General features: G+C 33.7%; 3 protein-coding genes across 3 annotated transcripts in view; 1 reads left to right on the top strand and 2 right to left on the bottom strand.

Moving 5' to 3' along the window:
* Positions 1-2192: 2192 nt before the first annotated feature.
* LOC148599140 (nephrocystin-3-like) lies at positions 2193-30136 on the bottom strand. Its single transcript, XM_088557667.1, has 29 exons — positions 29992-30136; positions 28111-28391; positions 27270-27483; positions 26793-26934; positions 26034-26183; positions 25420-25553; positions 24924-25022; positions 23597-23682; positions 22196-22279; positions 21474-21615; positions 20906-21070; positions 19270-19373; positions 18526-18640; positions 17758-17901; positions 16276-16373; positions 15842-16027; positions 14568-14709; positions 13031-13195; positions 12493-12593; positions 11342-11464; positions 10551-10651; positions 10086-10183; positions 8319-8560; positions 7154-7229; positions 6436-6569; positions 5770-5941; positions 4101-4295; positions 3354-3479; positions 2193-2712 (listed from the first exon to the last, which is right to left on the bottom strand). Exons 2-29 carry the CDS (start codon positions 28353-28355, stop codon positions 2575-2577), a joined length of 3921 nt encoding a protein of 1306 aa, XP_088413793.1. The 5' UTR covers positions 28356-28391; positions 29992-30136; the 3' UTR covers positions 2193-2574.
* Positions 30137-45778: 15642 nt separating this feature from the next.
* On the bottom strand, positions 45779-46937 carry LOC148599139 (uncharacterized). Its single transcript, XM_088557157.1, has one exon. It carries the CDS (start codon positions 46892-46894, stop codon positions 45779-45781), a length of 1116 nt encoding a protein of 371 aa, XP_088413283.1. The 5' UTR covers positions 46895-46937.
* A 13585-nt stretch (positions 46938-60522) lies between these two features.
* Positions 60523-60948, top strand: part of LOC148599138 (guanylate kinase-like) — a 17546-nt gene continuing 17120 nt past the window's right edge. Inside the window, exon 1 of the mRNA XM_088557768.1 lies at positions 60523-60612. Coding sequence (XP_088413894.1) covers positions 60558-60612 — 55 coding nt within the window. The 5' untranslated portion in view covers positions 60523-60557. The remainder of the gene's footprint in view (positions 60613-60948) is intronic.

Genomic DNA, 60948 nt, shown 5'->3' with positions numbered 1-60948 from the left:
GAGGGCATGAGAACAAAGATATACACTTTGTGAGGTCATAACCTCCATGAACATAAAAATGGTTTCAAGTTAAACAAAATATCCCACTTTCAAATCATAAAGATGTTTTTTTAGAAAAAGTTCTAGAATATTTATCAAAAGGATCTTGTGAGATTTTAAATGATGGAGTAACCTTGCAGATCAGGTTATAATCATTATAGAGACACAACCTTGCAGTGAAAGATCCTCAATTCTGAAAAAGAGGTGGGTGGGGAGGGGAGCCAACAGGTGTAAGGGAGATGATGGGGGATGTCAAATTTTTTTCATAGAAGTATTTTATTTATATCTTTAAATGTCAAAATAATATTGAATAATTTCATAATTATGTGTGGTTATTTTAAGATATTTTGCTTGACTGGGTATGTAAAGTTAATTAATCCAGCTACTCAGCGGATGTTTCTAGAAAAGCAGAGGACACTTACCGGTGCACCTGGTTCATGCTCCCAGTTTTTAGTGGAGTTCGAGCTGCTCATTTGCTTTTGTTACTTTGTATGTATGATTTTAGTTACTTAATGCTCTTTGTTGTGTATGTCTGTTTTCCTTGTCTGGTCTTTGTTCCTGGATTACATTCTTTTGATTACCGCTATAACCTTGGTTCCCTTGATTATTCTTTCCAACCTGGCTTGATAATAAATTAGTTGGTACCTTAGACATCAACACAAAATACTGCAGTAAATAAGCAAAATAAAAACAAACAAAAACAAAAACAAATGATCATGGTACAAATAAAAGAAGATCAGCATTAATTACATAAAAACCATTAAAACTATTATCCTTTAATTTATGCATAAATTTTCCTATTAATTACCAGTCTGAGGAGTCATAAAAATAAGCTGAATATAGATACATGTACTTATCTGTAGAATGTACAGTGTTAACTATATGTAATTTGGCACAAACTTGGACGGACAGACAGACATAGGGGCATAGCAAGAACTAATCATTAAATTTACATATAATTCAGTAACATTCAATTAAACAAGTATATAACTACAAAAGCTAAAATGTAAAACAGATCTAAAATAGGTTACTATTCAGCCACAGTCAACATAATATTTAAATTTCACCAATCAGAATCCATTTCATTGAACAGAGCCAAAACATGTCAGTGTATTTGGATAGTACATAGATTTTATAGTGTAAAAATGTGAATACAACTGTAAAAGAAGAATTGCATAGAAAAAGTTGTTATACAATATCACCTTGAATTTACAATAAAATGAAAAAAAAACAAGGTTTCTTACACAGCATTCCTTTCACAAGAACTCTCATCCATCCATACCATAACAATTTTGTTTCACAAAATCTTGCACACAACAACTGATAAGGCAGGTACCCACTAAAATAGACTTTACCCCTTACAAGCAATCTAACTCACCCCAATAATACAAATCTAAAGGGTATATCCCTGCTAATGTATTAAACTCATGCAGTAATTGTTCACATTGTAAACAGCAATATAACACATTAATTTGTAAAAATTCATGGTAAAATTTACCATAAGGACGGATATGTTTAGAATACTTCAGCAAACATGGTTAAAAATAGTAACAAATCAACAGAACAGCATGATTAACAAAGAGAATTAAAACAAAACAAAGTTGTATATAAAACATTTCTCAACCAAAAAAATAAATTCATTAAGGATTTCGTTAATGCATTCAAGTTAAATTATATAGCAATAAATATAGAACTTGGGAGTCAAGCAGGATATGATCACCTGGTTTTATGTTGGGGTTTGTGCTGCATACATCTCTTTTTAACAAATTTCTTGAGTGATTGTCCTTGACAGTGTATATTAAATACAAAAACAATACAATCATATAAATTTCAATATGCAGTGTTTCAAGGAATAACCTCTCATCAGCAGTATTAGAATCAAATATGTAGGAAGATCTAAAACTTAGTTACAAGAAATATTAAAAACCTATCGAAATAGGAAGCCAAATACATCATCAAGAAGTTTTACCATGTGCAATACAAGGAATGAAGCCTCAATGTTTTGGGTATTTTGAAATTTGTAGTACTGCTATTTTTGATAAATATGATAAATAAAATGTGATATATATTTCAGGCTCAGACAAGTCTGATTACTGGGTTGTATATGGTTCTCAAACATATTTCTGTACATGGATTTCCCCTTTTTAATATTCTTTCTTTTTCATTGGCACTGTGGCATTTTCAAAATGCCTTTTGTTCTTCAATTGATAGGTAAGACTACAATAAAGAATTGTTATATGTCCAACCATTTCTACAAAGTTCAAAATTCCATTGAGTCACTAGAGTTAATGACAGACAGACTGACAGAGAAACATACAATGATTCTGAAACCCCCATCCATGACTGAGAGGGGATTAATGTTGTCATGAATGGCAAATTATCAATTATAAAAGATATTTCAAATCAAAGACATTAGAAGCTGTTAATGATAAAGAAGTCACAGTCACAATGTAAATGATAGTCAATCATAGTATTGTTGATAGATAATTTCAATAATGGGTGCACAACTTAATATCTAAATATGTTTTACAAACATCAAGAGTGCATCATATTTTTTAGTGTAGAGTTTTCACTAGAGCTCTGTATAGATAAAGCCTTCCCTCCGTATGTCGTCTCATTTTCTTTGATTTCTGTAGCCTTCTTGTAAAGCTTGGCTGCTGCCTCAAAATCCTTCTGTAAAATGAAATATAAAAGACTGTCAATAGTGTAAAAAGGCCAAATAATTATGTTTTATACAATGTGGTAGATAATGTCAATAAAGCCCCCCCCCCACATTGACAGGCTTGTTGACACCTTAGAAGAACCAGTCTTTGTAAGAGTGAGGCAATGGGTGAAACATGGTCAAAAGACCAGTTTGACAGTGTAATTGTACAATCATAAGAATCAACAAATTAAGACCATGTTTTCATGTTTTCCACATTTTTTTAACAGATTACACGAAGCAACCTAGTTTGTGGCAGACCAATCAACATTAATGATGGCATAGTAATTAATCGGGTTATACAAAATAATCTGGTTTACTCAAAGAGAACCAACCAATCAGAAAGCTTCTTACAAATCAAAATTAAATTATCAAAACATAAAAAGACTTTTTCATGCAATTTATTTTCAGGATTTTCTCTTGCTTGCTAAATTAGCGACAAATAAATTGTTCATTGAGTTGGTTTACAGTGTATGTTTAAGAATGATGGTCTCCACTATCACAGTTTAGCCTGTTATCATAGCGATGTAGATTCTTTACCCTAAAAATTTTTGTGACAGCTATGTAAAATAATAAAAAAGTAATAAAAAGATTTTTCTTCCAAAATACTTACCAGTTCATACTTCATGACAGCTAAATTACGCAGAGTTTCTGCCACCCGTGGATGCTGAGCTCCAAGACTCTCCTCGTAGATCTTTAATGCCCTCTCATACAAAGGCTCAGCTTCAGAGTATTTATTCTAAAAAAAAAAGGCTTTAACCAGTGAGTATCATTTTTTACAAATGGATGAAAAATTTTATCTACTGTAAAAGTACTAATGTTCATGGGGTACCAATTTTAGTGGTTTTGCATGGGTGAGCCAGACCAGGAAATTTGGTACCCAAGAAAAGGAGATTCCCATTATCATGGATACTGAAAACCTCAAAACCACTAATTCAAGAATCCACAAACTTGTGTATCTTTCCTAATCAATGAAAATTGGAATCCATGTATGAAAGTACTTTCACAGTATTTCGTGAGTTGAGCACAAGTATGAGTAAATAAATGAGTAGTTGAATTCAAGATCTAAAATAACTAAATATCAGTTTAATTTTCAATATGTCTTCCTTTTGCTTTTTTTTCTATCATTAAATACATTGAAATAGCTGTTGTCTTTGACTTTCAGTATGTCCATGTACACAGCCAAGGGGTGACTTAGTTTTATGCCATGTTAGATTAACTTAAACTATGCCTGTTGTTAGAAAAACAGGAGGATAGCTCAAAATACCATTTCACCTCTTGTGAATACAGATGTTTAAATAAACATCTTTTTACCTACCAGGTATTGTGAATACAGTACAGCCGATTAACATTTTTTTACCTGTTGTGAATACAGTACAGCTAAATTAACCAGAGCTGTTGCCACAGACGGGTGGTAGGAACCAAATGTCTTTTCCCTAATTTCCATAGCCTTGTTATACAGAGGTAAAGCCTGGTCAAACTTGCCCTGTCTTCGGTATAATAAAGCCAGGTGGTTGATGATGGATGCTACACTCTCATGGCTTGTACTCAAATACTACAATGATAATTTCATTAAAAGCTTGTATTAAAGTAAAGGATGGATGCTACACTTTTATGGCTTGTTCTCAAATACTAAAATGATAAATTCATTTACAGCATATATTAAAGTAGATTTTCGATGCTACAGTCTCATGGCTCGTACTCAAATACTACAATGATAAATTCATTCGCATCTGAATAATATCATAAATTATTCATCAAAATTTGCAGTATCTCAAAAATGAAAAACCCTTATACACTGAGGCTTCATTCAACACATGGTAGAACTTCTTGGTTCTAGATTTGGCTTTATTGGTTTTTGGTGCACAATTTATTTTAGATCTTCCTACGTATTTGGGAAATAACACTGCTGATGAGATGTTACTCCTTGTATATAAAGCGTATGGAAATGTGAAATATTTATATGATTGTTACTTTTTGTATAACAACAAATATTAGATAAGTTGCTGCAGAAGTACATCTAATGAGGTTTGGTTTAGTTTAATCAAATATTTATAATTCAGTGGTCAATATAAGAGAAGAGAAAAAAAGCTGAGACAGGATACAATAGACAAAATAAGGGTATTTTTTTTCGCTCTGCAATTAATGACATTTTTATGCGGTTGTTTATTGGTATGGCGATGTTGTCATCCTCTTCCATGTCATCATTGTATGTAGACACTTGGTTTTCATGCAATAACTTAAGTTGTGGTACACCAATTGTTATGAAATTTTAAATAATTTTACTAACCACAAAAGGAAGGTTCCTATTTAGTTTGAAATCTGTGGCCCTAACTTTTTAGAATAAGGGGCCATAAAGAGCAAAAATAGGTGCTTTATTAAAACCCATGTAGAATGTTTTGCTTTTTTTTCTGACTTCGATAATTCCTTTTCCATTGAGTTCCTTATTTAATTCTGGTAAGCAAATGTATCAGCACATTTGATGTGTTTTGTACTGTTTTTGAGTAATAAGGAGTCAAAAGGACCCTAAAAATCAACTTTTTTATTTTTGGTCCAATTTCAAATTTTTTTTTAACTGATTCCTCTGTTTACATTTTTATCAATCAGATATTTTTACCTTAGTTTTAATTACCAAAACATGTAGAAGTTAATTGTACAGAGGTAACTCTGTACTTTCTCTTGTACTGAGGTAAAAGTATATTTTTTACTCTTTTAGTTTTGATTTCTTGAGCTCACATACAGACTTAAGAAGTCTATATTTTATCTTTGTTTAGATCTCCATGGCTCTTTCATACAGAAGTCAGAGGTATCCGAGTATGATTTAATGAGTTGTATTGTGTAGAGTAAAGTAGTCTATGATTTACCTTAGTTTTGAACTCCAGAGCTCTCTCATATAGAGGTAAGAAGTCTATATTTTACCTTAGTTTTGAACTCCAGAGCTCTCTCTTACAGAGGTAAGAAGTCTGTATTTTACCTTAGTTTTGAACTCCAGAGCTCTCTCATACAGAGGTAAGAAGTCTGTATTTTACCTTAGTTTTGATCTCCAGAGCTCTCTCATACAGAGGTTCAGCTTTATTATACTGTTTCCTGTCATTGTACAGGGCAGCGAGGTTGTTCAGTGACTGAGCCAGATCTAAATGGTCTGGTCCTAATATTGATTCTCTCATCTCTAATGCTCTTTTAAAGAAGGATTCAGCAGTTCTGAAAAATACTCTAAATTTATTGTGAGACAGGTACTACCTGAAATGCCCTCAAAGAAAAAAAATTTCAGCATTAGTAGATGCTCATGGTATGATATGTAGGTGGGCATGTCACCCCACTCAAACAGATTATTCTGACTAAAGCAAAACTGTCATCAATTTATACCTGCCGCTGCCGTGACTACAATTTTAAAATTTGGTATGACTCAACTTGGGATTGAACCCATAACCATCCAAACTCAAGGGGAGCAGGCTATATGCCACAAGACCAATGAGGGAGGACACAGGACCTAATTATGACACCAATAACAGGAAGAAATTTTAGTAAATTCTGTTTAAAAAATAGCAATATTGACATTTTTTGTCTATGTAATCTAATACAAAAACTGCTCCTTGTCAAAGACAAATAGGAGAAATGTGCACTAATAAGGAGAATTTTTGTCATTTCTCCCTCTAGTTTAGGTCCTGAAGGACAGATGGAACTTTAAGACTTACTCAAAATCATTCTGTAGATAGTAGAGAACTCCAAGTTCATTGAGAATTCTGGCATTATCAGGTGAGTCAGATCCTATGGCTAACTCCTCCAGTTGTAAAGCTCTTCTTTGTACCACAGTTTTTGCTTGAGTTTGCTATGGAAAGAGAAATTAAGTAAAAGTCTTTGTAAGAATCATGCAAAATGGGAAACCCACAAAATGCAAGTCAATTAGAATGCTCAATAGAGGACAAAAGTATAACTCCCTCATGTAAACTTCCTGTCAGACTGAAATCAGGCTGTCACTGCTTCTAAGTTCAAAAGTTATATTAGTATAATTTACCAGTATGAAGTCCTCTATTTAATTTATAAGTACATGTAATAAGTCGGAAACCAGTAATGTAGAGTAAGGATCTAACTTGTTTGGTATCTTTAACCATGGATTATATTTCATCCCTGCTTCAACAAAATGTTTATAGCTGAAACGTTAATGTTTAATAAAGCTATGAAGAGAAATAAATCCTACTCAATGTAAAACTGTAAATGGCATAATTACTCTTTAAAAAGCCAGTATTCCACTTTGTCCTCTTACAGATTAAACCTGCATCATATATAATTTAATGAATTTGGGACTCATTTTGCCAACATTATATGGACAACCTGGTCTCTATTCCTCAATTCCAAGGTAACAATTGTATACATACAATCAGAGATTTATGAAGGAGACTGACCAATACATACCATTGGAGATTTAGGAGTTTTCTGTTTCTTCCTGATGTTAACTGCTCTTTTCTTTAATGGATCTGCTTGGTCATGTCTAAAAAAAAGTCTCAGTGTAAATGTGTTTCAGTTTTAAGCAAATTGCAATAAAAATGTCTCTAGCTTATTCTATGTTCTTGGATAATTACAGGTAGAAATTGGTTATAATATCATCATATAATTGTATAAGTGCACTAACCTGATGAAGTCCAGCTGTTACCCACAAATCATCCATTTTTAAGTGTAAATTTCTGCAAGAATCAGGCAAAGTGGGAAAAATCAGAATCATAAAAACCCCACCAATCTAACAATACAATTTTACTGAAGGATACTTTCTCAATTTGAAAAGAACATTATTTGAACTCTGCATCACTGGATTTGCTCAGAAATTTTTCAATAGAATAATAGAAAAATGAGGTTTTTGACAGAATTATCTGACCTTGAAATCTTATTTTTCAGTGCATTTAAATTAAAATATAACACAATTTACGAAAATGGTATGGAAGATATTGTCATTTTGATTCTGAGGGTGCAAATAGACAAATTAAACTTTCAAAATGGTGGATTTTTATACCATGTTTCACCCACTGCCAGATTCATACACAGACTGATACTTAAATGTTTGGAATAAGAAGAAACAGTGTCTAACAGTACATTAAAGTACCTGTATAACATGTGATTTAATACAGAATTTCTCCAGTTTTTTCATTTATAATTGTTTAAGGATATTTTCTATGATGTGTCAGTAAATAAATGAATAAGAACTACATGTACTTGTCTTTGTTGTCTTATTACATGTATCTCCCTATTAGATTTCAAAACAATGAACAGAGGAACTGGCTGGTAAAAAAAAATAGAAGTACTGTGAGCACGCTCACTAAAAGAATACCCCCTGCTTCAAATTGACTTAAAAGTAAAAAGTTTGTTGGACTATCTCTTCTTGAGTCCTCCAACAGAAATCATATTCCTTCATAACTCCATAATCATCAGTAGTATAATCAAATTCATCCATTGGCAGTTAGATAATAGGACAAACAATATAATTAAAATATATTACACAATCACTGAGTGGGGTTTAGAAAATTAGCATACAACCTTATTATGTAGGTTATAATTACATGTACATGTATAAAGATTCTGGTAATACCTATCCTGTCTCTGATATAACTGAGCCAGAGCCTCTAGTTCCGTGGCAACCAACGGGTGGTCCATACCATACTCATTCTCATACAGAGCCAGGGCCTGTTTATAAAAATCTTCTGCAGTAGAGAATTTGCCCCACTGGGCATACAATCCTGCCAAGATGTGATGAGTTTTGGCAACTATAGGATGATCTGGGTGAAGAGTTGTCTCCCTTATCTCTAAAGCCTTTTGTAAAGCTGATACAGCCTATAATTACATAAATATGATAACAAAACAGAAAAAAAAAACATAACAAAAACAAACTAGAAATATTGTGAATATCCCTGTTCATGGTTAAAATGGAGTTAAAAGTTGAACATAAATTGGATAATTGCCTTTTGGAGCCCTAAACCAATGTTTATCTCCATTATCTCACATCTTTATAAGATTCCAACCTTCATTTAAAATTTCATCAAAATCACTTGAGGGGTTCAGGAGGAGCTGCAGTTACAAGAAATCTGGACAAACAAATGGAGGGACAGAAAGGCTGATTCTCCCAATAAAAAAAATTGAGCAGAGTGAGGTTATAAAAACAATGTTCACTTAGATTTTTTTAGCCATTAATATATGAATTTAACCTTGATATTCATGGCCTTTCTAAATTAAAAGTTTTTTCATTCCTCTTTATTTTAACCTGGTAGATCATTGTTCTATATTTGACAAAATGTGGTGAATAAAAGCAAACATGTTGACTTCAGTGACCACCAAAAGGGAACTTTACTGCAAACATAACTTTAGATGATTTGGATGAAGAGTTGTCTTCTGAACTGGACAGAAATAGTCAAAATGTTGGGTTTTTAGCTTGTTGTTTTACAAGCTATTAGGAAATGTGACCATGAAAACTTTTTATCTAAAAATCTGTCATATACTTCTCTATCTAAAAATCTGTCATATACTTCTCTATCTCAAAATCTGTCACATACTTCTTTATCTAAAATCTGTCACATATTTCTCTATCTAAAAATCTGTTATATACTTCTCTATCTAAAAATCTGTCATATACTTCTCTATCTAAAAATCCTTCATTTACTTCTCTATCTAAAAATCTGTCATATACTTCTCTATCTGAAAATCTGTCATATACTTCTTTTTCTAAAATCTGTCACATATTTCTCTATCTAAAAATCTGTCATATAGTTCTCCATCTAAAAATCTGTCACATACTTCTCTATCTCAAAATCTGTCATATACTTCTCTATCTAAAAATCTGTCATATACTTCTCCATCTAAAAATCTGTCATAAACTTCTCTATCTAAAAATCTGTCATACTTCTCTATCTAAAAAAATCTGTCATATACTTTATCTAAAAATCTTTGATATATTTCTCTATCTAAAATCTGTCATATACTTCTCTATTTAAAAATCTGTCATATACTTCTCTATCTAAAATTATGTCACATACTTTTCTATCTAAAAATCTTTCATATATTTCTCTATCTAAAAATCTGTCATATACTTCTCTATCTAAAAATCTGTCATATACTTCTCTATCTAAAAATCTGTCACATACTTCTCTATCTAAAAATCTTTCATATATTTCTCTATCTAAAAATCTGTCATATATTTCTCTATCTACAAATCTGTCATATACTTCTGTATCTAAAAATCTGTCATATACTTCTCTATCTAAAAATCAAAATACAAAAGAAAAAACTCCAAATATTGTTCTCCCATAACTTAAGGGAAAAAATTACATCCACAATTTTTTTTTCATGAAATTTGTAATCTTACCTGATTGAGTTGACCCAGATCTTTAAGAAAATGACCGAGTGATTCATACAAATCTGCTATTCTCTCTAAAGTGATAAGGCCACCATACTGACCAACCACTGAAATAAAATTTGAAATTTTAATTGAAGAATGTCAAGGATTGAACTGATGTTATCTTGATAAACAGACCATGCATTCTGATCACTAAAAAAGACAGCTATGTTGTCATTGAAAAGTAAACTCTCAAATGCATCATTTAATTATACAATTTTTAAACTCAAAGTTAAGATATTTTATATAATGTTTTCAGCACCAAAATCTGTAGCCTCAATTTTTCGTTACATCAGCATTCAAATTTCTAATCCTTCAATAATTACAATAGATTTTCTTTTATTATTATCTCAAATAGAAAACAGCCATGTACAGAGGAGTATTTCTTCTCCATATCATCATTTTATCACAATTTTCTTTTGTAACAATACTTACATTCCTCCATTTTCCTTGTAGCATTGAAGTAGAGCTGGGCCATTGTATTTTTATCAGCACCAACAAACTGCCAGTAGGAAATTAACTCTGGACATCGTCCTCTGTAATACATGAGAATAACATACATGGATTAATCAAACATAACCTTCATACAGAATAATAGTTACTTTTTGATTTTCATACTTACAATGTCATGTGACATATCCTTACAAGACAATGTCATGTGACATATCCTTACAAGCACATAAACGTAAGTTAAGATATTCCACATGATATTGTCAGTATCAAATTGAAAGTAAATATCATTCTGTTAATCAGTAATCCAATTAGGGCCTATCGATAATAAAATGATATTTATGTACATTTAGTTTTTGGACTACTTTTGAACCACAAAGAATCTAGTATTGGGACTACACACTGTTTGTGTGTGACGTCATTTTCATTAAAAACTGTGAAGATGATCTGATGATGTCATAATAACTCTCAAGGTGATCTGATGATGTCATAATAACTCTCAAGATGTTACAAAAATCTTGTCATGTATGACAAATAGAGAAATATCTGTCATTAAATGTAATACAAAGTAGAAATTATTGATGAATTTGTCACATTTTTACACATGTTGGATATATATACTGGTAACTGGTCCATAGATAAAACATATTTATTTATACTTTACTTTTGAACTGTAAGTAAAAGTTGGACCAAGTCGTAAATCTTAATAACAATAGGTCTAATATGTATATAATACTGAACCTAAAGATAGATATTATAATCAAAGACCCCATTACCTTGAGTATAGTCTTTGGAACACACAGAGATTTAACAAACAGTGTTGCAATGATTCTTTCTCTTGTGTTTGTCTCAGTAACCATGGCAACTCATCAGATACTCGACAAGAAGTTCTACCTGGGCTGAAAAAAATGGACTATAATGAAAATGCTTTCTTACTAATTATCAAATAAGTACATGTAGTAACTAACAAAATAGTTCTACATTCATAAATACATGTAGTAATAAGTTATTTTCTCTCTTAAAAGCAATAAAGAACATACCCTATATATCTTTTTGTCTGTTACATGAAAATAAAAAAAAAAAGATACACATGGTAAGTTGTGGTTTCTCTTCTTTTAGGATACCTTCATCAAAGACTTTTAAAAATAAACCCCTTATGTAGCTATCTCAATTGAAAGATACTGATATTCACATGTAAACGAAAGAACTGTATTGCCTTTCCAACAGTGAGTTAGAGAAGAACTGTATTGCATTTCCAACAGTGAGTTAGAGAAGAACTGTATTGCCCTTACCTCAGTGAGTTAGAGAAGAACTGTATTGCCCTTACCTCAGTGAGTTAGAGAAGAACTGTATTACCCTTCCAAAAGTGAGTTTGAGAAGAACTGTATTACCCTTATCACAATGAGTAACAAAAGAATTGTATAGTCCTGAAATCAACAGGGATGATTTTATGAGGTCAAAAAACAAACTAATAATAAGCAAAATAGGAAGTAAATATACATAAAAAAAATCTTAATGGTTAAATCCTGATTTGAAATACTGGAATTCCACTAAAAAGCGGGTAAAAATAATCCATGCCTCAATGAAGTATGGAAAAAGTATGTAGTTCTTACCTTAGCGAGTTTGAGAAAAACTTACCTCATTCAATTAAGGATGACTTACATAGCCCTTTAATACCTCAGTAAGCAGATATGAACTGTATAACACTTGCCTTAGTGAGTTAGCCTTTATCTCAGTAAGGGAAGAACTGTATAGCCCTAGCCTTCTGTGAGTTAGCCCTTACCTGATTGAGTTCAAGCAGAACTGATTTGTTCTTGCCTTCATGATTTTGCCTTTAGCAGACATTCAGATGTTAGAAAAGAACTTCATAAGATTGTACTGAGGAATTAGTTTAGCCTCCTCCTTACCTCATTAAGTTAGCCCTTACCTCAGAGAGTTAGAGAAGAACTGTATGAGGTTCTGTCTGTACTGAGGAATTAGTTTAGCCTCCTCCTTACCAAAACAATACTCTAATACTGCCTTTTCTACCTGTATAGATACATGAGAAGTATATATTTAACATTTTGCTAAATAATGTAAATTTTGAATAAATATTTTATTATTCCCTTTGTGTTTTGCATTTTATTTCAGTTATATTGGACTTTCCAAATAACAAACCATAAAGTGAAAAAATAGAAAATTTAAGAAATGTAACATGTTTGGACTTCTTAAACAAATGTGAAAAAGAGAACCACAACACACAACCAAAAGTGCCACACTTGGTAATCATATGTTACTCAAAACACATATCTGTAAATCAATCATTAGAAATAATATAGTAATCATATGGTGTGGAATCCCATGTTAATCATGTGATAACCATATGTTAATCATGTGATAAATTATTTGTAAAATAAACACAAGCTAATCATATTTTAACAAAGATGTCTGAGATTGAATTGATGTTAGATTTTGACATCTTATACCTGTTGATGTGCAAACATGAGTAATCCCCCTTGGTACTTCAGGATAAGATGGTGAAACAAGATCTCAGTCAGTAAGGTCAGAAAGTGGGATGATAGATTTGGTACCAAATCTAATAACTCACTTTCCCGAAGTCCACATCTACTGATGTAAATAAACCTCAGAATCTAAAAAAAGAATTATCATCAATAAATAACAAGAGGCTCCCAGGAGCCTGAATTGTTCACCTGATTAAATTATTGCCTTTCAAGGGCAATAACTCTACCAAGGAGTTGTCAGACAATTTTGACTCCACTTGATTCATTGGAGACTTTTGTAAGCCTTATAATAAGGATCACTTCAGCAATTGAAAGCTATTGGCTAAACCTAACAGATTTGGAAATGTATGCAAAAATTTGCTGTCTGATCCCTATGTTCTATTTTTAGTAATAACAGCCATGTTTTTTTAACAGATCAAAAATCAACACGATCATTTTGTCCAGGATACTCTAAGGAACAACCATCTTAAGTTTCATCCAAATCCATTCTGCAGTTTCAGAGGAGAAGATGTTTGAAGAAATTGCTAACAAGGACGACAAGTGATGGCAATAGCTCACATGGCCTACGGCCTATGGCAAGGTGAGCTAATAATACTGGTAGACAAGAAAAACTTCCTTTCAACACATTCTTTTCTTATTATTGTTTTATAGGATTGTTAAGTAGAAGTTCAATTATCATTGGTAAATGGGGCCTGTGAGTCTTGTTCTTGGTTTACTCTTCATCTTTAATCTTTACCATTTCAGAATGATGAAAAGTTATCAGAACTGTATATTTTGAGATTTTACCAAACAGATCATGTAGTATTGTTTATTGTGTAGAAATAGTTAATAACTTTACATAAGAGGTTAAGACTAGTCTTTACTCCATAAGCAACCAGTGTTCTCCTTAAGATTTACATATAGAATCCTGGTAACCCCTGAATTTCAATATAGCATGTCGCATCTAAAAATTATAGCATCATGTTTGTATTGAACCATATAGGAAGTTCTTTTTGGATAGCATCCTGGTAAAAAATATAGCATCAGGGAAATTTGATATCATAAAGCGTGATCAATGGGATTTAGGGACCCATTTTTGTAAATTCACTGGGTCACATGACTAACAAGCTCTATATGCCTTATTTTATCATGTAGGTTCTGTTCTGTCTTACTTGATAAGGCTGATAAAAAATAACAGTATATAGTAAGTCCTCCCACGTGTACACCTGTCTTTAATCTTGGGGTATTTTGAAAGGTCCTATGTAGGCTAAACCCTTAAAATACATAATGTCAGTTACTTATTTTGGTGAATATTTACTATAAAAAAAAGAGAACAATTACAATATGTATAGTTAAACCTGTCTAAACCAAGCATCTTAAAAAATCATTTTAATGTCAGTTTTATTTTCTGTGCTTTTCAATCCTGTTTATACAAAACACGTACCTAAGGTCAAGAAACGACTTTAAGACCAAAAAGGTTTCAGTTAACATGGTTAAGACAGGGTGCTGAGTTTGTACTCACCATTTTTAACTGTCCTCTATTTTCATGTGTTTCTAGTGAGAATCTAAGAACATCTAAGACTTTACAATACAGACTAATACAATCTGTGCAGGTTAGAAGACTTTCTAGATGTTTGGCTGACTTAGAATCAAATCTTGTATACCTGCAATGATATACATATATTTAAAAAAGGTTGGGGTACATTAATGGGTGAAATTGGCCCCCCTTATATTTATGAAAAGTTTTACTAGCTGAACAAACTAGTAACACCAAGTTAAAGTTGAATTGTATTTGTCTATAAATTATCTGTTCTACACATTTGGGACATAATCCTTCGTAAAAAAAAACAGTTTTCTGAAATTTAACAAAATCAGGAAGTAAATTATCCATTTACCATGAAATAAAAGTGTTTGCACCAACTAGTCAGTAATAAAATTAGGCTTGCAAATCCAGATGGTGTTGTTGTCTACTTTATTGGTTCATTCATAAAGATTCTGTGTGACAACCATAGCATACCCTAAAGTATCCTCCCTCTAACGAATTTTAAGGAAGCAGGAGATGGTTCACTCTATCTTCTCAATGTAAACCTTAATATTATCTTGTATTTTTGTTAGTCTCATCATAATTCATGAATATTTGGTAGGTCTGCATTAGCTCAGGCATTAGAAATTTGAATAAAATATCAATTTTTTTTTATCAAAAACTAAGAACTAAGTCAAAGATTCCTATATTGTGATGTTATTACAATACATCGAGTCCTCAAATAATATGCAGAATCACACCAGTAGGGGCCTAAAACATCCCTAATTTTTATGAAGTTCTCAGCATTTTATTTGAAAGCCACAAACAACTACTATAAAATAATAAAACATTTTCATAAATAAAACATACAGAGGACAGCAGGTACAGGCAGTCCTGTATGAATAAATACTAAAGTCATCAACCTACAGTGTGATGTGTTTAGAACATGTCATGTTCGAGCACTAGTACATATAGAGGTCAGTAGGTAGCCATGGCAATGGGGTCCTGAAGTAATACTGAGGGTGTCAGTCTGTGGTTTGTATTAACCTACACTGAGATGTGTTTACAACATGTCCTGTAAAGAACACTTGTACATATTAAGGGCAGCAGGAAGAGAGTTTAGAGATAGTACTGAAGGCATCAGTCCGAGGTTTGTATTAACCTACCCTGAGATGTGTTTGGAGAGTAACATTATATATTTAGGACAGGAGGCCGAGGGAGTCATACACTGAAATAGTGCTGAGGTAATCAGTATGAGCTTTAGACTAACATACCCTGAGATGTGTCTAGAAAGCACCATTACATAAAGAGGGCAGCAGGTAGAAGGAGTTCTACACTGTGTGAGTATTGAGGTTTCTTCCTCGGAACTAATAGAAGCATCCAGAGTAGCCAGCTCAGCATGGAGGAGTTCCTTGACATTTTTATTGCTCAGTGGTTCTACTCGTACTGTTGGCCAAGATCTAAAAAATTAAAAGTACAACAGTTGCAGTATCTTTTATTCACATTTTGAATAAAATCTGTTTTCTTTTTCCCTATAAAGAACATGACATAATTATATATTGTCTCAGGAAAAGCTTACTTTCTTGGTTTTATGTATCTATTACAGCACATCATCCACCTTCAAAATAAATAATTCCCTTCAAATAAACATATCCCATCCTTTTACATGTATATATGCAGCAAAAATCCCAATATAAGACATACATACCTCCAGGACTGGGGACATGTATCCTCACAGGCAGAGACAATAATCCTGGTATCAACAGGGAGTGGGTCCTTTAACCACTTAAGATGGACCTCAGCTTGCTGAAATAATAACCAGTGTATTTTAAAAGTAATTATAAAAATAGAATACTGTTTATAGAGATGTTTAACTATGAGAAGACTTTTCTTTACTATGACTTAATTAATACATGTAGATCTACTTTCACATCAACAGTAAAAGCTGAAAATCTAAACGAAATAAAATAAGCTTGTATCAACATTGCAAGACCTGATTTAAAAAAAATATCTTAATGGTCAAATTAGGATTTGAAAAGGTTGAAGAATACAAACAGTCGAACCTCGATGTGTCAAACTCAGATTAGTCGAAATCTCGGAGAACTCCAATTAATTACAAAGTCCCAGCAAATCTCCCCTTACTCAATAAAATTTTACCTCGGATGACTCGAACTAGGATGAAAAAAAAACCTCAGATAACTCGAGGTACTCAATCAGACCCCTAAATAGGACTTCAAGGTTAATTAACTCTGATGTCTTGAAATCTACTAATTAGTCAGAAAACTGATTGCTTTATTGCAAACCATGATTGAAGTGTGTTTAAATAACGATTAGCGTGGCTTTTAAAATTGCTTTGTTGACACTCTTTATGGCTTGATTTGTGTATTTAAATAATTCTAAATTGTGCATGTAGTGAAAAGAATTGCATTTTATTAATTACACATTGTTATTCACATTAACAGTGTAATCAGGTATTTAGATATTTTGATAATTAAAAAAAAAATACAGATGAATTGTAATGGTATCTGACTATTAACACAGTTGATAGTAAGTGTATTGCAACGACTACATTCATTTCACTAATGAATTTGAAATTTTATCGTAATAATGTTGAGCATGTGGATTGATGATACTCCTGATTGTGAGTCAAACAAAGCAACATGTTTTGAACTATGAAGCTTTTGATGTAGAAAAACAAGAAAGAATTTTCACTAAAACACTCAGTATTTCAAACATGATATACAACATACAAAAAATATCTTCCGATATGAAACACAAGACATTACGAAGTATCGTGTAAAGTGAAGTACAAGCACACATGTACAAGCATAACAAATGATGTAAATGTAGAAACAATCATAGAACAAACTACTTGTATTTCCGGTTTATCCTCGACTTCGGATTACTTGAACCTCAGATAACTCGAACATTTTTGCATGGTCCCTTCGACTTCGACTTAACGAGGTTCGACTGTAATTACTCCAGGTATGACGTTAAAGTTTGTCCAAACTTTTTTTGGACAAGTAAAAGTTGAAGTATACTTTCCCTGGAGGACAACCAAATCTTTTTCAGATTTTTAACATACATTTGCTAAATGAAAACCTAGATTTCAATTTGGGCAAGAAAAATTGTCATTAACTTGCCCAATAGGGCAAAATTAATAAAAGTTATTGTCATACTGTTACTATACCTGGAATCTGTCAATGGAGTCTAAAACTACTATAGCTCCACCTGGTGTCCGTGATGAGATTCTCTCTAGCCATCTAGGGAATTCTTCTACAATACGAACAGGGTCAGAGGTCAAGGGAGGTGGTGAATTTAACTGCTGCATCAGCTGAAAAAAGGTTATAGAAGAAACTAAATTGAATTTGAAATCCAAATGTTTTCTACCGCTGACATAAACAGAAATGCTAAATTCAGTTACATGTCAATAGCAATAATCTTTAAGGGTCTTTTATTAATCTATACTTGAATGGTGCAGACTTAATGTGATGCTAAGTATAATATGTTCAAGATCTGTGCAGTGAGTCTCATAAATGGCAGAACTGACCTGTGCAGTGAGTTTCAAGAATTACAGAACTGACCTTTGTAGTTAGTCTCAAGAATTACAGAACTGACCTGTGCAGTGATTTTCAAGAATTACAGAACTGACCTGTGTAGTGAGTCTCAAGAATTACAGAACTGGCCTGTGCAGTGATTTTCAAGAATTACAAAACTGACCTGTGTAGTTCGTTTCAAGAATTACAGAACTGACCTGTGTAATGAGTCTCAAGAATTACAGATCTGGCCTGTGCAGTGAGTTTCAAGAATTACAGAACTAGCCTGTGCAGTGATTTTCAAGAATTACAGAACTGACCTGTGTAGTGCGTCTCAAGAATTACAGAACTGACCTGTGTAGCGAGTCTCAAGAATGGCAGAACTGACCTGTGCATTAAGTCTCAAGAACGGCAGAACTGACCTGTGCAGTAAGTCTCCTCATCATCATGATGGGATCAGCACTAACTGTAGACTCTCTACCAACAAAGTGATACAATAACAAACTACTAGGGATCTTCTCTTGTTGAAGTTGAATCCTGAAAACGAAGTATGATTATCAGAATCACTTGTTTTCTCTTTTTCCTAAGACAATTTTGAATGGAATCTTCTAAACATGATTTCATTCATTTTAGATAAATTAATTGGAACCATGTGTATGTGACAGATATTAAAACAGCAAAAAAAAATGCATGTAATCTATTGTAATCTGTAGAACAGGGAAATATATATCTCTAACACCAATTAGGCAAGAGATCTTTAATCACTGGTTCAGCTAAAGCCTCCATAGTAATAAACAAATTTTAAAAAGAATTGCAAACAGAAATTAGAAAAAGATAAGCAAGTATGTAATTTCTTCAAAAGTGGTACATGTATATTACCACAAGATACTTCCTTTGAGGGTGATATACTAGATTACCACATGAAGGAAGTATTGCCTGATACAAAGTCGTGGGTGATAGTCTCTCCTGAGTGTGGTGATCTAGTATACAATGCTTACCTGCAGACAGTATGTGACTGAATTCAGTCAGTTTATAATAGGATAACTTCTCCAAACAATCTGATGCATATCACTCTTTTTTGCGCAACTGTTATGTTTTCTTTGTGTCCTTACATACCAAAATTACTGATATATTTCTTCATTTACATTTCCAAATTAAAAACTAACCATTTAGCCAGAAGTAAAGATCTTCCACAGCCAGAGGGTCCTAGAATTAACAATGGAGGTAATGGACCGGCAGACATAACATGGGCATTCAAACGTTCGTAGTGCTGAAAAAAAAAAAAAAACAAAAACACATGAAATTAAAAAACATGAAATTGCTATACCCTCATTCATATCCAACTCATATCCTACTCATATCCTACACCAACCAAAATCACTTACAACATACGCCCCATCAATTCTAAACAATCCATTTAAATGTGATGAAATGTGGATGGAAGCATGGAATGACTGACAGATAAGCTGATTCCAAAATACCACCCATGAATTGGGGGTATAAATGTACATGTATATTTATGGTCGAATCAAAAACTATTGCAAAATATTTTCTGTGTGTTTTATAGGAAATGCTGTTAAAGTACATTATCATACTAGTAAATTTCTAGGATTTTTATTGGCTAGGAGTGTGTCATTACAAATCCTATTTACCCCGGTGTAACTCACAAATTTCCTCGACAAGAACATCACATATCATTAAGCCCTAACACGATATTCATTTCAAATATAAAAAATATTTATATCTCTTGTTGACTTTTGGATATTAGAAAAACAGTTGAAATTTTTTTTTAGAAATATGAGAAACTTATTTTCCAATGACCTTTACTGAATCTACTATTACAGTAGAATAGAGTGTTTTGTCCAGGAACTGTACACAAATTCATCCCCAGTGTATGTAAATTGACATTATTAATGCATGCAGTCTAACCGCAACTGCAATATATGGTACCAAAATCAAAATTGTAAAATTCTAAAGAAACCACTTTTGACACACAGAATTTTTAGTGTCTGTTTGGTACTACCTAAGGTAGATCCCTATACTTTTGACACACAGTACTTTCAGTACCTGTTAGGTACTACATAAGGTAGATCCCTATACTTTTGACACACAGTATTTTCAGTACCTGTTTGGTTCTACATAATGTAGATCCCTATACTTAAATAAAAACAACTTGATATTCTCAAATTTGTAACAATTTCAAAATAATGACAAAAAAAAAGGTTACTTTTACTTGGTCACATTTTGTCACTCCTAACGTAAAAAGGACAAAATTGGCTTGATACATACCGGTATGTTCATATCCATAAATTAGAACTTCAGAAACATCTAATGAACTTTTTATATTCATGAATTCCAATTTTTGTGGTTTTGGACAAAAGCTCAAATCATATATTCTTGAATTTGTTGGGTTGGTAAGCTACTCCTCAATAAATAGGACATTTCCTATACATTGGGAACCAGAATTCATGGTTTGCATAACCCATGAAAACCAGAAAAATTGGAATCCTATGAACAATAATATTTTTACAGTATTTATCGTAATATTTCACTCTCTATTTCGTTCAGAATTTTGATGATTTGTCAAGTATTTGTTACGTAACAGGACTACAATTTTAAATGATAATTTTAGATAATGTTGGTAATATTCATTGTGAGAATGAACCATGAAAACCACAAGGCATAATACTTTTTTCATAGCATTCCTAAAAAACATCTTTTTTAATTTTCAAAACTTCCTACATACAAAAATAAAGGATACAATACTTCAAAATTACAAATTCAATGTATATCAGATCTTACCCTCTCAAACCCTAATTCACAACTAGAACTTTTAGCAAAGTTAATGGCCTCAAGTTGTTCATTGTCAGTATGGAGATCCCAAACATGGCCGCCACAGATCTGATTGGAGCCATCCTCCATATTCTCCTCGTCCTCCCCTTCTACTTTACTATCCAGGCCTAGCTCCTACAGCAAAAAGGAAACAGTAAAATCACTACACACACAAGTCATTTTATACGTTTACAAAATTACACATGACTTCATTCTTTTCAATTGTATATATCCATCAGTTCATGGGAAAGTAAATTTTCATTTCTTATTTTTGTTATTTTAGATCATTAAATACTTTTCGTTAATACCCATTTTAAAGTAAAATCTTACATGGGAGAGAACTCCATCAACTCACACCTGTTCCACTCTGTGACAGAGGCTGGAATAACCATCAGTAATTGTACATCATACTTACATGGGAGAGAACTCTCTGTCACTACGGCTGGAATAGCAATCAGTAATTTTACATCATACTTAAATGGGAGAGAACTCTCCATGACTAGGGCTAGAATATCCATCAATTTTACAGCATACTTACAAGCGAGAGAACTCTCTCTATCTCAACACTGACTTGTTCCACTCCACGACTAGGGCTAGAATATCCATCAATGATTTTAGCAGTTTTCTTTTCTCTAATCTTTGTTTTCAGGTCTCTAGCTTCATTATGACCAGACCTTGAACTGCAAAGATTTGACATGGCAATGTTTCAAACCATACAGTTTTAAGAAAAATGAAAGCCTCTTGGGAATTATACATTGAGTATTTTATTTACTTCACATATGTCCTACTCTGATTTATGATTTTAATAAGATATGTAAGGCATCCTGCATGATTTTTAAACTGAATGGTTGATTGATTGTTTGATTGTTGTTTTACGTGCTATGGCAGATATATATTTCAGGACGAGAATGTTAAATTAATCAATCCGGTTTTGTACAAGCCTGACACAATGAACTGGACTTTTATTGTGCTAGCTCACACATCCCACAGGTATGTCAGTCCCTCCATTTGAGTACATTATTCTGACTAAAGACAACCAGCTGTCATTCTATCTTCTGTACGAAACCTGCTTATCAAAGAAGCTGGGACTACCAATTTTAAACTTTTTGGTGAGACTCATCCTAGAAATGAACCCATGAACTTTTGCATTCATGTTTAACATGCTATCAGAAGACCATCAATACAGTCTAATTGAATGAGATACATCGATTCTCAACAATGTACGACAGTAACTATAGACAGAAAATGAATTAAGCCTACCCCTTCACATCTCTAAAACAAAAGATGGCTGACTTAGCAACAGGATTATCCAAATAACCACTTTTATATTCTAAACTGGTGAATCTGAAATAAACAAAGTATTCATTAAAAGTTTTACTAGAAATTAATTCACTTTTATCTGACCTTGGCATGTGGTAGGTGGCTAAAGGCAACATTGTTATACAATATAGACACTGATATACATGTACAGTTCAATTTCATAAAAAAATCTGAACTGAAATTTTCCTAAAATCTGTCTTAAACATAAATTTCACAAATTAGATCAGTTGAAATTGAAAGTTTAAAAAAAAGACTTTAAGTTTTAAGGAAGTTCTTAATAAGCTAATACAGACCATAGCAGATGTTTTAAGTAGACCATAGCAGATGTTTTAAGTACATTTTATTTCCAACTAGAGGAAGAAGATCAATAAATCAAGGATATCTCCACACTCTTCCAAAAATCAATACAGATGAAACACACATGGCACCAGTCATAATAGGGTATGTAAGTCTTGTCATGTGAATTTGGGTTCCACGAGAATGGGTCCTAGTTTACCATTCAAATGCAAGGAGATTTATTATTTACAGATTGAGGAGTTCAGTATTAAAAGCAAAACACCTTTTTGTGTAAAAATGCAGATAAAAGATGACACATTTCTTTTTTTTTCATGAAAAAAGAGTTAAGAAAAAGCATTGAATAGAAGATTTGGCATTGTAACACAGAGTTTCAAGACCCTGGAAGTAAACAATAAAATGCAGATTGTATTTCAATATGTTCAGAAATTATGGTAAGGGTAATGAAAGTAGAACGAAACTTGCATACCCTATAATCATTGATTGATAGATTGTGGTTTTATGTCCTATGGCAGATATATCAGGAATATAAGGATGAAAAAGCCTCACTTACTGAACAGACCATATTTTTAGCCAGCTCACTGATGTTACAGCCTATGCATAGGCATATCCCACATAGAAGCATTCGTTTAAAGTCTGAATTACTGAACAGACCATATTTACATGTATCATATACATGTATTTAGTGCTTTCATGTAGAGGTATCATACATGAAAGAAAACTAAAAGCTTCTCTGTGTGCACTTACTTATCAGTGGAATCTCCAAGAAATGCCAGAAATATACTGGATTTCATGATTTGGTGTTTCTCAGTGCATACTTACTTATCAGCAAAGTCTCCAAGGAATGCCAGAAATATACTGGATTTCATGATTTGGTGTTTCTCAGTGCGTACTTACTTATCAGTGGAATCTCCAAGGAATGCCAGGAATATATTAGATTTAATGATTTGGTGTTTCTCAGTGTGTACTTACTTATCAGTGGAATCTCCAAGGAATGCCAGAAATATATTGGATTTAATAATCTGGTGTTTCTCAGAGCGTACTTACTTATCAGTGGAATCTCCAAGGAATGCCAGAAATATACTGGATTTAATGATCTGGTGTTTCCTTGTCAACTGTTGCTGCCAGAGAACCTGAAAGTGTAAAAACAGTTTTATTTGGAAACTTCTTGCCAAAGAACTGAATTTTTATAAGAATAGTTCCATTCAGGAAGAAAGGTAAACAACAAGTGGCACATATCTATTTTTAGCACATACAAATTTTGACAGTAAACACCTCAGAAACAAGGTTTCTAACAATGCTAGAGTTATCTTTCTTGACACATTATAATTAAGAGTCATCCTGCTATGAAAAACACATGTTATTACAGAGTTACTTTTCTCAAAAATAAAACTTCACGCTTTTCCTCTAAAGTTTTAATAAATAAATCAAAACTTTTTATTTTATCATAATTTGTAAAACTTCCTGGTTCGAGTGCTAGAATTTAAAAAAAAGTTTGATTTGTGTAAGATGAGTTATAGACCTCAGTGTGATGTACGCATTGAGTTTGTTTTGTTTGCTTTCATATTTTTAGTTTGCTGATATTTTAACCGGTTAAGCCTATGCCTAACGTTTTTGCTTTGAACCATGGGGATGTTATATTTGCATGAATTTGCTTGTGACATACATTTTTCCTAGTTGAACAGCTTATAGAACTTATGAGTAATATGTTTAAATCAGTTTGATATACAATTTTTCATAAGAATAATGAGAACAGATAGTTTATTGGTAATTTTCATTTTTTTATTGTAATTTTCATTTTGAGTATATGAGTTCTCTTTACATGCTAGAGTTATCTTTCTTGGCACATTGTTATAATGTTTATTTTGGGAACTTTTCAAGACTGGATCAATCACTCTAAAAATCCTGAGATGCCTTTGATTTATTTTTGTGGAAAACCCATAAAACCAATTGGCAACATATATGCTTTTTAAGTCAAACAGTCAAATATAGAAGAATACATTCTCCTTCAGTTTTGAAGTATGAACTATTTCAAGAAATGAATAATGGATTTCCATATGCAAGATTTAGTATGTTAAAACTTTATCAATGTCATTCCCTATTTTTTGTGGCAGTTAATATTGCAAATGCTTTAGATTTTTTCTGTCTTGTCTTGTTTCCTTATCTTTAGTTCTATATACATGTAAGTACATGTTTTTTTATTCTATCATCTACATGTATATGTAGATTGCCTGTGCATCTTCTTTTCACATTTTCATGGAGGTGGATTTTGACATCTCTGAATTGTCGTCTATTTTAATGCCTCAATATTTTTTTGCCAATATTTATATAATTGTAGAAATGGGTGTAAAGAAAAGAATCTACCATTATATACCTGTTGTGTATGAGAGACAGTGTCATCATATGGTATGTGAGAAAAGGTCAAAGTTCGTCCTTCAGCTTCACACATGGTCAGAAATCTAGGATAATAGTCCTAAAAATTAAAGAATATCAACCAAATCTTTAAAAATTGGTTACTTGTTTTGTTATTTTTGTATTTTTGTTTTTAATATATTATGAGGTTTCTAAAATGGGACAGGTTCTGATACCCTTGGGTAAAAACATCAATGAATTCTCACGATTAAGAAATGTCTCTCATCCCAAAATATGAATTTCTTTTTCTTTGTATATGGAGATTGTTTTGCTATTTTTGAAGTTGACAGAAAAGCCTGAAAAACAGTACATGTAAAATGGATTTTTAACAGTGCTTAATGTTTTATCATTTTATTTAAACTATTAAAATTGATACCCAGAATATGTTAACTTGAAAGAATCTGTGAAATTATAAACTGCAAAAGTTAATATGTTTATAATTTTAGTGTTGCACTGACCTTTAAAAGAATATCTACTTCTGTGTGTGTATCACGAGGGGCAGAGATGTAGACCCTCACTACAGGACTGAGAGAATGTTCTGGAGAGGTTGGTACTGACTGAGTCATATTAGACAATACGGTGCTCCAGTCCTCTGAAAATAATGACAGAATATGTTCTTAAGATAAAGATCCACCAGGGGAGTTTAAGATGAAAATCCATCAGGGGAGATAACCAACCAGAAAATAACAGCAAACATAACATTCTTTCTTCTGTATTGAAATATCACAGTGTAAAACTTTGTATGAAACCATACCAGTAAACATGTTTGACATCTGCACTTCATGTTTGAAGAAAATGTTTTAAAAAATCTAGTGACAGGAACATGTGGTAACAAAACAAATTTAAATAAATCCCCCATTTTTCCAAAGTTTTGTTAGAAAATGATTATGAATTGTCATCAATTTTTACTACTGGTGATTTTTTTTAGTTTGTATTCAGCCAGATCACTGAGTGAAATATCTAGACTTTTTGTAGATAAAGAAAAAAAACTTAAATGCTTAATAATTTATATTGATCTTCAGCAGAAATTTCTCATTAGATTGTTGTCATGACAACAGAGTATTAATTTTACCTTTATTGACATTTGTAAAGATTCCTTCTGGTTCCATCATACTGTGTACAAACTCTGGTAACCGTGGTGATGGCTGCGACAGCTGGGCAGTACTGCTGAGTGAAGGTTCACCATCCATGTTAGGCCACCATTCACCAGGGTTAGTGTTACCTACAAAAAAAAACACAACAAAAAGTTAAACTGCCTGAATCACACTGGCTTAAAATTAGCCTTCATATTACCACAATCAGATAATAAGAAGATAACTGTCCATTTGTTACATACAATATACATTTTCTTCCTGATAGGGTTGTTGTCTCTTTGTTCTCGTTATATTTAAGACAGTTCAGAGACATCAATATCATGGCCTAATTGTGAAAACAAGACAGAAAGACCATCTACATACTTATTAAAGAACAGGAAAACTTTTAATGTAATGTACACTTTCTAGGAAATGACAATTTGACATTGGCTTCCACTACGACTTGTTGCCCACACCATACCTGTACAGGCAGGTAACACGTATATTTTCCATAAATATGCATATGGTCCAGAATGTTTGAATAAGATTTGGAATAAAGCAATATGTACCGGTACAATACACTATCTTTTAAACAGTTTAATTAGCATTTAAGCAACACATGTGATAGCTTTAAAATGTTTCATCCAGTCTCTTTCTTATGCCATGTAGTTATAGAACTTATCATAAACCTGGTTGCCACTTACACATGACTGTCATCTTTTAGTGTAATTCTTCAAGGGGATGTGACAATAACTTACTGTTTTCATCAAATTCTTGTCTAGATTGAGCATCCACATCTTCAATTGAGTAACCTAGAGCTATCTTAGCCAGCTTGTTTTCCAGTCTTCTCTTCTCCCTCAAAATATTCTGGAGTTCTCTTTCCATGGTCTCCCGAAAAATCTGACAAAAAATTTATCATGGATTCATAGGGACAAAGAATAACATACATGCACATGTAGGAGGTCTGGAACATGAATGACTGAAAACCATTTTGTCCAACATGATGTACATACAGACAACTGCAACACTGGCATTCAGTTTTAGTTTAGCTCAACTCTGAGACTGGACAATTTTTTTTAGTTTTGGTCATATCTATAGTTGAGGTTGATTTTTCAACTTTCACTTTAACACATCCCTCATAGCTTTTTGTAAAAAAAAAAAAACAAAACCTTAAAATTTCTCAGTTACATTCCTTTCTTATCCCAAGTCTTCACTTTAAAGCTTTAAAATAAAACCTTAAAATTTCTCTGTAATTTTCCTCTCTCATCCTCAAATGTTGCAGCTCTGATCAATGCCTGTTGTTCAGCCTCTAATGAGGCATCCCGCTCAGCCCTCAGATTGGTACAGGTTTTCTGTAATACCACAAGCTCTGCTTTAAGTTTTTTATTTTCGGTAATGAGTCGTTGTTCTTTCCTCATCATATTGGCCATTTCATTGTCCTTGTTTATTCTGTAATAATTTAATTTGATTTGTAACAAGCTGTATGATTGGTTGGTTCTCTTTGAGCAAACCAAGTCATCTTGTAAAAATTCCTTTGGTAAACGATGTCATTTAAGCTGATCAGTCCAAACTTTGTGATTCAATAATACTAGATAAACATGATAAAGTAACTTCAATATATAAACTGTGTAAACTGTCAAACCAGTTTATTTCATATGTAACCTCTTAAAAAGGAGACATTCATCAAATAGACAGCAGGAATGACTATCCTGTTGACTATTCCTTTTGACTACTGTCTAGATTTTATCAATTCTGTAATTTTGATATTACCCTTCATAAATGCCATAAAAAGGTGTAAGGAAAAGCTACATGCGAACTCTTCTTTAGACAAGAAAAAAATTCACCTGCTTTCCCATTATCCCAACAACAGAAATTGTGATGGTATATTTCTAGTATGACAAAAACTAGCACACTGTTAAAACTAAGGTTATTCTTCATTTATCACTATGCTTGTTTTATTCAGTTTTGATCTGCAAATACATGTATATACATTTGTAAATATATTATTGTTACCATGACCTTATCTACATGTTTCATTCAACTTACATGTATTACCTGTACATGTTGTAGCCTTACCTGTACATTTCAAACTCCTTCCTGATTTTCTCCACCTCTGTATTTTCTAGTTCAACAGACAATGCTGAACTAAGGCTGCCACCTTTTGGTCCTTTTCGACTTGACCCACTTTTGAGACCAAGTCTTCCTCTAGGTCTGATTTCAATGGGAATCCTCTTGATAACCCCACGACTACTTCCATCCAGATCCTTCCCAAGGATATCATCATCTTCTGGGTTATGTAGGAATGACCCTCCAGTTCCCATGGCAACAAAGAATGGTTCCACTAAGTTCACATATTTCTATAACAAAAAGATCACTTACTGAATTACATATTGTAATACATGTACATTTAATGCAGTATTGTAAGTTTGATGACAAGAGTTAAAAAAATAAAGAAAATATGTAATGGACACATGTATGATACATTGAAAGATTTTTCGTTCTCAAACATGCAGAATGACGTTCAGTCAAAAATTAGAGAAATACCCAGATTGCTAGTGTTATTATGTATTTCAGAGGGATACACTATAATAAAAGTTTCACACAGATGTAACATTTTGTAGACCAGAATCACTGACTAAATTAACAAGTTCAGGTCATATGGCAGTGTTCTCCCCAGGCCCTTAAAGTGCTGTGCTTTACAGTGCTGTCGAATTTGGGCACTGCCATATTGACCTCCTTACAGTGCTATCTTGCAACCCACATTGTGGTATGAAGTTAAACATGAGGATTAAAAATCAATAATGACAGAAAACGTGTGTGCCTCAAGGTCATTTATGGCATCCTACAAGGTAATTAGCTCAACACATAGCAGTAAACACGCTATGGTCTGTTGATCACCCCAACCATATCACCAGATTTAAAACCTACCAAACTTGACACTTACATGTACTTAATGCCCCACTGAGCAGTGTAGTTCCTTTGACATAAATCTACCAGAGCTACATGTAGGTAATATGATTCATTCCCTTAATCAGTTTTTAAAATGAGTGATGCATATTGTCTTATAGATTTGGAATCAACGTAATTTTTTTTATTTACATGTATTATACATCTATGATGATCAATAATAAACTCTAGAATTACTTTTTTGAATTGATAGATGACAATGTTCTCATTACATGTTCACTACTGTCACAACTAATTTCTCCACTCTTTGTGAGGGCGACTGTGAGTGGGGGTCATAGTGTCTCCCATGGAAGGGGGACACTTTGTCAAAAACTTGGTACAGGGGTGCAGCTGGAGCTGGAAATTTATTTGTCAAGAAAATTAGTCCCATTCATAATTTAACCTGGCCTTGCACTCTGACAAGTTTATGACCCCACACTTGGTAATTACCTGGTCAACCAGGTGTGAAATAATTCTATTGTTAACCTGGTATCCCTGATACGTGCATCATTAATAATCCTTTAAAATAACAACAATTTATCAATCTTTCGATCATTAGGAACACTAAAGATAATCCCAGGGTTCTCAATCGTCTTCAGCCAATCGTTTTGGACCGCCGAAAAAGGCGGAGTTAACTCGAGACATTTCTAATTATTGCCAATAAATTATACCTTAAAATTATAGAAATATGACCCATTGATATAGAATACCTTAGAAATGACAGCCCATTGATATACATGTAGGAAATGAAAAAAATTGACCTAATTATATATTTCAACTCTAGAAAAAAAGACCCATTCCAGCGGCACGTATGTATATACTGGTATTTAGAAAGTGACCCCTTCAGTGGTGTTTCCACCCAACACCGTGGAATCACCATTTCATAATATGCTTTAAGTTTAATTCCTATGCTTACATGATAAAACCCACAGCTAATCTAAAGTAATAATCGTGTGAATCTTGATTTTTTTCATTGGAAATACAAAATATTTGAACACATCAAACAATTACCTGAAAAATACAAGGGTCCGTTTGGTTATCCTTTCATACACTGTCAAAAAAGTTAAGGGGGCAATAAATAAGAAGGTACAAAAATCGTCATTCTTTTCCCAAATTTTCGTGGAACCAAAACAAAATTTTCTTATTTCCGGTGAATGGCGAATAGAAAATTTCAACCAATATCGGAAAGGAAGCTTATTTACTCCGGATTTATTTAATTGCCATTATTTTATGCTGTCTCTCCGACTACATGTATGGAATTTCATGGAGTCACTTTTGATTTAGAACAGATGATCTTGAGAGTTACTTCTGATTGGGTGAAAGAAGTGTCGTTTTTGGAAGAGGGTTGGTTGCGGCGAATAAATGTTTCGTTACGTGATTTGCAGTCCATTTTGGGCCAAAAGTTGCCGCATATCTAGTTGTGTTCGTCCTGGTAGGATATGTGTTAGTCGTCCAGCTTCTGAATTGGTTGAGGAGCGCCTTTCCTGCAAATTGCAGTGGTAAACTGGTCATAGGATTTAAAGGTGTATTCCAAAGGAAGTTAAGAAGGATTTAGTTTGGTGGAAAGATTTATTGCCTTTGCACAATATTTCTATGACAGCTATAGAAAGTTAAGATTTCTTGTTTCATAGGTTTGGGTGGTGTTTGCTTTGATTTAGGACAGTTTTTTTTCATTTTTTTCTCGGAGTTTATTGCTTCTTTAAAGTTGCATATTCAGGTACCAGTATCGTATTGCATATCCCTGAGCGGGTGTACGTCAAAACATGGATGCCATAAAAATATAGTGCATTTTCTTTTTGCCTCTCTACAAACTAATGTTTTGTCAAAAGACATGAACAATGACTTAAAAAATAGAGCAAACATCACACTGTAAGATGAAGAACTTTTTTAAAAGAAAATCTAACATAATATCATAAAAATGTTCCACTGAAAAGGTTGGTTAGGTGAGTGCAAAACGAAAGTGAAAGTAGGGAAAATGGCTATTTATAGTTCAAGACTACTTTTCTGTCCAATCTTCGTGGACTCGCCCTATTTTCTTTGCAGGAAATTATTTTTTCACATGTCCTTAGAAATGCTACATAAGTGAAAGTTTTATTGAATCAATTTACATATTTTTTAAAAAATCCTAAAAATATGCACTTCACTATAGAGGTCTATGGGAAAATTAATACGATACTGAGACCTTCATTGTCATGGGTTGTTAGCTGCAGTTACCTCTCTTAGGCTGTGGAGTTTAAGTTCGCGGGTAAACGTATTGTCGTTTATATTACCTGGGTAAACTCGTTGCTTCCAAAGCGATGCTTATCACAAATCCGGTTGATGAATAAGTTGAAAATAGATCTGATCGAGGTGAGCTAACTACTTTGTTATATTTCATTAAATATGAAAAGTATGGATTATTGAGCTGTATCATGATCTATTAGGCAAATGTTTAACTCCCAATAGTTTATGCTGTAAGTTGATAAGACACTTGTGTAATTCATTTTTGTTCGGACATTACGCTAATCTGGATCATTTTAGACTATGTTTTAATATCATTCGAGATAAAAGTATTATAACACTATTTGTTCATTGGTTGAAGTGGTACGTGTTGCTTTTACAGCGGTTGAATTACAATCTGTGTGTTCGTATATTAATGCGGTTAATGTTATTATCAATGTAAAATATGTTCGATGATAAAATTAGAATTTTAAACCAGAGAAATTCATTTCAGTCCAAATCGTTTAACGAAACATATATTATCCAAAATTAAAATGACTTTCGATTAATTTCACGAATATCTTAGCTAACTGTGTAAAACATGTGTTAACAAGTTTTTTTTTCGAATTAAAAGATATTAAACTGACCTACGCGTGTTGCATGCATGGTTTATTTCAACGCTTGCGGAGGTTTCTGTTGAAATGTTTTAAACTGGTCTGGATCTGGCATGTCAGTTAACTTCTAGTAGTCCTGCGTTTGTACATTTCTGTAATTTATATTCAGTTTCTTTATTTCCATTGTAACAAGGAACTCAGACCTTTTTGAACTGATTTATAGGTGTGTTTAATTGTGTAATATTTTTTCCACAGTGGCCAGATTTAACGAGGTTGTGCGATCACACCAGAGTACTTAACCCCGTCGCATTTTTTTGCGCCTGTCCCAAGTCAGGAATTTCTGACCTCTGTGTGTCTCGTTTCGTTTCCACCTTTAGTTTATTTTTATGTTACTTGAGTATTTATATAGGGGCAACAATTTCGCTGAACCTGTGTATAATGATGTTTTGGGACCAGCTGCAGCTTACCCTATGGTATGAGGGTTATTGTCTTTGTGACATATACACCATAACTATTCTCGTTATATTTTATACCTATGACCTTTCGGGCGACTGCTGTGTTTTTACCCACAATTCAAGTTTTGTTCAACATGTTTAAGTGACCTATTCCCTTTCAGGCGGGTACATATAATTGGTAAGTAGATTTTCATCGTGTGCATGAAATGTACAACAATGGCGGATCCAGATTTTATAAAAAGGAAAGGTTCAAATTTGAAAATTTCTAAATGAGTGTTTATAATGCTATCACTTGCTCATTTTCTCCACAACTTGCACACAATTTTCCAACGAAAAGACGAATCCAACCCCCGGACCCCCTTTTTGAATCAAGCTGAATCAAAGCATTATAAAAAAGTGCATTAAATATGTAACTTTTTTGTTAATTTTGTATTGGTATTTGGCCCCATGGTTGTATATTCATTGATATGCTTCTCTCTATAAACAGATTCATTCAACAGAACTACAGACATTGAGACGTTTCTGACAGGTCCAGTTTATAGAAGGCAAGGCAGGTAAAAAGATAAGCGGAGGGGGTTTATAATATAATATAAATTATTGTTTTCTACACGAAGGAGATACATTATGCAAATATACTATTTAAGTGTTTAGTTTGGGCACATGCAGCGTATACGTTCAATGAACTTTGGATTTTCTGACTGTGTCAGAGACCGGCAAAATCTACCTTCATTGTGTTGCACCTGTAACACAATTAGCATGTTTTAACATATGTATTTGTATGGTACTGAAATTTTCATTTAATAATAAAAAAAAACACACAACACTAAAACAACAAACAAAACAAACAAAAAACCAACAAATAAAACAAAATAAACAAAACAAAACAAAACAAACAAACAAAAACAAAAATGACAAAAAAACAGCAACAAAAAACAAAATAAAACATACAAGAGGTTGCACGCTCTGTCGCGCTAAGACCACTCACTCTCAACCTGGGAAAGGGAGAAACTGAGGCTTTCGGTAAATAGGAAGTAAATGAGCCATGAACCTGAAAAGTAGACACACGACACAAATCGTCGTCAGTAAGCAGTATACCAAATATCGAAGCATTTCCCCTTGAAAAAGCTGAGCAATATGTTATAAAAAAGTGTAACGGACGGACGGACAAAACTGGGCTATAACAAACAAACAAACAATAAAAAAGAAAAAAAAACAGGACAATTTAAGCTGCCAACATGCGCTGTTTCTTTCACTTTCTGTCTGTGATTTCAGAAAAGGCGAAGAGTCCGCTGGTATCTTCTCCTCTTTCAACCAGCTGTTGAATAAAAACGTCATCTACTTGAGCCATGTTGTTAAAAGAGGCAACGATAGTATTTTTAAACCGACATTTCTTCACTTCTTCGTAAATTGGCAGGATGGTTACCCATCGTTAAGGTAGTGACTTTCTAGTCTGTAAATAAAGAAGTGATTTGAACACTTATCACATATGGCCTTTTATACAGTCTTCAGCCGTTTCATGGACTGAAATTTAATTCGGAAATTAAAAACAATGAAACTATTGCCGAGGCAGATAACATTAGTTATATGTTCAATTTTTTTAGTACAATGCTTGTAAATATGTGTGTAGTTGCATGAGAAAATTTAATCCACTGAAATGTCTTTCAACGAGAACAATTTGAAATATTAACGATGTTATATGGGCTTGTCGGTTAATGATTCGGTGTCTTCCTGATTTGCCCACTTGAAGTTTGATATAGACATAGCGGGTTGTATTGTTTTAACCATTACAGTTTGTTACCGTAATATGGGTATATTTGTACCTGTATATAAGCTGTGGGTATATTGTACTGTATATAAGCTATGGGTGATATTTGTATCTGTATATAAGCTGTGGGTGATACTTGTATCTCTATATAAGCTGTGGGTATATTTGTACCTGTATATAAGCTGTGGGTATATTTGTACCTGTATATAAGCTGTGGGTATATTTGCACCTGTATATAAGCTGTGGGTATATTGTACTGTATATAAGCTATGGGTGATATTTGTATCTGTATATAAGCTGTGGGTATATTTGTACCTGTATGTAAGCTGTGGGTATATTTGTACCTGTATATAAGCTGTGGGTATATTTGTACCTGTATATAAGCTGTGGGTATATTTGCACCTGTATATAAGCTGTGGGTATATTGTACTGTATATAAGCTATGGGTGATATTTGTATCTGTATATAAGCTGTGGGTATATTTGTACCTGTATGTAAGCTGTGGGTATATTTGTACCTGTATATAAGGTGTGGGTATATTTGTACCTGTATATAAGCTGTGGGTATATTTGCACCTGTATATAAGCTGTGGGTATATTGTACTGTATATAAGCTATGGGTGATATTTGTATCTGTATATAAGCTGTGGGTATATTTGTACCTGTATGTAAGCTGTGGGTATATTTGTACCTGTATATAAGCTGTGGGTATATTTGTACATGTATCTGTATGTAAGCTGTAGGGATATTTGTACATGTACCTGTATATAAGCTGTGGGTATATTGTATCTGTATATAAACTGAGGGTATATTTGTCTCTGTGTATAAGCTGTGGGTATATTGTATCTGTATATAAGCTGTGGGTGATATTTGTACCTGTATATAAGCTGTGGGTATATTTGTACTTGTATATATGCTGTGGGTACATGTGTACCTGTATGTAAGCCGTGCGTGATATTTGTTCTTGTATATAAGCTGTTGGTATATTTGTACCTGTATATAAGCTGTGGGTATAGAATTGTCAAGAATTATATGATTCACTGTAGAATTTATGGAAATATGCTATTTATTTTAATAATAAATCTGTCCTAAACTCTAAATGCTTTGAAAATAAAAGACAAAATTTATTCAGTTGTTTTCATTATAAATACATGATTTAAATTAATTCTTCAAAATATGCACTATTTGTTTAAATTTGCAACAAAGTGGAAAAAAAGATAAAATTGTAAAGAATATAGCTATATGCACAAAGTTTAATAAAAGAAAATGGAATTAATTCATATCATTTGGAAATTTTTAAAATTGTGAGTAAATTAGAATTAGATTTTGTTCAAATATAATTTAAATTAGAATTCAATAAAACGCCGGTACCTCGGGAAGCAGAAATACACGTGAAAAAAGCAGAAAAACACTTAATATTAGACTGTTTCTGTATTTTTTGACAATATTTAGGAAATGTATTACATTTTAGAATATTTTACTAATTGTACAAGCTACTGAACACAAAATAAATTGTTTATAGTTCACAAAGCGATCGGTTATGCTAATACCCTGATATATTTTACAATATAAAAGTAGTGTCTACCTGCATAAATTGTTGAGTTATGCTTTTTAGTTTAGTGCTATGTATGTTTATTCTTTCAGTTTATATATTGATGTATATATATGTGCATGAATGTTAAAAGTCATGAGTGTTAAAAGTATGGGCATGAAGACTGGAGTCTTGTTTAAGATTATTTGCTGTTTGACAGGTGTTCATTGCATAGCTTGATGTTTTGTATTATGTATGTGTGTGTGTCTGTGTATGTGGTGTGTGTGTGTGTGTGTGTGTGAGAGAGAGAGAGAGAGAGGCTGTTGGATAAGAGATAGTATATCATTTTCAGTTGTATGCGAGATGATAGAATGTGGAAGTCAGTGAGAAAGACTATTTGATGAGAGAGAATGTATTTATATTACATACTTTTATTTCCTTGTTATATTAAATGACATAAAATCCAATAATAAAAAAATATTATAAATATACAAACGGCTTTATTCGATACGATAGAAAAAAATGATTAATGACATCATACAAACAAACCATGTGTCCGTAAGTAGAAGTAACAAGGATGTACCTATGAAAATAAGAAATATACATGTCAATGAAACTTTATAACATAAAAAATGCTGACTATTGCATGGGTAAAGAGAGACATTGAATTAATGCCAATGAGACAACTATCATAAGATCCGAAAAGAAGCATGTCAAATATAAACAAGAAACCATATGGCATTCAACAATGAAAAATAAATGCACTTTATGTTGCAAGCTGTAAAATGAAATGGCAGTTGTAATCGATAAAAAAATCTTTGAAAGATCGTATTATCACAGAATGAAATGAAAATAGTAAACAGATATCTACCTTCTGCACACTTATGGTCGCCATACTGTCGCGTACAGTAATGTCACTAGGTTCACACTAGCACAATTAAAATAAGATTCTTTGAGGTTGAATACATTTTGAAAAAAATCACGTTAACATTACACTTAATTTTGGCCATTTATAATTATTTTCCTGGTGTAAATACCACAATTTAAAAAAAAAATGAGTGTCTTTCGGCTTTTACAAATGTCTTTCGGCTAATGACAGTGTCTTTCTGCTTTTCGAGGTACCCAGTACCCATAATATAACAATTTGAACGACGACATAAGGAAGTTTAAACAGAAAGCAGCAACTGTACCATTTGTATTACAACACCTATACTCGACGTCACATACAGCACATTTTCGAATTGAAGCTCTACTTTTTAAACCATCGGGACTTACCGCTAGAGTTGTCTCTCTATTATTTAATCTGATTGATTGATTGTTGGGGTTTAACGCCCGAGCAGCAGTATTTCAGCTATATTCAGGCGATGAACATGGAGTGGATGATAAAATGAACCTGAAATGACAAATGGGATGGGACACAAGGAAAATGGGGTCTAGAAATTTTGATTGCCACTGGAAATAGGGAGAGTTGGGTAGGGTCGGGCAATTTAGCCTCTTGTGGCCGAGCCAAATGGTTCCTACTCCGTGAGAATACCACAGCAGGGTTCCTTAACGTGCAAGGAAGGTGGCATCTTTCCTAACACGGTGCACCACTATGGTTTGCGGTCAGGTTTTCCGTAATGTAGCCTGACAACTCCAGCATGTAACACGCCAGAGGTACCCCATTCCACCACCTGGGGCACACAACCCAGTTGCTTTGTGGGCAGAGCGCACTAGCACTATTTATTTTACGACAAGCTTAGCGCTGCTGCAGGCCTATTCTTTTGACGCCCGGACCTGCACAATTATTTCATATTCCTATACTTCACCCATCGCATCCAAAATTTTCAATTATAAAAGGCAATTGCAGAACCTCGAGATTGAGGACTTCAAGGCTAAACCACCTGACTGTTCTTGCAAAACCTCTCCATTCAAATATGGTCCTTCTGGTCACGTCGTTACGGGAGATTTAACCATTATCGAAAACGAATCTCTACGTTATATCCTTTCTAAAGGTCCCAAGTACCGTGAACCACGCTTCATAAATTGGAATTATAACTTTAAAGTTCTTATGGATGCCGTCGAGGACTATACAAGAAAATGGATAAAACGAGAACAAGAAGACATTGATTCTCTGTCAGAGTGGTTAAAGGCCGTGAGGTCTTTAATTTTGAAACGAATGAAAGTTTTAAGTAGGTCAATGAGTGCCAAGGCTACATCAGTTTTCAAAGATCCCGATGTAGCAAAAACATTGTCTACTATACAGGACAAATATGTTGTCGTACCAGCAGACAAAGCCCAAAACAACATTGTTTTTGTCTGCAAAACGTTTTATATCCAATGTTTATTATCAGAGGTAGACGTAGAAAATAATAGCAGTGATAAGACCTACACTGCTACCACTCTCTCCAAAGAAGAGATTGTGGAAAACCATAAATCTGTGCTATCCTCTTTTGGTCTCTCTACCAAGGACGATGATTGTGATTTACCGTCTATGTACTGGATTCCTTAACTTCACAAGAATCCATACAAACAACGCTTCATAGCTGGATCTGCAAAATGTACCACCAAAACTCTTTCAAAACTTTTAACTTCTATACTCACAACTGTCAAAGAGGGTCTGCAGTCTTACCACAATACTTGTTACTCCCGTAGTGGTATTAATTCAATGTGGATCCAGAAAAATTCGAAAGATCTTTTGGAGACAATCAGTTCAAGACTATTATATGAATATAATAGCATTAAAACCTATGATATTTCAACACTGTATACTTATATTCCCCATACTCAGTTAAAATCCAGACTTAAAAACATTATACATCGTTGTTTTTCCAAAAAAGATGGTACACCTAGATACAAATATATGGTTCTTGGTAGAGATTCCTCATACTTTGTAAGAAATAATTCCAAATCATCTTCCAAATATACAGAGGAAGATGTTTACAAAATGCTGGAATTTTTAATCGACAACATAATGTGTGGTGGACGTATTTTTCAACAAACGGTCGTCATTCCAATGGGAACAAATTGCGCTCCTTTATTGCTGACCTATTCCTTCACTCTTACGAGGCTGACTTTAAAGCTGATCTGATCAGAAAGAAAGAATATCGTTTGGCTAGATCCTTCAATCTCAGTTTCCGCTATATAGATGATGTATTATCTTTAAACAATCCTAATTTCGGGGATTTGATACATCGCATCTACCCAAAAAAACTTGATATAAAGGATACTACAGACACTGTGAAGTCAGCCTCATATCTTGACCTACACTTAGAAATCGATGGTAAAGGAAAACTATTGACCAAACTTCACGACAAACATGATGACTTTTCATTCAGAACTGTCAACTTTCCTTTCATCTGTGGCAACATTCCCTTCGGCTCCTGCGTATGAAGTGTTCATATCACAACTCGTACGTTATGGCAGAGCTTGCCGAAACTACGCAGACTTTTTGTATCGCGCTAGAACTCTAACAAATAGGCTTCTGAAACAGGGTTATGTTGCTAGAAGATTGAAGTCATCACTACAGAAGTTTTATGGTCGTCATCATGAACTCGTGGATCGTTATGTGTATCCATCGGCACCAGGAAAACTGATTTATTCAACGGGTCATAGTTTTCCTTTCCTCGTTTGTCTACCCTGGACTTGACTTTTTATGAGCAACTCGGCGGGTTTTTCTAGAAAAGCAGAGGACGCTTGCCCTACCGGTGCACCTGGTCCATGCTCCCAGTTTTTAGTGGAGTCCTAGTTGCTCATTTATTTTTGTTACTTTGTATGTATGATTTGAGTTACTTTATGTAATTTGTTGTGTATGTCTGTTTTCCATGTCTGGTATTTGTCCCTGGATTAAATTCTTTTGATTACCGCTATAACCTTGGTTCCCTTGATTACTCTTTCACACTTACGACTTTTTGTGAAATTGATGCCCGGTGTCGATTTCACAAAAAGTCGTAAGTGTAAAGTTGATCGTAAGTAATGACGTTACAACCTAAAATAACATTGTGGCTTCAAAATTTACGATCAATTTCACACCACTTTTTGTGAAATCGATGCTTGCAAACCTTTCCACAAAAAATATCGTTAGAGTAAAATTAGTCCTAAGTTATGACGTCACAATACTTTGATCTACTATGACGACATAACTTACGACTAATTTTACACTTACATTTTTTTTAAAAGGACCACTAGCTCACTTGGATATATGAAGGATGATGATAAACTGATAAAGTCTAGGTTTTTAGTCAAAAAGAATATTAAACAGTTAAGTTAGTATAACAAATGGCAATATCGGGTTAAAGAAACCGGAATTTTGGAAATCATTGCACAGGTCCTTACTTAGTACAGGCAAATCCGAAAGGAATATGTTAAACCGAGTTTTATATCGTGCTAAACCTCCCGCTTTCAAGATGGTTCATTATTTCTGGGATATTTCAACAAAAGTTGGCAATATAAAATTGCCATCGGTCATATTTACCCGGAGTTATCGGTTATCAGTACTTCCTACCTAACCCGAGGTTATCAACACTCCCTACCTTACCCGAGGTTATCAACACTCCCTACCTTACCCGAAGTTATCAATACTCCCTACATGTAGTTTTCAATGGTTAATTCATTGGCATGTTTTTAACTAATTATTGTGCATCTTTGTATATTTTGTATAATTTGAAATAATATATCCACATACAAATGTACTTTTAAAAGTACCAGTCACGTGCTCTATTAAGGTCAGTTATTGATACTTTCCTATCTATTGCTTAATTTGTTTATATATGTTGCTGCTACTCGGTCAATACTGGTATCTTAGTCAATACCACTGTCCCGTGGGTAGTCTAAATATCACAGTATTGACCAGTTTATCAACCACTAATTATATAATAAATATCAGTGTTATTTAGCGAAGAAATTAATTATTTAAATGGTATTATAAAACAAAACCTGTTATATTCACAATATGCTGCTTCATATTTCCGTAATTTGGCATATTATTTAAGACTGTTCAACATCTACACCTTAAAATAATCAGGCATATTAAAAAAAACATCAAAATTTGATACGATGCTCATCTAGTGAAGGGTGACGCGATGTTAATAACCTTGGGTAAGGTAGGGAGTACTGATTACCTCGGGTAAGGTAGGGAGTGTTGATAACCTCGGGTAAGACGTATGGGATTTCGACTGTCCCACGCGATCAAATAGTCCGACGAAACAAGTCATCAGAGAGTGCGGACTTTTCATACGGATTTCTAAATGAAATGAAATATGCGAAATTTCTCTTGCATGCTGGTTTTGATAAACTAAGAATGTTATGCTTATTTTAAATCCTATCCATTTACTATTGTCTGTGACTAGAAACTTGATCGCGGATGCTTGTGAGTGCTAATGTAAAATATGATATTGCTTAACAAAGAAATATTTCATGTCGTGGCTTCGTTAACAGAAATGAAAAAAATTCCGTCAAAAATAACTCTTCTCAAATAACAGTGGGCGAAAAAAATCAAATGAAAAATAAATTAAAATAAATACATAAATAAATGAACAACAACAGCCAATTTTGAGTGAAAGGTCTTATAAATCCATGCAGGAAAAAAAAACGACGGAGAATTGAAAGCACAAATCATCGTCAGGAAAGTCATTAAAAAGCAAATTTTTAAGAAAATATTCGAAAAAAAAATGCATTTACAACGGTTTACTTCTAAACAAAACTATCAGTTTATACCACCCACTTTTGCCTCTCTTACCAACCGCTGCAGACAAACACTTCGTTAAAATTTTCAAATCTCATTGCTTTAACAATCGGATAACATCGCGTAAAAGCGGGCTGCCCGAATAACTTGTAACCCATGATCTGAATATCTTCCTTTAGATACTTCAAATACGCAAGGTAACTCTAAGGCCGACTAGGATATTGACTCAGGTTTCCAGATTAGCTGCCTGAAATAATTAGAGCGAGTTCCGAACGTCAGACGCTGTTCGGGCTTGGGATCCGGGTGATTCATTTACTTTATTACTTTAGTGTGTTTTGTGTTCATTTCTATGTATTTCTGGTTTTCGGTTACGTTCATTCATTTTACTCCTCGTATTTTTTGGTTTCGTATGACGCTTTTCTAACTTCAAGTTTTCATTAAATATTTTGATCTAAATATAAAACTCATATGAATAATAAAAAGCTGTTCTGTGTTGAAAAAAAAATCAGTTAGATAAAATCGATATCCTGTGCTAATCTTATAATTAACTGATATTTTATTATATGAACTTTCTGATGCTGGGTGCACACAGTTCACTCTTACGGTAGTAGTAAGCGACAGATTTGTTTCATCTGGTATATGAGAGCTTCCAAAGTTCTTCATCGAGGAGTACAACATTCGATTGTTTACCAAACATGATTCGAAACAAGGACTTCTCATCATATCGATTTCTACGTATACATTAATGGAGTACTATATTGTGAGGGTGTTTTTGCTATTTATGTTATATAGGTTGGTGTACTTTTGCAAGACTCTTTAAGCATAGAGTGAACTTTCCTTAAATATACCACAGTTAATATCATATTCTATTATATGTTTGTTTCTGAATGAATACGTTGAACTTATATCTACTATATAGTTAGGTAATGTTTATACAAACAAATCTCTATAGACGTTTTAGCCCCTAGTATTAATTATTTTGTCAAATTTAATCCTTTTTCTTTATTTCCCATTAAAAGTGAACATTTTTTAAAAATTAATACACTTGTACACGTACTTGAATGAGTCTGATAACCCGTTACTTCGTCATGGTTACGTGTCGTCAAAATAGAATTTTTAATAACCTTTAGGGAACAGATCGAAAATCCAATAGATAAGGTACAAATCTTCAGGAATTTAATCGAAAATGTTCCGTTTGTCTCTGCAAGGAAAACCATATGTTTTCGTGAAATATAGTTTGTTATTCTTATTATGTTTAAATGAAGTTCAGACTACCAAATAATGGCATTTTATTTTTGTGGAAGTGAAACGTCGTAATATAACTCTTAATTTGCGCATCATGCAGTTTTTGGTGCTTTACTAAAATTTCTCCACAAATCATACGTTATATCTACAGGAACACTTAAGCCGATTAAGACCAATTACCAATTACAACAAGGCGACATTCAAGCTGACCAAACAGTTAAATCTTAATTTTTATGAATTGACTTTTGTACAAATACCATGCTTAAACACTCAGGCAGTGTCCTCAAAACACCTGATGCATGTGTTTATGTAAATCATAATATGAAGAAGGCATTGCCTAAAGGCGAGCACATCATATTTTTTTGACTAGTATTATGTTTCACTTTAAAAGAAAAATAGTTGTAGGCACATACATGAACAGTACTTAGTCAGCAGAGAACGTTGACTCTTCATATTTATCTAAGGTTAAATTCATTAGAGTACATGAATTATTGTTAAAATATCTAATATGTATATATAAAAGTTCGTGCGTGGTTTGAAACGCAAATGCATTTATTCATTAACCTGAATTTCTGGTATTTTAAGTAGCAGTCTTTATAGTCAGACAGGAGGCGATTCATGCACGTAAAAAATCAACAGAATTCACTTTTATAATCTAATTCAGAGACATTTACTGATCACATAATCAGTCTTCGTTTTTTTCATTTGGTTGGTGCGATTTTGAGATAAAAAATATAGATTGTATATGAAATTGGCCCTTTGTAAGAGTTATTGTTCTTGATTTGGCTGATTATAGTGGGAGATGAATATGATTTCTCAAAAATACGGATCTGAATACAAAAAAGGTCTATAAGTTTTACAAAAATGTAGCATATGTACGTAATAATTGAACGCACTCTCAATCCCCTTTTGCAATTTAAGTTAGAATTTTAGATGTTCAAGAAATCGTTTTGGTATATAGAATAATTATTGGGGTAATTTATTGTTGTTTTAATTCGCTTCGCGAAATATCAAATATTTGCTCTCACTATACTTGCGCGTGAATGCTGCCATAATATAAGTATGTGCCCGCTATAATATCGTCCATGATTCGGTTGAGTCCGCAATTATCTACACAATGTAACAACAGAGTTCATAAATGTCCCAGTTGTAATAAAGTCCGTTACTTTATGTCAGACAATTATTATCCTATCAAAATTTCGATTCTATAAAATGACAACTGAAAAAAATACAAATAAATTAAGAATTAATTACAAACAAACACAGTCTAAAACTCAGTTCAATTCTGTATTAACTTTAATCAATCAAAAATTGTGTAAAAGCACCACTAAGACATGTCATCATGCCTCGGGGAAAGGGGGTGGGGGCACTCAAATACCTCTTTGATAGGGGTGACGCTGGGATTCTCAGTAACCCCTGCCTCTTCATATATTTGGTTTTTAAATTGTAATGTAAATCTTTTCGCATATTTGTCAGAAAAGAGACCTAATCCAATACTAGTATACATATACCAAGTGTTCCCTTGGTTATGATACACTAGGGAATATAATAACAATATTCATATGCATAATTTATTCTACATACAACAGATGATTTGTGACTATCCATATAATTCGAATGTAAACCTTATTGACTTATGATTTAAAATGTTTGTTTTTTCTTCCTATTCACATCTTTGCAAGCTGAAAATGGTACCCATTCCAGAGGAACGTCCTAGCTATCACCTTATATATATGAAGTGGGTCCATGCCAAGCTTCAAAGATATAGATCCAAGTTGGATATTTTGAAAAACAAACTTTCTAATTACAAACGGATCAAAATAAACATTCGGCATTCCAGTTTTCAGAATATCACATCTTTCAGCTGACCAAAATATCTGTGGTTGCGATCAGGTGATTTGCGTTTCCATAGAAAAGCGCCCTTAAGGTCAACGGGTAAAAAACGAAACTATACTGAAAGCGTCGGAACAACTTTGATAATTTTTGTCAGCTCTGATTTGATATGTTATACTTATAACCTTCAAATATGGTAAATTTTGTAATGATATACGTCCTAAAGCTTTATACTAATTGTTATGGTCTGATATGTCTATTGGCCGAAATGTCCAATCACAAGGAATTATTGATTGTCATGGTCCGAAATGTCTTTGGTTCGAATTGTCCGGCACTGGTAAACATTATGGTTCTCATAATTTGTGAAACTTTTAAAAATATTTCTTTTAATCAATTTAGTTTCGCTTCATCCTGTTTCGATTTGTATCGTTTAATCATGTTTTTATTACGATTCGATTCATTGTATAGAATTGTTTCGTTTCGATTCTTTCTTTTATTGATATTATTTTCGGTTCGTTTTGTTTCATTTTCGTTTCACAATTTTTATGATCCGTGAATTACGGGTAATATTGATTACGTAATTTTCGTAACTTCGGCAGACTATTATGGCCAACCCTATCTTGGAAAAACTATGATTCGATTTGTATTTAATTATCGAAACTAGCGAATATTTTCCGAGACTGGTTTGGCTCTCAATCGCATATATACAAGTATACGCAAATGAAGCTGCCATTGTGCTGTTTTTCAGATCCTGAAAATGAAGGTACAGAGCGGATATTGATGATTTTTCTTGCCATAAGTATCCAGAACCAAGTTGGTAATACAACCATAAACAATTTGAGCTAGGTATCGGCAACCATTTTCAAATTGGCCGCTATCAATGTAAAAAAATCAAAGTTGTCCGATTTTGATGAAAATTGATATCTATGTTCTTTAGTCCGCCTTGTTAAATAATATGCGGTTCAATTGTCAATATGTGTCTCAAATGTAGGTCCAGAAAAGGGAGGCGACTTCTCCTCGTTTCGCGAAAACGTAAATTTTAATTATTTTTTTTAAATTCTCCGACCATAAACAATCATCGAAGTGTCCGCACGTTTTCTCAAAAAGGGTTCATCTTGATGAACGACGAAGAAATCCTCATACCACATTTGAAAGTTCGTTTATATTTGTGTAATTCATATTCTGTTTTTTTATGTTCGTTGTAACAAAGGATTCAGACCTTTTTGAACTGAATTTTATGTATGTTTAATTGTGTAATATTTTTCCACAGTAGCCAGATTCTAAAGGGAGGATTGCGTTCACGCTTTAACCCTGCTTCATTGTTTGCGCCTGTCCCAAGTAAGGAATTTCTGGCCTCCGTATGCCTTATTTAGATTTCACCTTTAATTTACTTAAATGTTTCTTGAGTATATAGGGCAACTCTTTCGCTGTACCAGTGTATGATGATGTTTCGGGACCAACAGTCTGCCCTGTGATGTGACGGTTTCTTCGTCGTTCATTGAAGACCAATGGGTGGCTTAGGGCCGACAATTTCATCCCGGTGGGGTTGTTGTCTCCTTGACATATTCACCAAGTGAGAAGCACTATCTGCAAATTCCATTAATGTTATTTCTCCACGTTGAAATCTTTCTTTGAGAATTTGAAGTCGGTGTTCCATTTGTCTGTATTTTCTTTTAGAGGCACGCTGCTTACCACCTGATCTGATCTGAATAATCTTCGCCTCATTTGATGCCTGTATGCTGTGAAACAATTTGATGGCTAGGAAAATATTGGGGTGTGCATGATGACAAAGTTTGTTGACTTTACTGTGCCAGCCCTCAACATTGTTGGTAGTTCTTGGACCATTATTGTCGAAGTGGTTCCATGATGCGAGCGGCTGTCCTTCGACCCACTTTTCGGTAATATAGTCTGTGAACTGTGTCACAGCATCACTGTTGTCGGTATTGTCTTCCAAAGCTTGGAACCACACATCCTCAACTTGTGGAATAGGAACTAAGGGTAACACAGCTGCACGTCGGACTAGTTGCTTTATATTGTCATTTTCTTTGTATTGTACAGCTAACCCACAGTTCTGAGTTTTCCGCCAAACACATTGCGCATAGTGAAAGAAACATCCTTTCAAACTCACATTGGGAAATACTGTTGTAATGGCATTTCTAGAGGCGGTCTCAAAGTCCATAAGTACGCATTCCGGTGCAAAATTCAAATTCCTGACTACAAACACTAACATTCGCTGATGTTGGTTGTTGGTGTTGTCTATTAGAAGAAAGCGATCACCGGCTGGTGTGTTTTTGAAGTTTTCATCGAGGTCTATATCAGCCTGAGTTTTTGGTAGCTTTGGTAGCACCTTAGAACGGCTTCTGTAGAGTGCAGCTTTACAACTTTCAAACGTCGGAATTTTCTCTATCATCTCATTGACATCATCGTCAAACTCATTATTACGAAGACTACCAAGCTCCTCATCAAAAATGGAAGGTATTGGTGACACCTCTTCCCTGCAACGCTTTTTTACTTTATTAATAAAGGCTGCTGCTGCTAAACCAATGTTATCTGAGTCATGGTTGTGGTTGTTGTTTATGGTAACAGGAACATTGTCAGAGTAGCAGGACATTGACGTAATGATATCAATTAATAATAATTATTCTCAATTAAGAATAGCAGTCATTTCATTTTATTAAATTTTATTTACAGAATTTAAAAATTAAACTTATATTTTTTTATTTTTATATTTGAAATATATATATTTATATATATATTTTTAAAGATAATTAAAAAATGTTTTGTGTTATTTTATAAATACTTTTAAAAATATATCAATTTTCAAAATGTTGGCTAAGTGAGAATGAACCTAGTCACCATACAACTTCAACCTAATCAAGACTTTTGTAGAGTTCTTCAAGCCAATGAGGACAATACCTCAATTTTTCCCAATTTCTCATTGTTTTTGGGCGGAGTAGTTGCCCCTATAGTATATAAATACAAATGGCGGCCATTTTAGAAACGGTTTAAAATCGAAACATGACTTTAGTACAAGATACCCTAAGAAACATTCATTGCAGCTTTTTTTTTATAAATCTGCCGGTTAGTTTCAGTAACGCCGAAACATAAAAAAAATCCTTAATCAATAACAGAAGACATTTCAATATTTTTTTTTAATGATTGTAGTCACTGCATATGACATAATACATAACTGAGGTTGATTAGTAGCCATGGGCGAAATCACGAACGGACATACGGACGGCTACTAAAATAAAATACTGTGATAGCCATAAATACATTTTCATTCATTCAAAAAAACTTCAAGAGATATCTAATGACGACCTCAGAGAAATTATCTTTGAAGTGTTTATCTTTTCATATTGCTTGAACTGTGAGGGGGTTCCTGGGGGTAAAGAAACAATCTCAAATGAAATCAACTTCATTTAATCAGGGAAAATCTAAAGGCCGTCGGCATAATTTCACGGTAATAGCTAGTCTTGAGAGATCCGATTGGAAAGTCTAAACTAAAAAAAACATCATCACTAGGAATACTCAGTCAATTGTTTATCATCGATCGTGGGTATTTACTTATGGACGACATTAGGGCTAAGATTCCTACACCCCAATATATGTGGATGTGAACCAGACATCAAAGCTTCTGCTTACAGAACCATGTTTAAAACCACATTTGAATATGCAGCAACAGGTCGGAATCCATATTAACTGTCTTACATACAGTCACTAGAGAATGTACAACGAAATGCAGCAAGATTGGTCTTATTTACTTTCCTCTGATATGAAATCTAGGATATATACCCCTGCATAATGCATGATGAAGAAAGCTCATTAGAAAAAACAAATCTTTTAGAAGTGTAAATATAATTCGCAATATTGCACAAATATGTAATCGGCAGTTAATGAATATTTGTAAAACATTAAGATAGTTATAGGACCTTATGCCTTAAAAATAATGTACACTTAATAACTTGCAATGGGCAATACAATTTTAAGTCAAACTGATAGTCTATGCGAAAGTGCATACAAACCAGAACACATTAAAGTGTAGCTGCATGACAAAACAGCGAATCAAAAATATAGATGACAGTAAAAAATAACATCAATGAACAATTTAGAAAAAGAAAGAGTAATCAAGGGAACCAAGGTTTTAGGGTAATCAAAAGAATGTAATCCAGGGACAAAGACCAGACATGGAAAACAGACATACACAACAAAGAACATCAAGTAACTAAAATCATACATACTAAGTAACAAAAGCAAATGAGCAACTCGGACTCCACTAAAAACTGGGAGCATGGGCCAGGTACACTGGTAGGGTAAGCGTCCTCTGCTTTTCTAGAAACACTCGCCGAGTTCATAAAAAGTCAAGTCCGGGTAGACAAACGAGGAAAGGAAAACTATGACCCGTTGAATAAATCAGTTTTCATGGTGCAGATGGATGACGACCATAAAACTTCTGTAGTGATGACTTCAATCTTCTAGCAACATAACTCTGTTCCAGAAGCCTACTTGTTAGAAGTCTAGCGCGATACAAAAAGTCTGCATAGCTTCGGCAAGCTCTGGCATAACGTATGAGTTGTGATATGAACACTCCATACGCAGGTGCTGAAGGGATGTTGCTACAGATGAAAGGAAAGTTGACACTTCTGAATGAAAAGTCATCACGTTTGTCGTAAAGTTTCGTCAATAGTTTCCTTTACCATCGATTTCTAAATGTAGGTCAAGATATGAGGCTAACTTCACACAAATACAGATGTGGGCAAATGTGGGAAATCCTCGTACATCAACCCAAAAATGACGGACGAAATGAGGAAATATAAATTAGGAAAATATAACAAAGATGAAAATAATAAACAACAAAAAGAACCAAAAACAAAACATAAATAAAATACAACAAAACAAAAAGAGCTAAAAAAATAACATACAACCACAAAATAATTAAACAAAAACAACATGGTTTTAAGTTTAACTGGAAACTAATACCATATACCTTTCATTTCTATCCACAGACTATCCACGGAAAATAGACACATAGAAATAAAAAGAAAAAAAAAGAATAAGAAACAACAACAAATGAACAACCCAGACTACACTAAAACTGGAAGCATGGACAAGGTTTACATTGGGTTAGTGTACACTAAAACTGGAAGCATGGACAAGGTTTACATTGGGTTAGAGGTCACTAAAACTGGAAGCATGGACCAGGTTTACACTGGGTTATAGGTCACTAAAACTGGAAGCATGGACCAGGTTTACATTGAGTACACTAAACCTGGGAGCATGCATATGGACCTGGTTTTCATTGGGTTAGAGGTCAATGAAACTGGGAGCAAGGACCAAGATTATATTGGGTTAGAGTACACTAAAACTGGGACCACGTTGGATAAACCTTGACCGAGGAGTCAGACAAGGAGGTGTGCTCTCTTCCATCTTCTACTTGGTGTTTATAAACGACTTACTCTGCGAAATTGAAAAAAAAGTAATGTGGGATGTATGATACTTGATATGAGAGTAACAAGTGCACTTCAAGCAGATGATATCGCCTTATTTTCAACTACAACAAATGGCATAAACAAACTTTTAGAAATATGTCAAAATTACAGTCTGAATTGGGGATTCAAATTCTCTGCTAAAAAAAGCGAAATCTTGAAATTCAATTCGCCGAAATCTATAGGATCAATGAGAGACTTTTTATTGTACTGAGCCAAAATTCCAATTGTTACAGAAACATGTAGGTATACTGTTAAATAATGACTTTAAAATGATTGAAAGAACTACCAAAGCTTGTCGTTTCCTTCACGCGTCAGTGCTTACCGTTTTGAAATTTCAAATCCAATGACATGTACCAAAATCATACTGCACATGTGCTATACAAAAGCTTTCTTTGGATGTGAACTTTGGAACCATCTACTGCAAAATGATATAATGATGCTGGAACAATCTCATTGATATGTTACAAAGACATTACAAGGTCTGCCTCAGAGAACACGTTCAGACAAATGCTTAAGCTTGCTTGGGTGACTTAAGATTGAATGTTATATAGACAAATGCAAATTATTATTTCTCGGACGCTTGTGTAGAATGTACAATACCTTGATGCCAAAACGTACATACCTTTTGCGACTATAAGAGTTCAAGAACAACTGTGTGTGAAAAAAATACGGATTCGTCCCTGGCATTATGCGTATAGTTCAGAAGTATGATTTGGTATCTTACGTTTCTGATTTCTTAAATGATGGACAGTTCCCTTGTAAGGCGATGTGGACAAAAATATTTACCTCTTTTATAATTAACACTGAAGAAAAGCTATTGCTTCAGGGTATGTCAACGGATTCTGATTTTGAAATTTTCAGACTAATACATAAACATATTTTGCCACATAGAGCATGGTTCTTTGCAAGAAACAATCCTGAAGTTTATAAATCAGCAAAGTACGTTGTGGACTTATGCGCACTAGTGACCGTCGAAGAGATTTCTTTGCTGTGTGAAAAATGTGGACATTTCTTGTCAAACATTGTAATCCACATTATGTGCTCATGTGACAGACTTGGCGATGTTAGGGAGTAGCTGTAGGAATCCTTAATTAGCATTGACCCAATAGACTTCAGTGTATATCTCGACAGTTTGACTCCTGAACTATTCATTGCAACAATGTTGTCCTGTGACACTGAATATGATCTAGATGACACAAATCGCAATTACTTAACGCGGATTTGTATTACATATATGCAGAATTTTATAGGATAGATAGAATCATTGAACACTAAACCTAGGAGGTTATCTTTAAACTGAACTTGTATGACATAAGTGTTTAAAATGTTACGTCGTTGGTCATTGGTCAACGTAATTAGATTTTTATACTTTACTTTCTCAGTCTGTATTTTACTAAGGCATCTCGTCACAATGAGTGTATATACATCCAGTAGTATTTTTGTCCTTATGAACAGTGTTTGTGGTGGTGATGGTGCTTGTATGTGATGTTGTGCGCGGTGGTGGTTTGTGTGTATATGTGTGTGTGTGTGATAGATCTGTACTCGATATGATATTGAATATATATTTGTTATATATATATATATACGGTCTTCATGAACAAATAGGTTGATAATAATACTTATATAATTAGCTATCTGTTTGTTGTACATGTACATGTTGGATTATATATTTTGCAAATGATGTTCTTGAACAATTCATATTTTTCCAATGTGTGTCCTACTTCCGGTCTTCATGAAGAACTTGATGTGTTCATAACTGGTCTTCATGAACTGTAGGTGCTTACATATAAGGCTAGAAACCAATAATTCCCCTTCCCATAGGCTTCTATGCTAATTTCACAATATTCAATGGCTTCTCTGGACTTTACCTTAACTTTATCCTGCAGAGGACTATATATCGGCACGATTCTACATATGTCAGCTCACAATCCTCAGAATGGCATGTGGGGTTAGCAGACTTGCAGTGCAGTACTGGTCACCGGAAGTAAAGGATCTATAAATAGCATGGGAAATCCCAGTGTTTTCACAAGATAGGGGTATATTTAGAAACCATTATGGAGATTAGGCTTCACATCACAAGAAGCAAAATGCACCTATAAAATGTACATAAATGTTTTTCCTTTCAGAAACTGTTTTAATTTTTTAAACAGAATGAGAACTTTTTTCACAGCACTACGAAGAACAGGAGTAATTTCTTCGTAGGACTATTTTTGCGTACCTTCCAAATGTTCATTGGTTGAATTGGTAGTGTGTAACCTATACTGGAATTATTTTACTGGGGCGTATTGATCACTGGTCTTCATGAACAGATAATGCTATATATATATTTGGGTATAAGAGAGTAATCAAGGGAACCAAGGTTATAGCGGCAATCAAAAGAATGTAATCCAGGGACAAAGACCAGACATGGAAAACAGACATACACAACAAAGAACATAAAGTAACTAAAATCATACATACAAAGTAACAAAAGTAAATGAACAACTCGGACTCCACTATATACTGGGAGCATGGACCAGGTGCACCGGTAGGGTAAGCGTCCTCTGCTTATACGTGAAAAACACGTCCACCACGTTGGACAAATATGATGTCCATTAAAAATTTCAGCATTTTTTCAATATATTCCTCTGTATATTTGGAAGATGATTTGGAATTATTTCTTACACAGTATGAGGAATCTCTACCAAGAACTATATATTTGTATCTAAGTGTACTATCTTTTTTGGAAAAACAGTGCTGAAAAATCATAGGTTTTAATACTATTATATTCAGATAATAGTCTTGAACTGATTGTCTCCAAAGGATCTTTCGAAATTTTCAGGATCCACATTGAATTAATACCACTACGGGAGTAATCAGTATTGTGGTAGGACTGCAGACCTTCTTTGACAGTTGTGAGAATAGAAGTTAAAGGTCTTGAGAGGTTTGGTGGTACATTTTGCAGATCCAGCTATAAAACTTGTTTGTATGGATTCTTGTGGAGTTTAGGAATCCAGTACATAGACGGTAAATCACAATCATGGTCCTTGATAGAGAGACCAAAAGAGGATAGCACAGATTTATGGTTTTCCATAATCTCTTCTTTGGAGAGTGTGGTAGCAGTATAGGTCTTATCACTACTATCATTTTCTACGTCTACCTCTGATAATTAACATTGGATGTAAAACGTTTTGCAGACAAAAACAATGTTGTTTTGGGCTTTGTCTGCTGGTACGACAACATATTTGTCATGTATAGTAGACAATGTTTTTGCTACATCGAGATCTTTGAAAACATAAATGAGTATCATCTCCTACAGCATTTACCTGACATTTGTTACAAAAACGTTCATTTCTAGAATGTTTGAGTATCGACCCATCTCAATCATAATTTTATGAGCTGAAATACGTAATTTAAAAATAGATCTTTTTAATTCAAAGTTTTATTAATAATATCAGCTAAATAATTCTCAAAACCAAAATACTGTTTTAACTTTAAGTAAGTGCATAATTTGCCATTTTCAAATTAAGCTTTTGTGGAGTATCAACTATTTCTGTATGTGCTGATCAAGTTTTTTTAATGTCTTATATTTATTTTATACTTATTTTAATTACCATGATAATTTGTTGCTATGATGAATAGATATACAGCACAAATTTATAAGCATCCTTCAAAAGTTCAAAATCAGTAAAATGATATAAAACATATTAAGTTTTAGTACAAAGGGCAAGACAAATGTACTTCCAACAAATTGTATTCCAGAAGAATGATAATTACAGTCATACCACAAATTGGTGCGTCATGCGTAGGTATCGGAGTAGCTAATTCACTGCGAGACTATCCCCTTTACTGCTTGATTACCTTTCATAATTTACTTTTTATTAATCGTTATTACAATCATGTGCGAGAATTATGGAAAAAGGAGAGATAACTCTTACTGGTCTTTTCGACTGGTTGGTAATATAATGCGAACTGTTACAGTGGTGTGCCACTACAAGTTTGACCGTTGTTGAAGATGTTAATTGTTTCACAGGGGCACTAGGCGGAAGAATCTGTCCGGAAATTCTCGACAGAGTTATTGTTTTTTATTAATCGTCTCCGTGGAGGAATATATCTTTGGGAGTCCGTTAGCATCAAGATAGATAATCAATGTAAGAAGCATTTATGTAGAACATTCAAAGCTCTACCTTCCTGCAAAATTTCATCAAAATTCATTAAGTTTGATAGAGCTGCAGCTCTTTAACTATACAAGATAGATAATCAATATAAGGAGCCATAATGTAGAGCATTGAAAAGTCTACCCACCTGCAAAATTACATCAAAATCCAAAATGTTTTGAAACATTACAGCCCTTAAAAGTCTTATTTTTTACCGAAAATTATTTACCATATATATTTAAAAATTTAAATCTTTTATAATTTTAAATAAGAAAAATATAACATTTACGTATTCTATTTTAACGCTAAGAGACGAGTAGCTTTTTTGAAAAGCTAATACTTGTTTCTAGTGACATCTAAGCAAATTTTGCAGCGCCACCTGGTGGATAGAACTACTTTGCGTCGCGTATGACAACAATCTGGCAAATATTTCAAGAGGAAATTCTCCTTTCTGCATCCGAGGTTATTTTTTGGTGTAGCGGAAATGGCCGAGTAGTACCGACTGAGCGGAAGTTATTAAATGTACTGATAAGTGATGGAGACGAGGATATAAAAACTATTAGTATACATCGGAGAAAGGTTTTAGTTTTTATCTTTGTCGATTTTCAAAGAGGTTGAAGAAATAATTTATAAATTACAAGGGTTATTCCTAAAATGTATGTAATACCGTAGACCTGGAATGAAGTTTAATCAATAATATTCAGATTCATGCACATTTAGGTTTATTTTACTGTAATGCTGCGTATACATCTCCTGATAGTTAAGATTTTGTATTGGATTATAACTATCAGAGGTCTTCTCTTTACTGGGAGTCATGTCTAACAAGTAATAATACACAATAATGCCAGTCTAAAGCATTATCAAGGATTTTATAGTACATATGATGTTGTAGGATACAGGAATATTATTTAAAGGTCATAAATTCATATATCATACTTATATATAGGATGGTCTGAAAAATTCCCAACGATGTTAGATCTGTCAAATTTGCGATGCAAATTTTTTTGTCGTTCCCTCCGCGGGACTCGAACTCGTACTGCTGTGACATCTAGATTAATCCTACGAGGAGGAATGACCCGGCCAGCGAAAGTTATATTTTCATATAGCCTAGCTGGCCGAGTGGTCTAGGGCGCTGGACTTTGTGTAGGCGGTGTTGCCATAGATGTCACAGCAGTACGAGTTCGAGTCCCGCGGAGGGAACGACAAAAAAATTTGCATCGCAAATTTGACAGTTCTAACATCGTTGGGAATTTTTCAGACCTTTCTATACGTTTATATATCTTCCCTGTATCAATTTGATCCGATGGAGCAGTGAAGCAAATAGAGTCGTCACATTCTGAGACGTTATATATATATATATAGGCCTCTTGTGGTTCAACAGATGTTTTGAAAAAAAAAATCTGAAATTATTTTTTAACATGTCAAAGATAAATAAAAAAATTAGAAAAGAACTACCTTAAAACGGACATCAAAATCATTGCTTGAGATAAACACGTGCATTAAGATGCATATGGACACATAGCATATTTCTCGTTATACTTACCTATCAAAAACAAGTTTTGTTTTACATTTTTTTGGCGAGTAAACAAGAGATTCAAACATTGTTCATATTAAATACATATGCGAAATAGACTTTCTGGCAACATAAGAAGCGTTCAAGACAAAAATGCTCCAAATACCCTTTCCATCATATTTTGCAACATAAATGTCAATTTTGCCATTATTTTAGGGTATCCCAGTATACCAGTGGAGACGTAAGTATTGTTCTTCACCCAGCGATAATTCAGAACATGTAAGGTTTTTCAGGTACATACTAACCTTGTTATATGATGTCCAGTTGAAAAGTCAGTTTCTAAAATTTTCAACATCACACTAGTGAAAGTATTAAAATACACGATTAAGATGTAAAATAGCACATTTGTCAGCCATCTCGAGTAACTCAAATCTCCTTATATGTAATATGTAGAAATAACTTCTTCACAGTTTTTTCTTACGTTGTTGAGTAACACTCTAAGAATCATGCAAAATGTGATACATGGTTGGAAAGCCTATATATGTTTATTTTTTATATTTTGTTTACATTTGGCTTTTTATATAACCCTTGTTCATAAGATATATAAATCATAAAGAATGTACTGTAAAATTAAAAAAATCAAGGGAGACAACTCTGTAAACGGCACTAAAACAGAAGAAACTGTGGTATTATCCCACAAGAACAGACAGATTGGAATGAATGATTATACATCACATCATATAAATATTACGAGGTCTTGTTTGTGTGTACTTAATGTGAAAATCTTCCTTTAGATTTTCAGTTATGTTTTCAAATGGTTTCAACGTCTAGGGAGAACAGTCAGACCATTTGCATTTAGACAGTACTTTTCCATACCATGATGACACATGTGATGGAATGGAAAGTATTTAATCCGTTTTTCTATATAATGCCTTACCATTCCGTGACTGGCAGCGCAATGTGGAACAGGAAGTATTTTACTATCTCCCCGTTTGTTCTCCCGACAAGCGGACAGACCTGGAAGAATACCGTCAATTCTTGAATTGGACTTTGTTTTCCATCGAACATCATTTGCTGTATGTTGCCATGGCTTTCGACAGTTTTATGTTCTATCGATCTTCCGAGATGTATGATCTCTCGTCTCTTTTTAAGTTCGTCTTCATTGCGATCCCTTTGTTCTCTTGGTTCTTCCTGCAGCAGATTGTTTCTTTGTACCTATTGTTTTATCTCTCTATCTATTTCGGCCATTATTTCTTTTATCCGCCGTTTCTCGTTCCTTTTTCTTTAAGCTGTTTAATTTCCCGCTATCTTTCCCCTCATCTTCTTTGTTTGGGGCTCCAGATCCCCCAACCTAAGGCTATACCCATGTTCTGGTTCCTGATATTTTTTTTACATCCTGATGCAGGAATCCAGGGTTCTCCACTTTGTTATGCTTGTTTTTTAAGCGTAGCATAAACAAAACTACCGAACCGAAAAGACTTTGGATGAAACCAGCCCAATCTGTAGAATCCGATATATATTTTATTGCAAACCTGAAGTCATTGTTAAAATAACAAATCGCAACTTTGACAGTTCATTGGAAATTTTTCAGACCCTGCTATATATGCTTACGTTATCTTCCCTGTATCAATTTGATCCGATGGAGCAGTGTGGCGAATAGAGTCGTGACTTTTAGTGCTGCGGACGGCTAAGGATTTTTTTAACTTCAATGGGCTTAGAGGGTATACGGCTATATTACATGTCAACGGAAAGATACATCAATGTAGTTTTTGAATGTAATTCTTTTCTAACTGAAAAGTGGTAAAGTTTTCTGCTATTTTTCAGTAATTAGAGGAGGGGTCAAAGATCAATCGACCCCAATACACTTTGAAAAGTAAGTAAGTGTGATCATTCATTGTAGGTATCGGAAAACAAGTAACATGTAAAGATCATATGTATAGAATTTCGAAAATATGAAAAAGAATGTTTTCCAACAAAACTTGACTATTTAATCACAGAACAAAATGCTCCTAAATTTGGCTGCATTTTAGTGCATTTTCAATGATTAAGAGATAATAAGACACCATAGAATCAAGATTATTAGAAAAAGAGAGAAGATCTGATCAAGACTTTTATAAACAAGGGATACAATCTATCATTTGCTATTTACTGTCTATAAGTTGTTATAAACTTACTTTTTAGGGCGTAAACATACATATACAGAGCAGTTATAGAAAGTGATTTGTGCATTGAATTGTGGGTTACTACTGATATCAAATTTTGACAAGGTAGAAAAGTTGTCTTGAACATTAGAATGTCATAATTTTAATCACGTCTGTCTGCTTAACGTAAAGAATGAATAAGTGAGCCACTTTATGGTTCACTTCTCGAATTCTGAGTTGTTATTATCTAAATACCAATAAAAATTAAACTGAATCTAGGATTTTTCACAACTGTAAAAGCATCTTCTCCAGCCAATGGTTACGATCTTGCCCATTCCCTTCACACAATGGGAAATGCAGGACCGTAACCTTTGCCTAGCGAAGATGCTGTAAAAGCTAGGAATCGCGGAAATAAGCCACTCATAACTTGGAAACTTTGCATCGGTTTATATGATAGTAAAGTCCAATTTTATTTGAAATAATCCATTTACAAAAAATCTTTGTAACTTTCTCTTTTTTTACCGTCACAAACTAGATAACTTTTAAGGAATGCCAGAGTTTCCCTCCTTATTTCAAATCCGGAATGACATCATTTATATTATAGATAGACGGGCGCTTAATGAACAACAGAGTTAAGGCATTAAAATTAATATCCAGTCTTCAAGAAAGGATCAAAATCAAAACCAGAGAACTACCGACCTATCTCCTTAACCTGGCCAGAAAACTACCGACCGATCTCCTTAACCTGGCCAGAAAACTACCGACCGATCTCCTTAACCTGACCAGAAAACTACCGACCGATCTCCTTAACCTGTAAAGTACTCAAACACATAATAGTATCATCAATTATCAAACACCTTGACAAACATAGCCTTTTATATCCACTGCAACATGGTTTCAGATCAAAATTCAGCCGTGAAACCCAACACCTTACATTTACACAACAAATATTTGATGAAATGGCCAATGGCAAACAAACAGATGTTGCAGTTATGGACTTCAGCAAAGCGTTTGATGAGGTCGACCACCAGAGACTCGTTTTAAAGCTTAAACGCGTGGGAATAAATAACAAAACGGCTGACTAGGTCCATGCATGGCTGTTAAACCGCTCACAGAAAGTGGTAGTTGATAGTCAGACCTCAAACAGCTTGTCTGGTACTGTCAGGCGTACCACAAGGCTCTGTTCTCGGTCCCTGTCTATGTTTAGTTTACATATATGACATGCCAGACACCCTGAAAAGCAATGTATGCCTCTTTGCAGATGACACAATTGTTTATCTGACCATATCAACCATAGCCTATTGCAATACCCTTCAGTCCGACCTTCAAAAACTTGAACAGTGGGACAAGAATGGCTCATGTCTTTTAATCCAGACAAATGTGACTTTATACGAATCACAAGAAAGCAAAAACCAGTAATTTTTAACTACACTCTTCACAATAAGATCCTCCAAACAACTGAAAAAGCAAATTATTTGGGTGTAACATTAACAAAAGATCTCACATGGAACAGTCATATTAACAATCTCAAATAAGGCAAACTCCACTTTAGGCTTCATTAAACGTAACATCAGAACTAACAGCATAAAAACAAAGGAAACCGCATACAAAACTTACGTAAGACCAAAACTTGAATATTGCAGCATTATTTAGAACCCATGGCAAAAACAACTTACCCAAAAATTAGAAATGATACAAAGAAGAGCTGCAAGGTACACTTTACATCAGTACGACTATCAAAGTAGCCTAAGTGCCATGCTTACACAACTGAAATGTCCAGCACTTCAGCAAAGACGTGACCTAACATCTGTCATCATGATTTATAAAGTCACACACCAACTTGTAAATATTATAGTACCACCAAACTATTTAGCACCAACACGAGAATACAATTTTTTTACAGCCCTTCTCTCCCACAAATTATCATTCAAACTCATTCCCCCCCCCCCGTTCAATAAAGTTGTGGAATTCCCTACCATATCAGGTGGCAACTACCCCAGACCTAGACTCATTCAAGGCTGGTGCTAAATCACATTTGTTCATGTAAATAATTGTCTGTTTTTATCGTATATATAAAAAACATTAAAATGTAACGTATTGTGTATATATGTTAAACTTTAATTCCTTGACCCTGACATGCGCCTTCTAGTTTCATCAACATATTGATGTTCAGAAGTAAACAGTAGATGTAGATGTATCCTACCAATGAACCTGGTCCAACCCCCACCCAGTTTGTTTAATAAAGCCTGGCTTGCTAATTAATTCTTCAAATTTATAAATGTTATTCTTAATATGACTATTTTTAAAAAAAGCTCTTGGTACTTTGTCTTGACTATGTATATCCTATATAATTTTTCGTTCCAATTTCCTCAAAACGAACATTGTTGAGGTATTAATTAGGAAAGAAGTAACATGTAAAGATCATATGTATAGAATTTCAAAAAGAAATGTAAAAAAAAACTTTCAATCACAGTACAAAATTGCCCCTTAAAATGGTTGCATTTTAGTGCATTTTCAATGATTAAAGGAAACGTGACACAAAAATATCATTTTTAAACGTTTATTATATTTAACTTCTTGGCAAAATAGCGGAAAACTTTTCCACTTTTCAGTTAGAAAAGAATTCTATTCAAAAGCTACATTGATTTATCTTTCCATTGACAAATGATATAGTCGTATACTCTCTAGGCCCATTGAGGTTCGAAAAATCTTTAGCCGTCCGCGGCACTACAGGTGTCACAGCGGTACGAGCCATATTTTTTATAATTCATTCCAACACACTCGTCTTTTTTCAGACAGGGTTATTTCATTGGTAAAGTAGTCTGGTTAAAAGAGGCGTGGTTTAAAGTTCACCATTTATTTATCCAAAATAAAAGTATAACCCAATATACATAACAAATTTCCACCAATACCCGGAACCGAATACAATGTTCGAACCGGATTTAGTAAGAATTAGAAACGATATACCGGAAGTTGACAACTGGCAACGTACTGCATGTTCACCGTCAATGTTCGTCGATTTTTCCTGTCTATTGATCGAGTTTTAAAGGGTGAATCCTCTTTTTATATTTTGTCAAGCATGCTAGTATATGAATATAGACGAATACGGATTGGAAATATGTTGTTTTTACTTTTTCTTGCTTGTTTCCTAATTAACAAGACCCACATCCCTTGTGCAACCTTTCTGTTATATTCTTCTCTCTGATGACTGGAGTACTGCTTAAATGGTAAACTTGGTTAGTAACTGTATTGAAACAACAGTCATGCATGTGCAGGAAAACATAATATGAGGAAGGCCTTACATGTCATGTCCTATATGCCAGCAAAGCATTTAGTAGGCTAAATTTTAAATATAATGGATGTTCCAAATATTTGTAATTTTATTG

Source organism: Perna viridis, chromosome 13 (genome assembly GCF_037379345.1).
Source record: "Perna viridis isolate PV_CMFRI_1.1 ecotype Kerala chromosome 13, ASM3737934v1, whole genome shotgun sequence".
NCBI classification, from domain to species: Eukaryota; Metazoa; Mollusca; class Bivalvia; order Mytilida; family Mytilidae; genus Perna; species Perna viridis.
This window is presented reverse-complemented; position numbering and strand designations above follow the sequence as displayed.

Coding starts and splice junctions, on each gene's coding strand:
- LOC148599140 (XM_088557667.1), bottom strand. CDS start 28,355: ATGGGAACTGGAGGGTCATTCCTACATAACCCAGAAGATGATGATATC. Junction 26,935..27,269: donor AATTACAGAGAAATTTTAAG/GTTTTATTTTAA, acceptor ATTTTTTGTCAG/ATTTTTCGGGAGACCATGGA. Junction 6,570..7,153: donor AAACTCCTAAATCTCCAATG/GTATGTATTGGT, acceptor CTCTTTCCATAG/CAAACTCAAGCAAAAACTGT.
- LOC148599139 (XM_088557157.1), bottom strand. CDS start 46,894: ATGTCCTGCTACTCTGACAATGTTCCTGTTACCATAAACAACAACCAC.